At 38.5% G+C, this 60,948-nt stretch overlaps 2 protein-coding genes across 2 annotated transcripts in view; both read left to right on the top strand.

Annotated features, from left to right (window-relative positions):
- Window positions 1-919: 919 nt before the first annotated feature.
- cd4-1 (CD4-1 molecule) lies at window positions 920-29,108 on the top strand. Its single transcript, XM_034145669.1, is given in 20 exon segments — window positions 920-993; window positions 14,432-14,545; window positions 19,742-19,809; window positions 21,759-21,784; window positions 21,786-21,866; window positions 21,868-21,922; window positions 22,033-22,176; window positions 22,326-22,402; window positions 22,404-22,481; window positions 22,483-22,509; window positions 22,511-22,556; window positions 24,137-24,165; window positions 24,167-24,296; window positions 24,299-24,372; window positions 24,374-24,446; window positions 24,449-24,505; window positions 26,949-27,197; window positions 28,244-28,344; window positions 28,444-28,487; window positions 28,628-29,108. Coding segments are annotated over 18 exon segments (1,377 nt in total). The 5' UTR covers window positions 920-993; window positions 14,432-14,545; window positions 19,742-19,754; the 3' UTR covers window positions 28,659-29,108.
- Window positions 29,109-44,572: 15,464 nt separating this feature from the next.
- cops7a (COP9 constitutive photomorphogenic homolog subunit 7A) overlaps window positions 44,573-60,948 on the top strand; it is a gene marked incomplete at its 3' end in the record, with an annotated part of 17,406 nt that continues 1,030 nt past the window's right edge. The window contains 2 exon segments of the mRNA XM_034145759.1: window positions 44,573-44,685; window positions 59,387-59,509. Of these exon segments, the coding sequence (XP_034001650.1) occupies window positions 59,387-59,509 (123 nt within the window).

Genomic DNA, 60,948 nt, shown 5'->3' with positions numbered 1-60,948 from the left:
CATTTTGTAACACAAACCTACATAATAAATATTGTATATATTTATCTTCAAAGTGTGCGCAACAAGGTAAGGAGTGTGTGTTTTTACTGTAGATTCCTGAGTTAAGAAAATTGTCCTTGTTATGTTCATGCCAATAAAGCATATTGAGTGTGTGTGTGTGTGTGTGTGTGTGTGTGTGTGTGTGTGTGTGTGTGTGTGTGTGGTGTGTGTGTGTGTGTGTGTGTGTGTGTGTGTGTGTGTGTGTGTGTGTGTGTGAGATATAGAGAGTAAACTAATCTTGTAATGTAAATGTAATCCATTTTGTACATTACAGAAAAGGATGGGATCATAGTGGTGTCTGACTTCCTGTGTGTGTGTGTGTGTGTGTGTGTGTGTGTGTGTGTGTGTGTGTGTGTGTGTGTGTGTGTGTGTGTGAATAAAATGCCAACGAAAAAAGAAGAAAGTTGACAGGCCGTTGGAAAAGCAACGGCGAGGGCATCTGGTGTGTGTGTGTGTGTGTGTGTGTTTGTTTGTGTGAGTGAGTGTGTGTGTGTGTGTGTGTGTGTGTGTGTGTGTGTGTGTGTGTGTGTGTGTGTGTGTGTGTGTGTGTGTGAGATATAGAGAGTAAACTAATCTTGTAATGTAAATGTAATCCATTTTGTACATTACAGAAAAGGATGGGATCATAGTGGTGTCTGACTTCCTGTGTGTGTGTGTGTGTGTGTGCGTGTGTGTGTGGCATGTGTGTGTGTGCGTGTGCGTGTGCGTGTGTGTGTGCGTGCGTGCGTGCGTGCGTGTGTGTGTGCGTGCGTGTGTGTATGTATGTGCGTGCGTGTGTGCGTGTATGTATGTGCGTGCGTGTGTGCGTGCGTGCGTGCGTGCGTGCGTGTGTGTGCATGTGTGTGTGTTTGTGTGTGTTTGTGTGTGTGAGAGAGAGACGGGGAGAGAAAAAGCCACCTGCAGTGAGTACAAAATGTCAGAGCTGAACTCATCGCTGCAGTGAGAACATCACATGTGAGTACGCCTAGACAAACAACTATATCTACTAAACTACTATAACCTCTAACTTGTTTATACAGAAGCTGAGTTGAGGGACATTTTGAAAAAGAAGGGAGATGCATTCATCAGGATATGAAATTGTCTGTCTTCGAGGGTCATAATAATTTCTACAAATACTGATAAAAGCTGCCGAAAAAGCAGTTTTAGACAGCGGAGGAATATAAAAATGTCACTGAGGGAAAGAGATGGAGCACTCAAACCTGGACTGTTTTGGGCTTTCATTTGAAAAGTCTTCGTCTCATTATCCACACACTGTTTGTTTTGTCTTGGCCTTGGTTTGCTTTCATCTGTCTTGTTTGTATTTTCGCCACAAATAATGTCAAATAATGCCAAAAATGCGACGAGCCAGAATATCTCCCATGCTCTGGAAGAAAGCCTGGGGATGTTTGTTTGATAGAAACACAGATGGGATGGACTTAGTCAAACAATGCAGGATGAGAAGTCATTTCAATGTATCAGCGTTGATGTACGGACTTCACCTTTATGGAGGTGTTACTGTATTCTTTGTGTTGTGCAACCACCCTGAGAAGGATTTCAAAATCTTAAATCATTCCTGACAAAAATAGAAGTCTCTGTGACTCAGTTTTTTGAAGTATGAAGATGTAAACTTGTGCAATACCTGCAGCAACTTGTTGTCATTTGGCAATCAATGGGCTGCTAGATAAGAGAGTGGAACACAAACATGTTCTAACTGAAGAAGTATCTGGAAATATGATAAGTATTAAACCAAGGATTGTGAAACTTTAGCAGTTAGGGTCTGTTGTCGCTAAGCGGTGCAGATTAGTGGCCTGCTATTAAAAATCTGTCATTTAAAGAATACGGAAATATTGGGAAGAACAACATTATATTATCATCATTAGGGTTATTATATTTGTTGTCATTTATGTATTCTGATCATGAAAAACATTCACTTTGTAAGACGTCCTGAAAGAGAAAACCATACGATGTTTATTTTAGTTGAGGCCTTAATAGCGTCTTTTTAATATGTCTATTAATGAAAGAATAACAGTTTACTGCACCTTAAACATAACACGCGCATGTCGCAGTCCACATACCTAATGTGGTATACAGTAAAGCGTATATGAACATTAATTAACTCGAATCAATCAATCAAATTGTCAAAAAACGAATCAACCGTGGCATTTTGACGCAGTAGTTACATAATATTACAAAAACAAAATGTCTGTTTTTATTAAGTCTAATTAAACATTTAAAGTCCATGTTTGGTTGGTATTTTGCTTAATTGTGTCATGTCAAGTTTGTCAACTAATCGTGATTAAAAGTAATGTGTTAATTAGCAATATGGGATTTTAAGAAACAACTTTATAACTAATAATGTTATTCAGTCCCAAGCGACCTGAAAGCCTAAGAACAGTTTGGATATTATTAACATGCGACCCTAAATAAGGAAATGTTAAACATTATAATACAGAGCCGTTAATTATTCCTCCACAAATTGTCTGATTACATAATTGAGGTAAATATTAAACGGTTATACGTTGACGCGCGGTTCAAGACACACGGTCAGTTTAACTTGTGTTGTGCTGATAAACTCACTCACGCCCGTTTTGGACATTTTAACATTATGTTCCGTTGTGATGTTAACCAGTTAAAGATTGGACCTTAACCATGTGCGTTTAACTTCTATTCCTACGTTGACATGTTTCTTGTAAATCAACCGTGAAGTCTTAGTAGAAGGAAAGACATATTTTAGTTGTGTTTCTCTTTGTTCCTACACATTTGATTGGAATTGTAAAATGAAAATGAGCTTTAATTCATGTTCAAATTAACTCTTTCCTGACACTTATAGTTTTTTTAAAGTTGTGATATAGGCTAACGATTAAAGTCTGTGACCAATGAATACTAGCAGACACTTCTTCCCTTCAGTCCTGTACTGAAGCCATCGGTATAATCTGACTTGGCCTGTCAATAACTATTACCACGTCTGGCCATAAAACATAAAAACGTTGTATTACAGACGTTGAAATGTACAGCAGACACAGTTTGCCTGACAACATCTCCGGACACTGAGGAGGCTTAATATCTGTGTTGTATTTGAACCCCAGTGTGCTGGAGCCATAATGACCGACTTCTCCTTATAGACTAAGACATAGGAAGCCCCGTACTTCTTTCTCTGTCAACACTCATATTTAATGACTCAGTGTGTGTTTTCTCTTCTGGAGGCGACTACCAAGCTGTGTTTCCCTCACTCTGTTATAAATATATATATATATATAGATCCTCTGTGTCTCTGGGGGAGTTTTCTTATGAGACAACAGGATTCCCTTTTCATGGCTATTACTCAGTTTTCAATCATTCAAAGTGAAACTGAAATATCTGAATATATCAGTGAGTGTCCCCCCTTGTATTCAGAGGTGGGAGAAGTACTCAGATCTTGTACTGGAGTAAAAGTAGAAGTACTCAGATCTTGTACTGGAGTAAAAGTAGAAGTACCAGAGTGTAGGAATACTCGGTGACAAGTCCTGCAATCAAAATGTTACTCAAGTAAAAGTACAAAAGTATCAGCTTCAAGATATACTTATTGTACTTCCCACCGCTGCTTGTATTTCACCGATCCAGCACCTGAGTAAATAATGACGTACAGTAAATAAAGTTTGCTTAAAGTGAATATTAACTCAAGTTTAACAAAGCAAACACCTGATTTTAATGCATTTGCTGCCAAAGAGCAACTTGAATGTTAACCTGCTAAAGAACACGTTCCCATGAGTAGAGTAAAGAACATTGAGCCATGAAATGTAACATAATGGTTATGGTTAGCAGTTGTTTTGTTTTATGGGCAAATATCCCCTACTATAGTGTATATAAGTCTCTATTGAGTGACATATATCATTAGCTGAGGTTGTGCTGATTTCTGAGATGTGTAAACTTGGTTATACTGTCAAGAAATGACCATTTACAAGGCAAAACACACAAATATACAAACACGGAAATGTCCTATGTGGGTCTGAGAAGCTGCTAGTTGTGTGCACCTGCGTATGTCCGATACTCTTTAAGCGATAAGATGGAATACACTGCAAACACTCTCAGAAATGAAGGCGGGTAAAGTGACCCAAAACTTCCTAAACCAGGGACAAAAAGTGCCCAGAAGATTTTGAGAACAATACAAAAAGTATACCAACATTTTCCAGGCAAAACTCAACTTAAAACCTTAATTTCATAATTCTTTAATTTCTATTTCTGACACGTACTCACACCAACTAAACATAGTGACTCCTGGAGCTGCACTGAATTGAGCTTTTGAATCCTAAATCTACAGCACGTGTTTTCTTTCTACTCACCCAAAGAGCACTAGTGGAGTTTAATTTAATTCATGCTCAGAATGTTTGTTGGTCTACATTTTGTGGATGAAATAACACATAATTACTATTCTTTTTAAAAGTGCCTCCAAATTCTTGTAACGGCAACATGTTTTAGATCACATGTGTCAAACTCAAGGCCCGGGGGCCAAATCAGGCCCTTGGTGGATTTAATTTCGGCCCGCAGGATAATTTTTCATTACTATTAGATCTGGCCCGCCGGTATATTGCACGCACACCTTCACTCAATCCTGAGGGTCTCCTCAGCTCAGGGCCTGACCCCAAACATTGATGAACTTGCACCCAAGATGAGATGCCAAGTATCTGGCTTGAACTAGCATCACAGAGCAGCACACTGAGTTTACATGTTTCCTTCTGCACTTTCTTTCTTGCGACAACAGGGCATGTTTGGTTTGTTCTTTGAGGGGAATTGTTTTTTTGAACCTGTGGAAAAATGTAATCATAAGAAATGACTCGGCAGATAGAGCCATAAGAAATGAATGCAACTGATTATTTAATGTTTAATGTTGTTTTTATAGGCAATAATGTAAGCTTTGTTAGTTCCAGGTTTAATATGTGCAATGAGTTCATTTCAATAAGTTTTGCAATAAACATTGAACCAGTCCGGCCCTCGACTAGTACCCATTTTTTAATTTTGGCCCACTGTGTATTTGAGTTTGACACCCCTGCTTTAGACGGTTAAAGCAAAATATTCCTGCCAATGTTTTTTTTTTTACTGCGATTTGTTTCTCACACATGCACCCATACTGTGCGTCTAATGTTGGCTCACAGTGAATAATGTAATGTTTTAATCAATGTCAGACTCCTGGATCGATGTCATGCAGCAGTTTTTAAGCAGCAGATGTGAAATTCATTACATTTGCAAACAAACGTTGAGGCTGCTGAGAGACAGATTACCTTTGTAGATGTCATACTTGTTGTACTATACGTAACTGTATTCGCTCAGATGTATTCATATATTATCCATTTAGGGAGTATCTTTTGCCTTTTTTTGATTGAAGACAATTCAGATGTGCAAGCATTGGTCGAAGAAGTATTCAGATCCTTTAGTAAAAGTACTAATACTACGCTTTGAAAATTCTTAATTACAAGTAAAAGCCATGCAGATGTTTAAATGAACTTGAAGTCAGCCTGTTAGTGTTTTATGAAGTCTGATTTATTTGGACTATTTTTGATTGATTGTGTTGCATTTTTCTGCCGATCCCAGAGGCGTTATACATCGTTTATTTAGCTTAAGAAGTGAATAATTTTCCAGAAAGAAGCTCTTAATCCTCTGGTTTATCTCAAACATTCAGAATCTTGTTTGTTTGTTTTACGGAAAAATAAGTACAATAATCTAACAATTACCTCAAAACAAGCTCTAAGATATTTGCCTCTGAGATGAAGAGTATAAGGGGGAGAAATACAAATGAAAAACACCACAAAAGTACGTCAGATGTGTACTTAAATACTGAGTAATTACACTTGATTACACACCACCACTGTTATGAAATGCCATCTTAACTATAAGCGCCCAAGATAATGCAATATTATGTCAAAACGTGTGAGTTTAAGTTAATTTCAGAGGTTTTATTGAACCTTTAGTCTCATTGACATTAAACATCTCTGGCTAAGCAGCACAGTTACAGACAAACAAACACTAACAGAGGACGTACTGTATGTCACAATCAGAAACACTATCATAAAAGCATCTACAGACGGAGCTGCTGCTGCTGCTTCTCTGTCGTTATTTATTTCTACTTTTGTAATGATCAACTGCACTGACAAACACATGTACAATAACTTATTTATTTGTTTTACTGCCTTGACCGTATTGTCCCTTGTTTTTGTATTTGTAAGGTAATGTTATATTGTTTTATAAGCGTACTGTTCTATGTATCATAGGTCCAATTCTTAGTCACTTTATATAGTATATATGAAATGTTGTTAGCTTGTCAAATGACACTTATACTGTCTGCTATGTGTGATTACACCTTTGGGCATACTTTCGCTGTACTCTGTGTAGTGACAATAAAGGAATCTAATATAATCTAATCTAATTAATAAGGAATTTAAATCTGTTCAGAGAGAGCAGCTCCCTGAATTCATATCGCAGCTTTTTCCAAGCAAACAGCGTAACTAAAAGTTCTGTTTCTCCAGCTCCGTGTGCACTTTAGGGACGGTTATCAAAAACACATTATGTTACTAACATGTATTTGCCTTATACGGGACACATGGTTTAACGTTGCATGAATGTACTAAAACTGAATGTGTCAGGGAATCATTTCCAAGGCCCATAACTTTGACCCAGTTTATCAGTTCATACTGTCCTGACTGAGCACACGCACCTGCAAGCTTGGCTGCTGTGCTCTCAGTGTTCTGTCTCCCTGTTCCTGCCTGCTGGCGTCAGCTGGTAGAGGTGTTATCATTCTATCTTGTTCTGCACAATGTGATTATTCTCCTCTGAACTAGCTAAATACACGGGTCTGGGGGAGAGTTCTTCAGAGTTGATTGTGGCATGCACTGTTCGAAATGGGGGGAGCCAGGAGGAGCTTGGCTCCCCTAAAGAGGGGGGGAGCTCCCCTGAAGGCCGACTTTGAGATAAATAGGGGGAGCCCAAAAAAAATCGTGCATATTTGTGTCACACAGATTAGAAATGTTGAGTTTCTGTAAATAAAAGTTCTTGAAATAAATAATAGTTATTGTTCATTACAGTTTCTGAATATGTGTTTAATATTTGTGATATTTCTGGGTGTTGCCATCTGTACGTGGCGGCGCTGCATTCTTTACGCTTCTTACGTTGCTATGGTACGGTGGCGATGCCGGCGCGGTATGTAGGTGGTATTTTAAATGTTCATATTGATATTTTTTTAACTCTGGCTTTGGTAATCAAAAATATGGCGAAACGAAAACAGCCAAGCCTCGCAGCTTTTGGATTCACAAGCAAAGAAGCGAAGGAGTCTAAAAATGACAACGTGAACGGAACCACTTTTAGTTGGCCGGCTGTAAGCTGCGTTAGGGTCGAGTTTGACAGCTCCACACCGAGGGAGAGGTCTTTAGTAGCAGGATGTGCACTGAAAAATAGGGCTCCCCCGAAAGCAATGGGTAATTCGAACACTGGTGGCATGTGACGTGTGGTCAACTCGTGGCCCCGTGACATGTCTCGTGAATTCTCCCGGCCCGAAGCTTCAAATAAACCGTCATTGTTTGCCATCAAAGCTCCAGCTCTCCTCGTGTCTCTCTGTCTCAAATTGCTTCAGAAGTTTCCCCCACAGAATGTACTTTGGTGCATCAGTAAATACAAGTTTATCAAAGTCTAAAGTCAACTTTATTGTCATCTTCCAGTGTTGTATGTGATGGAAATTACTGTTTCCCACAATCCAGAAGATACAAAAATACACATATATATTTAAATAAAACAGATATACATATATATATATACATACAAACACACCTGTACACAAACTTATATATATATATACACACATATATATATAACCACACATAGATACATATTCACACATTAAGAGGCATAAATAACAGTCACTTGTGTGGATGTGGATGCATATTATATAACAGTACAATTACATTAGTACAAAAGACTGTTCATAGCAGTGTTTAAATGCTGTGACATTGGACATGTTAATCTGTTTTGTGCCTATGATTCGACACATAGGTTAACCTTTATTAGAGAAGTCTAATTCAGACAGTAATGTGGATGAATGATATGCTCAGATTGATTATTTACAGGAACATATAGACGCTTAAACTTACAGGAACAGCAGTTTTTGCATGTTGGTATGTCGGCGCTGTGGGAGGGTAAGGCAGTTTTTCCACAGTTAACCAACGTCATCATTAAACCTCAACAAATCAGCTTTATGTTAATGACAACCTTACAGTAACATGTTCGCCTCCTGCAAACTGTGATATCTCTTTCCGATTGATTTCTAAGTAATTTTACGCAGCTTGACATTATTACAGCCCGGGCTGGTGTTTAAATAAACTGTAAACAACAATCTCTATTCTTTCCATTGTGATGAAATGATCATGCAGCTGCCCTCACAAACAATACAGTTACACAAAAATAAGAAGGTGAAGCTGTTGAGTGGGAGAAAATGCTTCTGTTCCACAACTCCTGATGTTCAAAGAAGCTTGAATGAAGTTCCCCCTCATGGAGAAACAATCTGTTTTCAGTCATTGAGAAAAATGTCACTTGTTTCTCATTCTTAACCTCATTTCCACTGACATTTTGTGTGTTTCTGAACTATCATAAAGTCACAAACACACAGATAAAAACCTCCTCCTGTCGACGCAGGACTTCAGACATCCTCCTGTGTTTTGGCTCGAATCACACACCGTTCATCTGACTTTAAATGGTTATAAAAACACACTAAATGGGGGGGGGAAATAGAGACTGCACAGCGAGGGAAATCCTCTGGTAGGACTGAATGTAGGCCGAGGAAACACAGTTGTTTATGAAAGAAGTGAATCATGTCCTATTCGTGCTTGTTGCCCACACGTGACTCTCTTTCAGTAATGAAACGATGTGGTACTGAACACACACTCCAATAGCCGTGTGACTAACAGGGAGTCCTCACTTCAGGTGTTTTCCATCAAAATCACAGCTCGAAAACCGCTGATCCGCTGAGGAATTCAAGTTGGAACCGGTGAACAGACACACTTATTTAAAATTGTCAGTGGGGAATATTTTGAGGGAAGTCATCAAGGTTGAGGTGGCAGCTTAGCAACTATCCAGATGTTCTTTAAAGTCACCTATTATGCAAAATTCACTTGTTCATGTCTCTTCTACATCAACATGTGTCCCCTCTTCTTCATGTCTCTTCTACATCAACATGTGTCCCTTCTTCTTCATGTCTCTTCTACATCAACATGTGTCCCTTCTTCTTCATGTCTCTTCTACATCAACATGTGTCCCTTCTTCTTCATGTCTCTTCTACATCAACATGTGTCCCTCTTCTTCATGTCTCTTCTACATCAACATGTGTCCCCTCTGTGTAAAGAGACTCTGAAAGTTTCAGGAACAAAGATTCTCTCTCTTTTGTCCTGATCCATTTCTATAAAACCTGTCTGAAATATGAGCTGATCAGATTTTGGCCACTTTATGATGTCATAAACGATGTTTGGCTTGTGTAACCATTAGCCAATTCACCAACCAAGGTAACCCCCCCCCCCCCCCCACCTTATCACCTGAATCTCCTCCTAGAGCACCATTGTGTTCTTTTGAACCAAATCTCTCTCAGAGGGGCGTGGGGAGGGGGCTCCTTATTTTCATCTGAATGTAACAGACCAGAGAATCAGCACTTTGAAACAGGGCTGAAACAGAGGGGATTATGGGATGCTGCAATGATCTGTTTGGTGTTTCAGCCAATCATCAGAGACTATGTTTTGTGTATATCTGAGACCTGTAATATATTGATGAAAAACAGTATAATAGGAGACCTTTAAGTTAAAGCGTATTCACATTTAGGCCCCTGAAAAAGAAATCGTGTCCGTGTGACGACCTTACAGTCACTTTTATTTTACAAAGACGCCAACAAAAGTGTTGTTTCGTTGGAGCTGAGAGGAGCAGGTGTGAGTTCTTCATGTTCAGAGGCAGGAACACTAACCTCAGAGCGACACATGAGACGAGAGCGAGATGTTTGTTTTGTCTTGTTGTGGTTCCTGTTTCTAAACCACCGCAGCGCTGTAGTGTTCTCCCTTAATGATCCCTGAAGCTGTCAGTAAACGCCTATCACATCAAAATGAATTCATATGTTGTAGCCATGCGTAAAAACTCATGTTTCAGCGTGGTAGAAGACAACATAATATCTCTTAATCTTCAACTTCAAGCTATCTGTTTCGTTCTCTGACTTCTGACCCACTGGAGCCTGAAATTAAACAAAAGAGCCTCAATTTGCTCACTTTATTTTGTGGTTTAGGTATAATTGAACACATTTTTAAGCTGTTAAACGTCTGGAAACAGATGGAAATTATCACAACGCTGTAAACAGGGAGAGACACTCGTGGAAATATGACTTTTAGAGACAGGTTCTCACAAGACAACGATAATGCTTCTGATGATCTTAAATGCATTTCCTGTACATGAAACTAGACAACAGTAACCATTCACTGAAATAACTGATACGTTAACTTTCATTAATGTATTATGTCAACAAATGTCACTGAACTGTATTAGGTTAGATGAAAGCAGTAATATTAAGTTGATATTTATTTAAACTTCATAATAGCGTTATGTGGAATCTGTTGAGATAATCAGTGAACAGTATAAAGGACAAGGCCAAACCTTACATTTGTAAAGCAGTAAAAATAGACATTAATGCGACAGTTTCACGTATCTAAAACTATCTAAATAGTAACAAATAAGTGAATAACTAACAGGTCAAATGTGACTGCATAATGAATGCTTGTACTTTTGATATTTTAAGTACATTTAACGGATATTACTAAGGTTTTTTGTTGCCGTACTTTTACTAAAATAACCGATCTGAATGCTTCTTCCAACATGTTCTGTCCATTTTACACTGTACCAATCAACTATAGGAAAACAAATAATGTCATATTTGTATCACTTGTGCAGATACACTTACATTTTCCCACTTAACGAGTACTTTTACTTTTGATATTTTAAGTAAATCTGCCTAAACTACTTTTTCTTATCACGCTTTGCTGAGCGAAACAGACTAAATGTGGCTCTTCCAGGTTCATTCCCACTCCAGCATGTTTATAAAAACCTTGCGATGGATTCAAATGAATGTTATTAAGAGATTTCTCCTCTCAAGATTTACCTCCTGCAATAAATCCACATCAGTGCAGTCGTGAGGCGATATTGCGACAGAAGCTTTATTTACAGGTGTGTGTGTATTACTTCCATAATGAGCTGAACAACGCACACACACACACACACACACACACACACACACACACCCAGAGAGCCACAGATGTTTTATTACGGGGAAATTGAGTGCGGGCGAGACTCAGCAGGTTATCAGCGGAGATAAAACACCAGCAGATGTTCCTGCACAGGTGTACAATCACCACAAAATATTACAAGAACTGCTTATCATGCCGAGCGTCATCTGAAATGTACTCTGGATGACTGACAATTGATTTTACTCAGAATCAGAATACCTTTATTAGTCCCCAGAGGGGAAATGTACATTGTTACCACAGAAAAGAGCCAAAGACAGCTTGATGTTACCTCAGAAACATGCATTAAAAAGTATTGAAGTTACACAATTTACAAAATACACATCATGTAACAGTTCTGAGGATTTACGGAGACAGTTGCTTCCAGTGAGACTGTTAAAAAATGGAACTGTTGAAACAACTTCAAAACATTCTTCAGCTACTCAATAATATGTATCTAATACCTAATATATATATATCATTCCAATAACTTGTATATAGACTCGTACTGCACTATTCCACATCATCACTTTATTTTATAACTATTTTTCTTTTTGTATTGCTCTTGCTCTTATTGTTATTATGTTATTATGTTGCATTGTTGGAGAAGCCTGTGACATAAGATTTTCAACTGCATAATTACTCTGTAGCTATGTCAGATTGACAATAAAGAACCTTGAACCTTACTGTAGCAGCCAGGTATATATTGCACAGTTATTAACGGCATATATATATATATATATATATTCAATAAAATACTCAGTGAAATGTGGAATGAAACACTGATTTTGAACAAGATAGTGGGCTTTTACACTTCAAAATGAACTGTGTAGCCGTTACAAAAACACAGATAAGAAAAAAGTTAATAAGTTCATGATGCATTTAACGTGCACTCGGGCAGCTGCTCTAATAATCTCCGTTGATTTTGATCAGTTGTATAGGGAATGAAGCGGGAAGAGCCACCTCTAGTCTGTTTCGCTCAGCAAAGCGTGATAAGAAAAAGTAGTTTAGGCAGATTTACTTAAAATATCAAAAGTAAAAGTACTCGTTAAGTGGGAAAATGTAAGTGTATCTGCACAAGTATTACAAATATGACATTATTTGTTTTCCTTTAGTTGATTGTTAACAGTGTGAAATGGACAGAACATGTTGGAAGAAGCATTCAGATCAGTTATTTTAGTAAAAGTACGGCAACAAAAACCTTAAGTAATATCCGTTAAATGTACTTAAAATATCAAAAGTACAAGTATTCATTGTGCAGTCACATTTGACCTGTTAGTTATTCACTTATTTTTTTACTATTTAGATATTTTTAGATACCTATTTCTGTCGCATTAATGTCTATGTTGCTTTTTTGTAAGGTTTGTCATTGACTTACTGGATATGTCGTTAATGGGAACAGAATCAGATAAGAAGGAAACATTTAGTGCGAATTTCTTCCAGCCTCACGCTTTGTTTGACATGTCAAATATGTTCAAAACCCCAAAAATCCTTAACTTAAAATCTCAGTCAAAATATTGAAATAACGGTTTCAAATATGGCTTTCTGGATAAAAGGAAATATTTGTGTCTAGAATAATGCAGAACAAGTTTGGAGCTGCATTTGACTCAATGCCAGGTCCCTGATGTCAAACATGCCGTCCGTTATCTATTATATAATCCACCAATGTTTTCTTCATTCACTTTCCTCCAGTCAATTTAACAATGCACTTCAGGAATTGAACTGCATTCATTCTGTTTGTGTTCTGTTTTGTCATTTGTTTCATGTCTGCACTAAGCTACAACTGCAGGCCGTTGTGTTGCATAATGACAATACAATATCCTTGAATTCTTAAATATAGAATCAATGGAGCGCTTTATCAAAAAGAAACAGAATATACAAGTTATCAGGTGATAGAAAATACACATGTCATCATTTTAGAGTAGCTCAAAGGGGATTTAAGAAGTCAATTGAGGACTTTTTTGATGGTACACAGTAAAATCCGGAGTGTTAATTTAACACTCTGAGATAGGACCATATGTTCACTGGCTCTCAGTGTTAAAATTGACTCTTTAAGTGTTAATTTAACACTTAAAGAGTCAATTTGAACACTGCCAGTGAACATATGGTCCTTATCTCAGAGCGTTAAATTAACACTCCGGATTTTACTGTGTATGTGTGTTTGATTGGTTGATATTCAGTATTATTACGTACGCAAGAGCAGTTTTTGACACATTTTATACGGCTAACTTCATGTCAGATGGGAGAAAAATCACCCTGTAGACTTTGTACAACTTTTACATGCATTTAAATACTAAATACTGCTTTGATGCGCAAAGCTCCCAGTGTTCACAGAAGTTATTGAAAGACTTTATCGTAGATTTTTTGATAGATATTTCATATAGTACATCCAAAGATAGACAGAAAAAGGTGCGAGACATGCAGCTAGAGACCACGGGTAGGACTTGAACCCTCGGTGCCAGATTTAATTATTGCTAAAGCTAGTTAAGATGCTTTTTTTATAAAATTGAAGTGAAGAGGAACGGTAGGTCGGGGTGTAAAATGAACACAGATAAACGTGTTGGAGTTGAAACAAGCTTACCTTACAGAGGAGATCAAATAATGTTTTTTACGATTAGATAAATATTGATTTCACCGTAACCTTTTTATTTTCCCTCACCTCTTTATGTTTTAAAGTAATGTAATATTCTTAATTTGCTTTTAACCTCTGTCTATGTGCAGATTGGAGCAGCAGGTTATGGGTTGAATTCTGATTATGGATCTAAATCAGCACAATTAAATGACATGGGGAAAATTATCCGAGCAATTATTATAAATTAGGTGCTATTTAAAATGTGCTGAAGATAGATAACGAGTCCGCGGAGACCTTTCACCAATCAGACGGCCACTTAAATTACAATTCTAGCCAATTAAGACACGTTGTTTGTTTTCTGTCGCATTAATTAAAACGTTACGAAGAAAAACTTTTTAATGTACTGATTAAAATATAGAAGCATTACACTGCCAAACGTATTTTGTTGTTATCTTCAACATATTCGTAAAGGATAGGAAAAAATGGATTAGATCTTATCTTCTTCCTCCCTAAGAACCAATCAGAGGTCATTATTCTGATTCTGTGTTTGATCGACGACTGTCTGCTTTTCTTTCAGACCAATCGCTGACGAGGGCGGGGCGACGGCTCTTAAAAACAAATTCTCTTTGATACCTTTTCACCATTTCCACCGACTCCAGATCACTGAACACAGAGGGACTCAACAACACATGTACGTATGCTGTAGTCTGTTTGAGTTTAAATTATTAATGCATATACTTTATAAAATATACATATATAACAAATGTCAGTATTCATGTTGTTCTGTTACCTAATATTCATTTTGAATGATATGACTTGATCTGGCTTATCGAGGCCGAAAGGTCAAACTTAATTTGTTTACTTTATTTCATATTCACAGCGTCAATGTGTTGTACTTAAACGCACGGTTCCATAATTTAATACAGTTTAGAGTATTAAGTAAAACTGAAAGAAGTTTTGAATGATTTGAAATGAGAACTTTTCACAACAAACGTCATAAAAATTAAGAAAAACAATATTTTAAATTTACATCTTATGTCATTTTAGAGTTTTTAATTATTAAGTATTTCCTTTTTCTTGTCTTCTGTTGGAAGTATGAAAGCATCGGCAGAAACAAATTGACTACCGCGATACACACAGTTTACACACTTCAAAGGTAGAAAATAGTGCAGTATTTCATTTAAATTGAATATCACAATCTCACCTCAATGTATTTCAATAAAATACAATTTCGTCTACGACTGATTTTTAGTCTCAAACAGTTATGTATCTGCTACGTCTACCTTTAGCGGCACACACAAATAACCATGTCAAATCTATTTAGGAGTAAAATTAAATAAAATGTAATTCAGTTCAGATGCAGCGCAAAATTATGATTTGATTTGAAATTTTAAAATTAGACAAATTGTCTATAAATTATACTTTAATCTTGCCTTTAGTTATTTTCTCTTGTCTTTCTCTGCTCCCTCCTTCAACACCCTAGTATTTGACCCTCCCTCTTCCTCCTCCTCCTCCTCCTCTTCCTCAGCTCGTTGTTGAATCTCCCTCCTGACTGCAGACATGTTTTGGTTGTGTTTCTGGGTTTCAGCTCCACTGTAACTGTGTCTGTGTATCATCGATATCTCCCTCTGTGTCTCTGCCTTACTTTCCCACCACCTCTGATCTCACTTATTATAAATAATGCAAATACAATGATTTATTTCTGAAGAACTCTCACACATCTCTCTCTCTCTCTCTCTCTCACATGTTGTGAAACGAGAAACATTGGAAACACTCTTCAATACATTTCTCCTTCTCACCTCAGGATTTATCTTTAGGCCCGAGGCGTTTGATCGTAACATTTTAAACCGAAATAACAGTGTGTTTTTCAATGTGTTGGGATTAGTTTTGGTACATTTACAACAAAAAAATAGGACTTTGTGACTTTATTACATCTGAAATATTCAGCCGGACACTTTAGTGTTGAGCGCTGTAACTCATTTTCACAGGAACGTGCGGATAGTTTGTGACGAATGGAGAAAAACAAACTGAGATTTTGAACGTTTTTGGGACATTTGAAGCTTTTATCAGCTAGGTGACGATTGAGAGATGAGGGATGATAGGAAACAAGGGTCCTTAACTGCAGTGGTACCAAACATGGGGTCAGGGGACCTAGTTGGGGTCACAAAAGCCTACTTGATAGGAGTGGAAGAAAGCTTTTTTTTTTAAAAATACATTTGAGCTCTATCTCACAGTTTTTGTGAAGAAAGGCAAAATGAAATAGTTTTCTTTAAGAGTTTGGATTATTATATTATTACAAGAAGCACTTTTTTTTTTTTATCTCACAGGATGAAGCCCTGGTTAACCAGACGTAAGCTGCAACGCTGTTTCAATAGTTTAAGAGGTAATACAAATGTTTATATAAGCCTTAGAAGTTAAATAACATTTTTCCAATAAAAGCTCAAATTTAATTAAATTAAAATATGAATATAAACCTAAGAAGTTAAATATAAGAACTCCATTAAAGATCAAATAAAGTATATAGAAATATGAATATAATAAATATAAGAAGGTAAATAAACAGAGGTTATATTAAGTATAGTTTCAGTAGTGCTTTAGTATTAACAAAATAATAACAATGCAATACATAACCCCAGATCTGTTCTGTTCGGAGTCATTTAAGATTAAAGCTGCATCAAAAGTTCTTTGTGTGCACACTGTACTGTACACACAACAGAGAAAGAAAAAAGTGAGGGAGATAAGGGGGAGAGAAGAGAGAAACATCTACCTGTAAACCACAGTTTTCTGCCAGAGCTGTGGTCTCTCTTCTCTCTGTCTTCGAGCGACGAGAGATCCGTCTTTCGTGGAACAGGAGAGGAAGAGAGAGGCTGGGGGAGGCAGAGGGGAGGATCGGGATAACAATCTCCACTCAAATCAAGGCCTCCGCGTCTCCTCTCATCTAAAAACCCACCACAGGCCGCCCACTCTCGACTCCTATCTCCTCAAATCTCTCCAAATCTGAGACCACCACAAACCCCTCGCTGCTTCCTGCTCTCTCTGCAGCACGGATGTGTTTTTTCTTGTGTAAATTGTGTATCTTTTTTTATTATAATAGTTTTTTAATTTTTAATAGTGTTTTTGTATGCATGCTACAGTACTTAGGCAAGGCAAGTTTATTTCAACACAGTCTCACAAAAAAACGTAATAGCTACGTTGGTCGACAGGGCAAAACGTATATATTCACAAATAACCCTCTCAAGACGTGACACAATATTTGTAAAGAAAAACATGGAGCTCAAATAATCTTCGTAATATCTATCAAACTATGGATCCTACACATCCACTGGACGTAGATTTTAAAAGTACAATATATACTTCTCGCTAGAAATGTAATCAAAAAGCATTTTAACGGCCAAACTGTCCTACAATTTAGGATTTTCCACTCAAAATAAATCGGGTGTCCGCCATGTTTTTTTTTCCTACTGGGAAAGTTTGCGATCACGTGACATGGACTCTGGTCATAAGAAATAAATAGGAACAAATATTGTATCTATGTCACATCTTGAGAGGGTTATTTGTGAATATACGTTTTGCCCTGTGACCAACGTCGCTATTTCACGTTTTTTTGTGAGCCTTTCAACACAAGGCAATTCAAGTGCTTTACAAAAATGAAAGACAGTAAGAAAATGGCATTTAAAATCAGTCATTAAAAAGCAAAGATAATAAAATAAACATTAAAAGAAAACATACATGAATGAAAGGTTACAGTGCAGTTTAAGATGTGAATAGTTCAACTAGAAGCAGCAGCAAAAAGAAAGTCTTCAGCCTGGATTTAAAAGTAGTCAGAGTTGCAGCGGACCGGCAGGTTTCTGGGAGTTTGATCCAGATATTTGGAGCATAATAACTGAACGCTGCTCCTCCATTTTGTATTCTGATTCTGGGGACATTAAGCTGTCTTTGGTTCTTTTCTGCTGTAACAATGTAAATGTCCCCTCTGTGGGACTACATTAGATGTTACTTGTTAGACGCTTTTATCCAAAGCGACTAACAACATACTCAATACTGTGGGCAATATTGTATTTCAAGTATTTAATTCCCAAAAATCGATAACTTTGTTCAAAACTTTTCTCTGATTTTTTAAACAGATTTATTTTCCCTGTGCATAACTTAAACCTGTTAAGTCTTTTACGATCAGTTTTCCATTGAATAAATGTCAGAGTCCACCAGTTATGATTTTATTGAACATTGGATTGTGTCTGGAAGCAGTGGCGGTTCTAGAACATGTTACATGGGGTGGCAAAGGGGGGGCAAGAGGTCATGCCAGGGTGGCATGGGAGGGTGGACAGTACGTGGTATTTTGTACTGTATATAAACCTATTATTGTTAAATCATGCCCTAACACCAAGTGTTCTTAATGCACAAGAGAAACAAGGTGTTCACTTAGACAAACAAACTCAAATATAGTATAAAACAGCAAAACATACTCATGATACCCTAGAATTCTGTTTATTATAAGTACAGTAAAAGTACTTAGTTATAATTAAGTACACAAATGACATCACCCATCTCTTAAGAGAGCTAAAGGTGACCTGTGCAGCAACACATTTCAAATCAATATTTGTCAATACTAAGAGCCGCTAGATTGTGCTGCTGTAATGGAATATGTATGCAAGGAGAATAAAAACATACCATGTGGTCCAGCTGGAGTCTCATCTGCCTCCTGATCACTGCCTCTGTCCCTCTTTCTGACACTTCCATCTTTATTCCTCCCATACATTCTTCTTCTTCACTAATATCTTCATCTCCTCCTCTTCCTCCTGCTCTGACCCTCCTGGTGTCTTCAGTGAACTCTCTTTTCTTTTCCTCTTTCTGTTCGTTCCTGATCACTTCAGATATGTCTTTTTGTTGTTGTTGAGTCACTCCAGCTACTCTGGCCTGCAACTGTCTACTTGTGAAAAGCACCGGTACAAATTGCGTGTATAACTTTACACGTTAGGGCCATGTAGCTGATAAGTAGCATATAATAAATATAAAATCAAAAAGTATTTATCAAACGACACACAGGCAGCTGTGTTAGACCCAGTTTGACGGTAAAGGATGTATCCTGGTTTAATTTAGCTGGCCTCATTTCTGTGATGTGTAATTTACGTGGATTTAATAGTAGCCTACCGCATAGTTTAGCAAATAAAAGTGATCGATCTCCCAGCTAGCGCTGTCTGCGTAGTATTTTGTAACGTAACGCCCCAAACAGCGCCCGTCTGTTAAACGCTATCAATTCAAACAGCAGCGTTTTAGTAATATTATGTTTCAAGCTCTCGTCTTTAGTAAAAAACAAAACTAGTGGAAGGGGAAATGCCTCCAAGGGGAAGCTGATCCAACCTCAGGTGCTGGGACAGCTCGCTCCCTCTCTGCAGCTGTGTGAGCGCGGTCTGTGTGAACGCCGCTCCGCAGTTTAATGCAGGGCCGTAGCTACGTTTTTAACGGGCCCTAAAATTATGTTTAAAATTATTCACTTTTAATTAATGTACTGCCTTGTTTCGTTGATTGAGAAGCTTGTGGACATAGTGTGGGTTTGTTTCTACAAGTACAGTTTTAGGGACACAAAAGTTAGGGGGGCAGCTGGGGGGGAAAGGCTCTACAGTGGGGGAGCAGCTGCCCCCCCCCTGCCCCCCCCCCCGTAGATCCGCCCCTGGTCTGGAGCATTACACTTTGCACGAGTAAACGTTTTTATGTAATATTAACGAGACAAAGCAGAGGTTATTACAGCTGTTTTAAAGCTCCTGAAGAACCAGTTCAATCGATATGGGAAAAACCTCTCAAATCAAAACTCCAATTTCTAACCTCAGAAATAAAGTCAGATCACATATATAAATACAGTATTCAATATTGTATATGAACTGTTTTTCAGACGTGTGACTGACATGAAGATCTTCATCCTCCTCCTCCTCCTCCTCGCTGTGCTCACCTCAACTACAGGTAAGAATTAAATTCAATTAAATCCAGGGGATAATTATGTTTTCTTTGGGGACTGGTTGATGTTGAGCGGTGCTGGAATGGTAACACTTTATATTAAGGTACACATATTCACCATCAACTAGTTGTTCATTAACATGCATATTAGCAGTATATTGGCTCTTGTTAGTCATTATAAAACACTTATGAATGCCTTATTCTACATGACCATATTCTACAAGGACTAGGCCATTCGTTTTTCCTAAATAACCCTCTAAGTTATTTGCAAGTAAGGACGTTGTTGTACATGAGTTTTGGTCTTAATATGCTCAATATGGGCCTAATAAGGCAGCAGTACCACAAGAATAGTAATTCTCCCATAATAACACCTAACAGATATGATCTATTCTTATGTAACAAGACATGAAACTACAAGTTTTAATAGTGTCAAAAAATAACCCAAAATGAGGTATTTCTAACTCAGAATATGTTCCCTATTTTAAAGTGAAGTCTTGTTCATAACCAATGACTCTGCTATGTTAATGAACAACTAGTTGATGGTGAATATGTGTACCTTAATGTGGGGGAAACTTCTGTAGCAATTGGAGTCAGGACTCAGAGAGGACACGAGGGAGAGCTGGGGCTTTGATGGCAAACACTCACGGTTTATTTAGAGCTTCGGCCGGAGAATTCACAAGACATGTCACGGGCCACGGTTTGACCACAGGGTAGAGATGCCACAATCAATTCTGAAGACCCCTCCTGTAGCTCGAGGTTTTAACTAGTTCAGAGTGTAATGATCAACATTCTTCAATAGATAGACTTAACAGCTGAGGGACACTGAATCACAGTTGTTGTCGCTTATGGCTCGGGGTCATCTACGACCTCGAGAAGGATGTGTTCCAGGTGTCCCACAACAATAACTATCTCTGACCGAGAGTTGCCCGGTCACAAACTGGTAACAACAACAATATGCTAGGGCAGCCCCTCCTTAAGGGAGATAACGGCTGCTCAAGGTTGGTCAGCTGCGTCAGAGGGCGAAGGAGGACATGCAGGGGAAATTATTCCCCAACACTTAATATAAAGTGTTACCACTGGATTAAGTACATTAACTCCAGTAGTGTACTTAAATACAAAATGAAGACACTTGTTCCTTTGAGTTTTCCATTTTCTGCCACTTTACTGTATACTCCATCAGAGGGAAATATTGTCCAAGACTATTGACACTTGTTTACCAAACCAAACATCATGTGTTTATATGATATACATATATATGAACCTTCAGGGTGTTGCCCCCCATTTATCAATTGCAACATTTAAAAAAACTATTATGTGTCTTCATTATTTTAGTGATTAACCTGACGTGTTAGTTTCTCCCCCCTTACCTTCAGATTAGACACAAAAACAAACAAATGTAAAACAGAATATTTACGATTAATGAAAGTAGTAAATCTGTCAGATTTGAACCCGAACACGACAGGAAGATTAATTTAATTAAATAATATTCAATAACAATATAAAATTGACCCATTCTTATTCTCCTTATTCTGCATAAGGAGTGCTTTTTACTGATAATACTTCTGTTCTCCTAAGAAACATTAAAAACTCAGGACTATTCTTGTAAAGAAGTACTTTTAGACTGTACTTTCTAACACAACTCTTTAACTTACTTAATTAAAGTACATTTCCCTGACTATACATGTGTATTTAACTTAAGAAACATTTAAAACTACTTTTTTCCTTTGTAAAGAAGTACTTTTAGACTGTACTTTCTAAAAAATGTTACTTCTTTAACTTACTTAAAGTACATTTTCCTGACATCTGTATTTTAACTCAAGAACATTTGAAGTCCAGGACCTTTACTTGAAGTGATGTTTACGTAAAATGTTGAACTCTTTGATGGATTTTACTTACTTAAAGTCGATTTCCCTGATAACATGTGTGCATTCAACCGATATTTCTCTGTCTCTCAGGGGCAGTGGAGGTGGTTTATGCTCAAGATCGGGGGCACGGTGACCCTGAAGCCTCCGGCCAAGTATTAAAGCACCATTATATGTACTGGGAAGAAGGATAAAGATAGCCCCTAAGAACCTTGCCATGCTAAATCCAATGGGCAACAGCAATTGGAAAATTCAAGGTGAACATAGCATTGAGATGTTTGCGGATTATATTCACGTTTAACCATCAATCGATGTAACAAATTGAAACATTTCTAACAATAACAACCTTTTATTTCTTGCCTTGCAGATGAAGCCTGGAAAAACATCTCGTCGTGGTCTCCCCTGATCATCAAGAACATCCAGCAGGAACACTTCAGGAGTTTCTTCCTTAAAGTAATGGTATCTGGTGGCAAGCCGGACTTCTATGAGTATGAAATACGCAAACTAACAGGTAGGAGAATATCATTTGATGATAAACACTAGAAGTCAACTAAAAACGTCAAGAAAATTAAATGTAAAATATACAAAATATGTTTTGTGTATAAACATCATTTAACAGTATATTTAAACTATAATAATGTCCACTCTGTCTTCAGTGAGTGTGGACCCCCTCCTCTCCTGTGTTGCCGGGGGAAAAGGTGACTCTGTCCTGCAGTGCTGCGACCCCCCCCTGGGTAAAAAAAGATTCAATGGATGAACCCCCGAGGAGAGACAAACCCCCAAAATCCATTCACCTTCAGCGCCTCGATGCGGGACAAACGGGCCGTGGAGCTGCATGGTGACGGGACGGTCAGAGCAAGAGCCAGGTCAACGTCTCTGTTACAGTTCTGGGTGAGTTTCAGGGGATGCTGTCATTTATAATCATATATATTTATACTATGTCTTATACTCTGATTGCCTTTCACTCTGTTGAATTGTTCTTTTAGTCTTATATGTGTTTAACAGAGACATGTGTTTAGGTTTGACGTAAAAGTTGGACTTGCAAATGGTTAAGGACTCGGGGGTTTATGGTTTATGGTGGGAATGTTTAGATATGTCTAGAGGATTTATGGGGTAGGATTAGTAGACTGTTTTCTTTCTTGTATATAAGTGTGACTGTGAGCTGTGTTCAGGGTGCAGAACCTCTTCATCCTCTGAGGGTGAAGTTGCTCTGTTCCTGCATTTGAGATGGATTTAAATTGTAAACTGGACTTTCTTTATTACTTTATTCAACATAAACAAAAGACAAAACTTGTTTATGAATCATTTATCAGTAATGTAATTTGAATCTCCACCACAGATGATTGTAAACAAGTTTGTACTTACGAATGAATCACAATAACAAACATCTTGTGACATCTTTGTCTCATCCCTTTCTCCATGCTGAGATTTGTGGGACATTTTTGCAGATTTCCTCACAAAGCTACCTGCAGAGCCTCTCCCACTTTTAAAATCTGAATATTCTGAAACCTGAAAATGAACTCAATAGGGCCCCTTTAAAATTCTGACTATACTGCATACACTTGTTCTCACATTCAAAATCAAATCAATCAAATCAAATCAAGTTTTATTTATAAAGCACATTTAAAAAGCGATTTTTGGTCGAGCCAAAGTGCTGTACATGTAATAAAAACACATTACTACAATCACAATAAAAGACAATAAATTACAACAGATATATATAAAAAATAAAAATAAAACACAAGGAAAAGTCAGGAGTCGTGCTCCGCTCTAACTAGAAGGCCAGAGAGAAGAAGTGTGTTTTTAGTGTAGATTTAAAAACCCCTAGGGGTCTGGGGCCCGACCTCACATGGAGGGGCAGAGTGTTCCAGAGCCATTCATTTGTCATTACATTGGATTACATTTAATTTAGCTGATTCTCTTATTCAAAACATCTTACAATAAGTTCAGTCAACATGACAATCATACAGGAACATTAGCTTCAATATTAGCCACATCCTTTTAGGTTCTCAAACAGAAAACAGAAATGGATTTTATTGTAAATTGTTTAGTTTTTGTTGGACAAAGTGCAGCAGTACTCTGATTTGATAGTACTCCTACTGTATACTCAATGTTTAAGGGTGTCTATGAAAGCCCAAGCCTTATAGGTTAGTGATACTTCAGAATAAGAAGGCTTAGGGTCACCCCAAACGTTTTAAGTTCAACAAACAGAAATGAGACATGTTTTATTTTGTTTAGTTTTTTAGATTATTTGGCCGAGGTGCAGCAAGACTCTGATCGTATTTCCATTTGTATCCATTTTATATATATTGTATTTGTATCATTTTACAACCTATTTCCTCTCACTCTGTTATTGTATGCACCATTATCCACCAAAACTATTCCTTTTATGTGTAAACCAACTTGCCATTAATTAACCCTGATTCTGATCTTCAAAAATAACCTCACCATTATTTCTCTTCTTTCTTCAGACCTCTCCCCAGCTGTCTCCCCTCAGTATAACGTCTACATCCAGTCGTCTCACAGTGCCCTGCTCCTTTCTTCCTCACATCTCCTGGGAACAAATCAAAGCTAAAGGCTTCAGGGAACTTCACTGGAGTTTCATCCCCACACCAGTCTCTGTTCCTCAGAGGCTTTCTCCCTCTCTGCGGAGGGTCTACTCACCTGGAAGCCAGACCAAAACAAAGGACTGCTGCAGCCCGGAACCAAGCCTGAAGAAAGGAGATCTGTCTCTGAAAAGAAACCAAGGGATAGAGAAAGACGCAGGAGAATATATTTGTGCCCTGGGTTTGAAAATGGAGTGACTCTGGAGAGGAGGGTGCACGTAAAGCTGCTGCAAAGTAAGTCTAAACAAATCACTCTGTGACCACATCCGTCAAATGAAATCCAGTGTCCCTTATTATCTTCTTGACGTCCAGTTTCTTTTTCTGGTCCTTCCTAATTGAAATTCATAACAAGAATGTCCTTTAAACAACACGTGTTTTCTAATCTTAATACATTTTGGGAGTGTTTTTATGGTCCTTTCTTCTCTTAATTGTTTTATTATAATAACGTTTTAACCTAATTACTGTGGGTTTAACTGACAAGCTCAACATTTTGGTTATTCAAAAACCAGTAGACAAACTAATAAAACATAGCGGTTAAATCAAACAACACATGTTTCTAATCTTAATACATTTTGGGAGTGTTTTGTATGTTCAATAATGAATTATGTACAGTTGTTCACAAGATTTATAGTATTATTTATTTTTTCTGTGTCCCTGTTTATCTTCTTGACGTCCTTCTTTATTGAAATTCATAACAAGATGTCCTCTCTTCTCTGAAGTGTTTTCATCTCTCTGCGGCAGAGTTTATTTGCAAGTGTCCCCGGTGTGGGTCTAATTCAGTGACGAATACACGTGTGGCTTCCACTTGTTTTAAGGATAATGAGCTTTTCCTCCAGCCAGAAGAGTGTGATCACAGGAGGAATGTTAATTGGGACTGTTTTTAATTGAAGCTTATGGTGAATTTATCGTGTAAGATTTAGCATTTGTATCTGTGTTTTTTAACCAGGAACATTGAAAAGACACCTGTTTGTCATCAGATGTATTCAAGAAAGGGGGGGTTATCTTGCAAATCTCTTAATTGTTTATTATAATAATGTTTTAACCTAATTACTGTGGGTTTAACTGTCAAGCTCAACATTTTGGTTCTTCAAAAACCAGTAGACAACTCATAAAACATAGCGGTTAAATCAAACAACACTTTTGGAGTGTTTAAATGTTCACTTGGTGAAACGGTACAGCCAAATAGAAGTCAAAATAATGAATTATAGTAGTAGTATTCGTTTATTTGTCCCCGAGGGGAAAATGAGTTGCAGCACATCGCAAGGCATTTAAAAAAGATAAAACATACGTCACTGACAACAACATAGACACAGATTAAAACATTTAAAAAAACAGATATCGGCAGACATGACAAGGGGCCTAGGCTCTCATTTGCGAGAGAGACAGACAGTGCCAGACCAGCTGGGTAAACAGTGCGTCCTAGCCATCATTGATTAAGGCGTTTGATGGCTTGTCGGACAAAAGACAGCCTAGATCTGTTCTTTTTAAAACAGAGGGCCACGATATCTCCGCCCGGATGGCAACAGTTCAAAATAAGAGGCGAGAGGTGCCTCGGGTCACTCAACATATCGTGTGCCATTTTTAAAACTCTGTCCTTGTATAAGCTTTCTAGACTAGAACATGAGATTCCTGACAACTTACTGGACAATGTTACGGCCCTCCTGACTGACTTTTTATACTGTTGTTCTCAAGATGTATGGTGTCATTTTTACATTTTTATCTGAATATTATTTAACCAGAACCATGAAAATAAAACCTTGTAGATCCCTCTTGATTACAGTAGTTCGAGTTCTCTCCAACTTGGACCCCCAGGAATCAATTCAACCTTTCACCAAACAAAATGAAATGTCTGTTTATTAAATAAAATCAAGTATTAATGTTATTCAAGCCAGCCAAATGAAGTCAACAAATTCAACACTTTGACATTTTGGACTGCTTATAAGTTACTATTGCAGGCCGTGATGCATTCAGTGTCAGGGCTTGAAGTTGTATTAAAATCTTTGCTTTAAAAATGTAATTTGTTTTATCAAACTTTACATCTATAGGGTTGACAAGTAATCTATCAGAATCCCACATCACAAAACTAAATGAAATGAAGTGTATTGATGTCTTGAAGGTGACTGTATAATTGTATTTAGGGCTGCAGCTTAATATGGTTTTTAATATTGATTCAAGTCCATAAGTTGTACGATAGTGAGGGGTGTCTGTTGTAGTTTAGATCATCAGTCTGAAGCCAACACATATTCAATTTAATTTATTGGAAGTAAACCAGCAAGTATTCACATTTGAAGGGTTGAAGCAAGAGAAATAATTAAAAAGTGTTTTGGATCATTAATGAAATCTCAAATTATTTACTACAAATACTTTTTCTTGTCATAATTTCAGCTGTAATTGCCTTACATCTTAAATCTTGAGGATACACAATGACTAATGCTGTTTTTCTCTATTTAAATGTGTTGTTAATGCTATGTACATTGCTGTTTTGATGTAGACGCCGTCATGTGTTGCTATGTTTCTGATCTTATTTGAAAAAAAGAACCATTTTAAAATCCCCTTAATTTGGCAAGTTTCGCTGGCACTCTGCAGCAACAGAAGCAAACAGTCTTTGATTTTCTCAGCTTGTCAAATGTTCTCATGCATTTCATTATTTTCTCCTGCCTTCTGTCTCTCCATCCAGTCGTCTCCTCTACAGGAACAGCGCTGATCTCAGGCCAGCAGCTCAACCTGACCTGCGGCCTCGAGCAGCCGCTGCCCTCTGACCTGCATCTGAAATGGTTGCCGCCCAAACAATCGACCCTCTCCGACCCCCGGCCCTCCTCTCCTCTCATCATCCCGAAGGTGAACACAGCAGACGCAGGAAAGTGGAGGTGTGAGCTGTGGCAGAACAACATACAGCTGACGTCGGCTGAGATAACGCTGGAGATCGGTGAGTACAGGAAGTGAGAGCAGAAAACAGGAAGCAAGACACGGGCGTGACCTTGTGGCCACAACCCGACATTAACTTGGTTTTACAGGATGTGCTCTGTGTCAGTGGCAAGCTAAACAACATAGAAATGCAAACATAGAAGAACAACTCTGACTATGGGATTTTAGCCTTTGCAGACCATTTACATGCAACCTATATAACACACTACAGGAAAAGGAAAACCCCAAAATGCATAATATGGTCCTTTGAACTGGAATTATTTGCACATTTTCAATGACTGTTCCTTGCAATCTTCTTAAAGGTCCCCTATTATACTGTTTTTCATCAATATATTATAGGTCTCAGATATATACAAAACAGGTCTCTGAAGTGTTTGGCTCCAAACACCAAACAGATCATTGCAGCATCCCATAATCCCCTCTGTTTCAGCCCTGTTTCCAAAGTGCTGATTCTCTGTCTGTTACTTTAGATGAAAATAAGGAGCCCCTCCCCACGCCCCTCTGAGAGAGATTTGGTTACAAAGAACACAATAGGCGCTTTCACACCGGAGTACTTTTACCCGTACTTTTCCCGTTTAGTTCACACCAAAAAGAGAACTTAGTTCAGAGAACTTTTACCCCCCTTTTCAGTGCCTGCTAGAGAGGTGGTACTTTCCTGGTTGCTGATTGGCTAATGGTTACACAACCCAAAAAAATCGTCATGACATCATAAAGTGGCCAAAATCTGATCAGCTCATTTTCAGACAGGTTTTTATATAAATGGATCAGGACAAAAAGAGAGAGAATCTTTGTTCCTGAAACTTCCAGAGTCTCTTTACACAGAGGGGACACATATTGATGTAGAAAAGACATGAAGAAGAGGGGACACATGTTGATGTAGAAGAGACATGAAGAAGAGGGGACACATGTTGATGTAGAAGAGACATGAAGAAGTGCATTTTGCATAATAGGTGACCTTTAAAGAAGCTACATACTCACTGGAAACACAGAGTCCTCCCCTGCTGTGTTTAAAGTGTGTGCTTGCCCCCTCTCTGTCTCTGTGCACAGTGCCCTGGCTGAGTGTGTGGATGCTGGTGGTCATATGCAGCATCACCGTCATCATAATCCTCGTCTTCATCCTCGCCTTCATCCTCTGCCGACGCAGACAAGTAAAGTCAAACCCTTCCTCCTCCTCCTTTCTGTTCTAACACACTGGATTATGAGTGCGGCTTTAATAACAATTGATCTCTCTCTGTGGTTCACATTAGCAGAAGATGAGACACCTCAGGCGTCGACTCTGCCAATGCAAACAGTAAGTATAACAACCATAAAACACACTTCTGAAAGCACTCACATTCAGCTCTAACATATTGTACTTTAATATTTTAACATCATGGTAGCTTTATCTCTTTCCAAAACGTAAAGGAAAACCTGTGATTTTCTATCTTTCAGCCCCAAGCCCAAAGGATTTTACAGAACATAATATCTCCACAAAGACATTTTAAAGAGGACATCGCAGCCAATTGAATTTCTGTCCAGATAAAATGGATTTTTATGTCATATCTACAAAACTGTGATACTCCGTCGGGTGCGTTATGAGGAGCTGAAAGTCTTATCAGGAAAATGTATTTTAAAGTTGTATATATCAGACATTATATTTTCAACATTTTATCTAAGGGACTTTTTGTTACACAGAAATGTTGCATTTAATTATCATTATAACTTTGTTGTTCGTTACAATTGCTGTTAATATCTTCATTGTTTTTAGATCAGTCGTGTTATGTAAAGCATTTTGTACTGACCTAATAATCTTTGTTACTTGCTTTTTTTCAATAAATATTTACACATTTTTAAATATGGATAGTATACATACATGTGGACACTGTACACTGTAGGGAATTGTTTTGTTTTGTTATTAAAAATATAAAGAATTGTCTGCGAATTTTTATTAAAAAAGTGTCAATATTTTAAATCCTTGCATTTGATAAAGTCCATTTCACATATTGTGGTATTTATTCACACACAATAAAGTTAATTTATTTTTTAAGGTAATCTTTTTTTAGGGGGCAAGTTTGCCGAAACCGACATTGTGTGTATTGTCATGTTGGTTTTTTACATTAAAGGGGACCTATCATGCAAAATGCACTTTTTGATGTCTTTTATACATAACTATGTGTCCCCGGTGTGTCAGGGAACTCACGCAGCGTCAGAAAATAAAACCCTCTCTCTTTTCCTCCGTACCCAAATCTCTAAAAACGGGGCTACAACGGAGCTGATCCAGATTTGCGTCCGATATGACGTAATATCGGAAATGTGGACCCACGGCACTATCAGAAACGTTGCTATCAGAAACAATGCCCGACTGTTTTGGACGTAATATGGTCGGTGTTTACATTAGCATCGCTAACACTCAGAGCTAACCTGTACTGGAGAGCATGTGTGTGAAGAAGCAGGAAATAAAAGGAACTCACCTTGTGATATAACCGGCAAGAGAGAAAGCCTTTGAGCTCCATACTGTTTCAGAAACAATCCATGATATGGCGTTTCATCACGGCAGTATTTAGTTTAGACAGTAGCTGCCGGGTCCCGCATGAGCTCAGACCCCTCCTTTTTTATTTAAAAAAAAGCTTTATACCCCAAATCAGCACTTTTGAAACAGGAAGTGAAATAGAGGGATATGAGGCACGGCTAGAATGGGTGATCTGTTTGGTATTTTGAGAAAAACACTTCATAGACATGTTTTTTATATATTTGTATATATCTGAGACCTATGCTATTGCCTAAAAATAGCAGGATAGGTGACCTTTAAAGGTGCATAAACACAGTAAGGGCAATTATATGAACAAATAAGAGTGCATTTTGAAAAAAAACTAACACAAAACTGCATTATTAGGGAACAAATTTGTCCAATACTTTGGTTTATGACTAAGTTATAGCTGTACCTAATTCCTGTACACATGTTTGCATGCCATCACACTAAAGTAAAATTGATATTGGATAACCATCACCATGTCAGCTTTGTTGTTAGCATTTAGCTCAAAGCAACACTGAGCAAAAGTACAACCTGACAGAGCTGCTAACATTGTGTTTAATTGACAGGCAGCAGAGCAAGTATAAGTCACTTTAAGTCAGACTTTCCCTGCTTTACAGCTCAAGGTCGATTTAGCACTTAAAGTCTTGGCAAACTCCACGGACCTTCCTTAATTGAATGAACCCATTTTGATCCGTTTTCCTGGCTTCTCTTCAGTAATGCCACCCTCTAACTTAATCTGAGTAGCACAAAATAAATCCTGTTGGGTGTGAAACTCTCTTATCAGTGTGTGAGACCTTAATAAAAGACACAAGGTCAACATTACCACTATGAGGCAGTAAGGTTTTAACACCATTTTATCTTATAGTGAATCCTTCAACCTGAGGCTATAGGCCAGTTTTTTACACAATACTTCTTGTCAGTGAACCTTTTTTATGAGGCTTTGATGTTTGTGTGTGTTAAAGCAAAAGGCTGGGAACATGGAGGAAGGCAAATATAATATCAGGACAAACAGACACACACACACAGAGCTGTGTAACAAAATAGTGGAACAAGCTTCCCATTGATATCAGGACAGAGAAGAGCTGCTAACCTTCATCGCAGACTGAAAACACACTGAACCTTAGCTAGCAATTAGAAGATAATAAGGATACAATCTAAATAACTTCTGTATGTAGCACTTAGAAATGTTTGGCTGTTTTGAAACCAATGCAGCAGCACAATGGTTAGACTTATTGAAAGCTAATGCAGAATCTTTGCTTTTTGAGTTTTTCTTCTACTTTAAAATCACTTATTGTAAGTCGCTTTACATAAAAGTGTCAGCTTAATGAAATGTAATTTATTGTAAAGTGTAATGGTGCACTTTCCTTTCTTTTTGACAGTTGGACCCATAGTCCTTATAGTAATACCTGAAACCTTAAATTGAAAATGAAAGGGTGCACTTACCTTTCTTTTTAAGGGTGTTCATTATGTCCGTCAGCTTGTAGATGATCACACACTTTGGCCTCCTCGCTGCTTTCTGGGTGTTTTATAGGAGCAATTCGTAAGAAGACAGAAAGAACAGATTGTAGAAATCTAGCAGACAGATTGGAATGTGTGATTCAAGATCAGGACAACTCAGATGGGGAAATATCAGGAATATCCCAACCATTGATGAGATGCCACCTTGGATCAGATAAACAGAGCTCTGGTATGTTTTACTGTCTGTCTCTTTAAAATGTAATAGATAAATGAGAGTAATGGAAGTCTACACAAAGTGTGACTCGGCATTAATCAGAACAGTGTCTGTGTTGAGAGTTATTAGTATTCTGTTTGTTAGTAGAGCAGCTGCTACAATATCACCTACACACACACACACACACACACACACACACACACACACACACACACACACACACACACACACACACACACACACACACACACACACACACACACCACACACACACACACACACACACACACACACACCAGATGCCCCGCTGTTGCTCCAACAGACTGTCACCTTTTTTCTTTTTTCTTTGGTCTATGTCCCATTTATTATTTTTTTCTTGGCATCCTATTCCCACAGCTATTGTCAGTTCTGCTTCATGACTTTTGTTATTCAAACCAAACTAATTAAAGCAGCAGAGGAGGATTATTTAGTGTCTGTCTGTGTGAGTTTAAGCTACTGCTGGGCTTAAATTTGTGGTTGCACCATCAACACAAATTATTTCGAATCTGTGTACTTCATTTAGAGCACAGCCTTTCTTTCTTTACACACACACACACACACACACACACACACACACACACACACACACACACACACACACACACACACACACACACACACACACACACACACACACACACACACACACACACACACACACACACACACGCGCGCACGCACACACACACACACACACACACACACACACACCAAGCTGCTTTACCATCACTACCTTGTCACTGTTCCAAATTCATTTTTTTAAATAACTGTCAGGAAGAGGCAGGGTTTTTTTCCCCCAGCTTTTTCCCCAAAATCGTTTTTCTGTTCTGACTTACATTCAGGGGTGGAATAAGTGTAAAGAACCATCAGTAAAATGTACCAAATTAATTACTCATTCTGCAAAGAAATAGCCTGATATATGTTATTTACTATTATATATATATATGACATTATTATTGGGCTTACTGTATGCTCATTTTCAGGTTTCATATTTGCATATTTTACCTCTACTGTAACATGTTTTGTTACACTTTTAATATCGAACCATCACCACTTTGTAGATTCTGTGAGGAGGAAGAGGAAGACCAGATGCATTTATTTTTTTATTGTCCATACGTTGCAAGACTGTGGACTGAGATTCAAAATTGGCTTAAAGGTAGGGTAGGTAAGTTTGAGAAACCGGCTCGAGATACACTTTTTGTTATATTCCATGGAATGCTCTTAACATCCCGATAGCAATGAATATCTGAAGTGCTTTGACAAAAAATCCATAAAAAAATGTCATCTGTGGAAGCCGTAGTACTGTAAAAAGCACGACCAATCATCTGAGCCGGCCCGGCTAAAATAACTGGATGGCCTACCTGCCTGTCAGCCTTCCATCTGTGCACAGACTTATCTCGTGCCCTCATTGGTCATGTGCGCGTTCGTGTGTGTTGGAGGAGGGGCTCTATAAGGAAGTGGCAGATTTTCTCCGGTTGTGTATTTTCAAATTCTAGCGATCTCGAGCCGGTTTCTCAAACTTACCTACCCCACCTTTAAGACACTTTATATTGATTTTGCATTTACTCCCTTTGGTCTTTTGTTTGGGCTTTTGGATGAGGACAATACACAGTTGATGAATACAATTATTCTTCTGGCAAAAATACTTATTTCTTAAGCTCAATCAAGGAAAGATCTGAATTTAAGGTGTGTGAAAAGTAGATTAAAAACACAATTTATTTTGGAAAGGATGATTGCCACAAAGAATCAAAGGGTGGCTCAACACACTATGAAATGGGAAACAATCAGCTCTAGCGATGAGTGGGATAAAAAGGAATAATAAATGCTTTTGATGATATTGGACTGTCAACCTATTTTTAGTTTTGTTCATGAAATGTTGAAGTGACCAACTGACTGTATTTTTTTTTCTGTTTTTTTTGTTTTTTGTGTGTGTCTGAGATAGGAATGTCTCATTTTGTTATTGTAATGTCCATGTTTTGTGTCTGTAGCCTGTACAATAAATACAAAAATAAATTAGTTTTAGTCAGGGAGATTTAAGCCTTTGCAGACCATTTACATGCACTCAAACCTAACACACTACAGGACAGGCAAAACCAAAAAAGCATAATAGGGCCTCTTTCATATTTTTGCTGTTCTAGACAAACAAACTGTTGTCACACACTTATTAATCATGTATAGTGTCAGGGTTAGGGTACACCTTTTGTTATATACGTATTGTACCTCAGCTATTCTCTGGGTTTAATCTTTAGAGATGCATTATGTAAAAGTTGCATTGCAAAACATTATTGGAAAGCAACTAAAGCTGTAAAATAAGTGCTTCTCAGTGCTTCTCTACAAACAGCAGGGTACAGAAACAAGATCATGCTTTACTGGGCAGGAAAACACTTAAACCAAACACTGACATCATTTAGTTGAAGGTACACGAGAGTTTAACCGAGCACATGTTTTGTTACAGCTCTGCAGCAGTGTAGTGGGCAGAGGAAACGTGTCACGATAAATCAACCAGCAGGGAGAAATGTAATTTCAAGGAGAAGAATTGCTGCTCGGGAGAGGAGATAGTGAAGCCTTTAGGGAGTAGAGGAGGAGGCGAGGAGGAGCAGAGGAGAGACAAAGTGTTAACAAGGGCACAAGGAGGAAATAGAGGAAGTGACACCTCCAGGACACAGTGTCATTATCTGAAATTAAGACGGCATTTTGACATTATTGTGACACAAATATTTAGAGATTTCCAGTGGTGGAAGTACATTTACTCAAGTGTTGTAGTTAGATACTATTCTGACATAATTGTATTCCACTTGACTTCCATTTAATGCTACTTACACTTTTCCTTGAGGCAATTAATGTACTTTTTAGTCCACTACTTTGTATATAACACTCATAGTTACTAGCTACTTAAAACATATAAAAACACATGATAAACCTACACTATGATATGATACAGTACTATAGTACCAGGAAAAAGTATTTAAAATTGGCTTAAAAACAAGATACTTCTTCTCTACATAAGTATACCTTTGAGATGTCTTTACTTGAGTATTTCCATTTTGAGGTAGTTTATACTTTACATTGTCGACCATTTTGCTACATGTATATGACAGTTTTAGTTACTACCTTACACATTAAGATATAACAGAATATGATGCATTGTTTCAAATGTAACCAAAACTATACTTAAAGGAGAGGTGTCATGGCCATTTCCACTGATCATAATTCCATTGTTGAGGTATACTAAAATAGATTTATACTGTGCATTTTTCCAAACTCACATTGGTTTCTCATACAGCATCTCTGTAAACTACGTGTATTCACTGAATTTCACTCTCTGCCTTTAACGGCTCGTTGTAGCTCCAAAAGCTCCAGCCCCCACCCTCCCTGTGAGCACAGTGTGCTCTGATTGGTCGGGACGTTGTGAATCGCGCTGAGCTCCGTGGAGGTGTGGTTTCCTTGTTTAGCGATACATAGCGAAACACAGCCAAACTCATCCTGAGCACACACAAACTCACAGCCGAAGTAAAAACAATAAGTGTGGCTTGATATTGAGTAAGAAAAAGGTTGATAAACGCTGTGAGAATGGGTCTGCAGAGAGAATTTTGCCGTGATCCCAACTGTCTGTTATCAGCCTGCAGCCAGGGAGGAGAAATCAGCTGAGCTGCCTGTGTGTGAGGAAGTCCGTGGATTGGTCAATTTGGACCAATCAGCGGGGGCTTAACGTAACGGCTCCACGGACGTAACGTAACGGCTCCACGGATTGGTCCATTTCGTTCCGGGTACGGGTTGACATCATGCCGTACCCGGAAGAATCAAATGGACAATGACGTATCTCCAACGAGGCGTTTTGGGGAGGTATTTTCTGTGTTAGAGTTTTACTCGCTATAGGGTGTACTTTGAGGGTTTTGACTCTGCACACCGTTTACATGCATACAAACCTTCATAACACACAAGGGGACGGGTAATAACCGGAAAAGCATGACACCTCTCCTTTAATTGTTCAAATCCGCTTCACCTGAACCTATACAGGATCTCAATACTTGTGTACTACATGTATTTGTGTGGATGTGTCGCAGCAAGAGACACAAACACACACTTGACCTGACTTTCGATCAGACGTACTGTGTTATCTTTTGGGAATATAACGTGTCATGAAGCTAAATTCTGGTCAAACGCTTCTGCTGCACTCGACACCAGAGGATTATAGATGGAGGATTGACGGGCTGTTTGTGTGTAATCAGGCTCCTGAGGACTGGAGGAGTCAGACTCTCCTGATGTCTCCATGAGAGCCAACATTATCCTCACTGTGCTGTAAATAAACTATCAACAACCTCCAGTGCAGTGGTGGGAAGAAAACTATTACATTTAGACAAGTATTGTATGTGTAAGTGCTTAAATAGTACTTTCATATACTTTACCTGAGTCACTTGATCTCTTTTTTATGCTACAAATACTTCTTCTCCACTTCTACTACTCCGCAATTCTTGGAGGAAAATATTGTACTTTTTACTCCACTAAATGTATTGACAATAGTAACTTTGTACATAAACATATGACAACTTGTAGTGCCTGTGTGTTGCATTATTTGACCACTAATCAACCAAGTATTTTTAGATGGTTTTAAAGTGGGCTAAACATGAGTAAACACTAACATGATCATATTTCATATAGTACTTTACTACTTATATATCAAGTATAGTACACATAGACAATAAATACAATTAGCTGAACATTGGCAATACAATAGTAAAAGAATATCCACAATACTGTGAACATTCTGCCTTACTTTTGATATATTTTGATTGTAAGACTGTTACTTGTAATTGAGTATTTTAAGACCATAGTATTTCTATTTTTACTTCAGAGTACTTCATCCACATCTGCAGATTTCACGTGTGAGCAAGTGGTAAAACATAACCACAAAAAAGTACTTACTTAGTTATTGTAGGCTACTCAGCAACATTTGGAATTGTCTCCTTGTTGTAATGTTATACTATACTGTGTTTCTTTATTAAGAGTGAAGGTCCTGTAATCAACACCAAAGTGAATTTACTATCTATGTATTATCAGTGTGGGGGAAACTTCTGTAGCAACAGGTCTCAGAGAGACACGAGGAGAGCTGGAGCTTTGATGGCAAACACTGACGGTTTATTTGGAGCTTCGGCCGGAGAATTCACACGACATGTCACGGGCCACGAGTTGACCACACGGTAGAGATGCCAAAACAATTCTGAAGAACTCTTCTGTAGTTCCAAGTTTTAACTAGTTCGGAGTGTAATAATCAACATTCTTCATCAGCGAGACAAAAAAAATATGGACCATGAATCTAACTAGAGCTGTCGTCCATAGAAAAGAATGTGCGCCAGGGAACCTACGTTCCTAAAAAGAAGGGCTTCTAGATGTCCCTGAACAATAAACTATCTCATGGCGGCTTGTGCTCGGTCATAAGCTGGCAACAACAATGCGCCCAAGCTGCCCCTCGTTAAGAGAGATAGCAGCAATACCCAAGGCCGTAGACCAGGGGTGTCAAACTCAAATACACAGTGGGCCAAAATTAAAAAATGGGTACTAGTCGAGGGCCGGACTGGTTCAATGTTTATTGCAAAACTTATTGAAATGAACTCATTGCACATATTAAACCTGGAACTAACAAAGCTTCAATTATTGCCTATAAAAACAACATTAAACATTAAATAATCAGTTGCATTCATTTCTTATGGCTCTATCTGCAGAGTCATTTCTTATGATTACATTTTTCCACAGGCCAACAACAGCTTCAAAAAAACAATTCCCCTCAAAGAAAAACCAAACATGCCCTGTTGTCGCAAGAAGAAAAAGTGCAAAAGGAAACATCCATTGAAACTCAGTGTGCTGCTCTGTGATGCTAGTTCAAGCCAGATACTTGGCATCTCATCTCGGGTGCAAGTTCATCAATGTTTGGGGTCAGGCTCTGAGCTGAGGAGATCCTCAGGATTGAGTGAAGGTGTGTGTGCAATATACCGGCGGGCCAGATCTAATTGTAATTAAGAATTATCCTGCGGCCGAAATTAAATCCACCAAGGGCCTGATTTGGCCCCCGGGCCTTGAGTTTGACACATGTGCCGTAGACCTATGCCATGGGAAAGGAGACAGGTGAAAAGAGAAAATGATGAACTGTGTCAAAGGTTGAATACCTACTGTAAGCAAATGATTCCCCAACAATCAGAAAAATGCACTTTACAGTTCTCACTATGAATGGCCTATAGTCCTGCTGCATTATATCATAATGTTGAATTATTATCACTAATTTCTAATAGTTATATCAATAATTTAATGTTATAGCTCGTTGCAGTGCAGCTTATTCCATCTATTCTTTACTCTGTTGGGGGATGTATTCTTTATATAACCAAAAGACACATTACTCATATACTAGAGTATTTGAAGACCAATTTTCTTCTACTTGTACTTCAGTAAACGATCTGTGCTTCCTCTCCTCCGGGCTGGGTGTATATCTGCCTGTCTGTCTCTCTCTGTCTCACCCTCGATGATTATTCTCTCTTTATTTCAGCTCAGTGCGCTTTTGGACACCTATAATTGGCAATAAAAAAGATAAAGCGCTCTCTCCAGTCCGGTGAGGGTCATGTAATAGAAAAAGCACAAAAGTCCATAATTGTGAAATATTTCCCCTGCAGGGCCAACAGCTCTCTGGCAGCTCGGCCCGATAATGTGCAGGAGAGGACCGTCTCTCATTTAAAACAAACACCACGGGGAGGGACGCGCATGATCTATGATCTATTACCACACACACACACACACACACACACACACACACACACACACACACACACACACACACACACACACACACACACACACACACACACACACACACACACACACACACACACACACACACACACACACACACCTGAGCATTTGCAGTATTCCTAAACTAAAAGCGAAGTGGAGTGTTTTATAATATTTAGTTTTCATTCCACTGTATTTTGTCAACAACGCTCAACTTTTGCTCATTGTGACTCTTATTCTATTTCATTTTCAACATTTTACTTCTTTTAACATCCTATAAACACAGTTTGATAGGTTCATTAAATTGGCCCTATAATGATTATTTGGGTTTCCTCTTTCCAGTGGTGTGTTATATAGGTTTTTGTGCATGTTAATGGTCTGCAAAGGCTACAATCCCCGTGTTCCCTTCAGAGGAGGTTTCTCACCCACACTTCTTGCCTGAAAAATCTCCATTAGACTCCTTTGTTTACTTTTGTGACATAGTGACATCACTATGTAACACTTGTGCTTCTATTGGCTTGCGCTCCAACACATTGTACGTGATGGGCTAAGGGGTGGGACATCTCTAAGTGGTTGACCAATCACAACAGAGCCGGCCAGCTAACCAATCAGAGCAGACTGGGCTCTGGTTTCAGACAGAGGGTGAAAAGAGGTGCTGCAGCACAGACAGTATGAGAAAAATAAAGAGCTTTTTGAACATTAAAGCATGGAGACATGTCACAGTAGAGACACTAAATACAATATGAACCTGAAAATGAGCAAATTAGCATCCTAATTTTGGTCAATTGCTTGTAACGTACTTCGAAGTGCATTTGATTTGCTCGAAAGATGCTGTGTGAAAAAGGTTTGATTGATTTATTGAAAAAAAATGGAATTAAATGAAACTTCTAACACTTTATATTACAAGTAGTAACATGTTGTAATAGCCTTTATCTAGAAATAATTATTCAATTGTACCTTATGAATGTGACATAGACGCACACATTACGCACTGTATTGTGACAAATTGCTAATATTCCCAGAAGTTAAATATTACTATAGTGGGTGAGGTAAGCTGGTAATATAATTTATTTCCCATTACTCAGGTAGACTATTTATTTGCTGTGTCATGATACATTAGCTGCACAGTAAACCACATTTGCCATATAAAAACAACGACAATGATTTATAAGCACAATTAAAACAAAATATACTGTCATATGAAGGGTACAAGGTGTTTCTGTGAAATATATAAGCCACATTAAACCTGCACCTGTCACTTTACATCAGCGGGAAATACTGTATGTCATTATGTTTTACATGAGCGGGAAATATGTCATTATGTTCTATAAAGAATAACTGACTCTTATAATAAACACTAATCTGACGCCTCACAGAAAAACAAGATAAAATACCTTATAAAGTTACACAGAACTTTCCATGGCAGTATATTTCCATGAAAGCCACGTCGATATGTATCTATTATCTTTATTTATTATTTAAATTACATCAATTAATCTTCTTAGAAAGCATTTAGAGAAATGCTGTTTTAATGGGCAAAAGGGATGTGGTAATGCAAACAGAGGAAACACAAATGTAGAAAGATATCTGGCAGTGAGAGCAGAGCAAGTTAATATTTCAAATGACAATCTTTTACAGCCGCAAGGGAGCTCATATAAACTCAATTATTGTAACGGCAGCAATAAAATCAGATATTCACAGACTGCAGAGGAGTTGCACACGATATGGAGAAGTCAGTGGTGGATTAGAAAACACAACAGTAGGAAAATTACATTCGTTTTTAGCCAGGCTTTAGTGGGTGGTAATGACTGTCCAACATTTTGCTCAGGACTCAAATATCTACATTACATTACATGTCATTTGTTAAACACTTTTATCCAAAGCGACTAACATACATTCAGTACTGTGGACAATCCCCACAGGAGCAATTTGGGGTGAAGTGTCTTGCCCAGGGACACAACGACATGCTGTCTGCAGTGGGACTCGAACTTGCTACCCCCTGATTCGAAGTCCAGCACATTACCTACTGAGCCACAGCCTCCCATTTACAGGAAGGACTGACATAATATTGTGTAAAAGTATTGAAGGATATTCAAGGATCATTTGACAGGATCATGATACAAAATGCAGTTGTAGCTTAAAGTCCATTTTACCACATATCAGGGATCAGGGTCTTCAGTGGAATAAAGCTTGAGCTGTGCAGGGATGAGCGGCCATCTTATCATACTGCGTGTGTGTGTGTGTGTGTGTGTGTGTGTGTGTGTGTGTGTGTGTGTGTGTGTGTGTGTGTGTGGCTCTGAAATGCACACACCTCACTTTATCATCAAACTGGACAGGAATGAATACTTCATCTGCGGAGCCCTGCTGGCCAGCACAGGTGTTCCTCATTCCCCTTAATTGGGTCTGTTACTGTCCACTGTGTGTGTGTGTGTGTGTGTGTGTGTGTGTGTGTGTGTGTGTGTGTGTGTGTGTGTGTGTGTGTGTGTGTGTGTGTGTGTGTGTGTGTGTGTGTGTGTGTGTGTGTGTGTAAGGCAAGGTCATTTTCTCTTTACTCTTTAGTAAGTAGTAGTTTAGCAGCTGCACAGAGCAAGCATTCAAAATACCAGGACCCTTAAACTAAAGCAAATTAAATCCATTCAGCCATCACCATGTGTATATCTGTAGCTACACTTGTGCTTGTTTCCTACTATGCAAAACCAAAACACTAGAGTCTATTTTTTTTTGGAGGGGGGGGTTCCAGGGTTTGATAGAGTCCATCATCCCTGTAAATACTAATTATGCTCACCCATGGTCCATCTGACCAGGGGATTTCACCTGAAATGCTGTGTGTGTGTGTGTGTGTGTGTGTGTGTGTGTGTGTGTGTGTGTGTGTGTGTGTGTGTGTGTGTGTGTGTGTGTGTGTATGTGTGTGTACAGACCATATACAGTATACACACAGTGTAAATAAAATATACCTTTTGCAACTAATGCACATGATGAAGCAACGTTGTTGATGTACTGAATTACATAATTTGTTTTTGTTGTCCATATTTGTGCTGTTGCATGCTAGGGTAGTGCTAGCAACTGTTATAATATGCTGCTATTCAACCCTTTTTTTTGGGGTCAAATGGCTGAGGTTTTATCTCAATCTGACTTCCTATTTGACATTACGGTTAAATATATAGTTTAACTTTTTTTATATGAGTTTATTTCACATGTACAGTGCGCATTAATAAACATTTCTGTAAAGACGCCATGAGTTAGCCAACAGTGTATTTGTCATCTGTTGTCCCTGGACAGATGTTATAAGTAAAGTCACCCCTAAAAACATATTTAAAATAATAAGTTAATACAATCATTAAAAGCATGCAACATAGATGCTTATATAACAAAAAAAGCTCATAAAACCAATAAATAAAACATGTATTTAATACCTACATACCTTGAGTTCAGTGCTCTAAAACAGCAGGCTTTTTTTCACAGCAGATATTTCTACCTGTCAGTAAAAAAAGCACAGGTGTGGATAATAACACTGATTATGTCAAACTTCATTCCAGCTGCTTCAGGTTCAGTTTCAGGGTCTTGTTATTTTGCATGTTGGCTCGCTGTCAAACTGCGATGACTTACGGGCACACTTTAATAAAACCAAGTCATGCAATTCAAATGCAAATTGCTTTATTTTCCGTGGGGAGTTTCGTTTGTGCGGTGGACAAATGGGACATGTAAAACATAAAAAAATCTAATTCAGACACAAAAGCTTTGGATAAAAACAGGAGGACCAGCCGGGGGCCGTGATAGAGCAGCAGTGTGATACAGTGCTGGTGTTTGTGTTTGAGTCATTATTAAAATTGTATTAGCAAACACCTGTGCTTTTCTTACAATAACAAGTTAAATGTCTGCTGTAAAAATGGCATTATGGTTGGCAAATGCTTATATTTAGACGTTAAAAAATACATATTTAAAGTTTGACAGATGTGGGTTGTGTTCAGTGTAAGAACCAGGATCCTTGACAGTAAAATGACAGTAACAGAAAAGTTAAATAACAGAAAGTTTTGAGCATTTTAATTTGAGTTTAAGACACAGAGTGAGCACATTTTTCAGAAAATAAGGACATTTTGTGTGGTTCCTTTCTTAAGGATTCAGGGAATACATTATATAAATTACGTACAAAAATGTTGGGTTTTTTGTGTGTCTTTTACCTTAGGACGATCTAGAGAAAGAAGCCAAGACAGTTGGTGGATTTGATTACCACTTCTGGATTAGCCTACCTCACATAGAGAAGGACAACATTGCAACACAAGTATCATCTAATTTTAACATTACATTTTGTATCTAATTGATTTGTTCAAGTTTATTATTGAAGATGCTGTCCTGCGTGCATTTAGTCTTTGATTATGAACAGCCCAGCGAAACAAAGTAGTATTAGCCTGTTTTACCTAATGATATTGAAATATAAATAACACAACATTATCAGCATCAAAACAAAGGTAACATTGATATTCAAAAGAGACACAAAAATGACAAATTCTTGTATCAAAACCTCCGATAAATCAGAGTTAAAAAAAAATGTCTTCAATTAATCAAAGGCTGGTGAGTTGAGGCACTTTTCCACATCTGTCAGAAACGTTCACAGATGTTATTTATAGCTCACCTTATCTATGCCTGTTTCCTCTCCTCTCTCACTCTGTCACAGATACTGGGATCACAGCAGCTCAGAGTCAAATCACCAGCAGTCAGGAGAGGAGCATGGAGAGGACCGAACCACCGCAGACAGACACACAGAGACACCGTCTGATGTTCCCTTGAGATCACATTTATAAACGCATCTGCCAGATGGATGTGATTCAGCTTGATTGAATCCTCTAACAACTGGAACGTCTGGAAAGTACACAGTTGTGAGCGAAAAATCTACAGAGTAATTGTTACATGTTTGGGATTACAGATAATTAAACACACACCAAATATATTTTGTAATATACAATGTATAAACAGAAAATGGTGTATTTTCATTCAAGTAGAAGTTGCTGAAACTCTGTGTATGTTTTAAGAAAATGAAATCAGTATGTATCAAACATAGGACTTTGATTGACAGTAACATAAGATAACATATTGTTTTGACTGTCCATTTACAATTAATGAGCCTTTTGTTGAATGTGGTTTTATGTTTTTCTACCAAAGGACTTTTATTTGAATGTCAGGTATTCCAGGTCTGACATTAGAAAAAGGTCTTCACATGCAAAGTTGAATGCCACGAATGCTAAAGTTTGGGCATGGTTATTAGAGTCTGTCTGTGCTCTTCAACTTCAGGGGGAGATTTAAGCAAATTCACTTTTCAAAACAGAGCCCCATTATTTTCAGAATTGTTAAGGTTAGTTAAGTTTTCCCTTTACAATGGATCTTGTTGCTTCACTGCACGACTTTAAAGACCAAGTGTTTGTAAGTAAAATGTTCTTTAACCTAACTTTTTTATGTCTCTGAAATCCACACTTCCACACATCCTGCTGACAAATTATCCAGTTGAAGTATTATCATGTATGTGAATGCACCCTCCGACTATACTGAACATGTGACATCTTAACATTGCAGTCTTCTCCTTCTTCCAAGTACGGACATGAGTTGTGCGAGATTTAATTTATTTTGCCCTCTTGGATGCAACTGAAATATTGAATTGAGTTTTAATATTCACCATCGGTCAAACCATTTGGCTGACAAGTGGGTTTCTCTAAAGCAGTATATTTAGTCTTTATGGGTATGGTACTACTGTTTTCCTTTATATTTCATTATATTTCATAAGAATTAGATATTAGATATCCCACTTGCCCTAAGCCCATGGAAAATGGCTGTATTACAGATAGAACAGGGGGCACAAACAAGTATGTGGTGTCTTTGAACTTTTAACAAGTTGAATATCGCAAGAGATGCACACATATGTGTAAAATAAATCATATTGAAGAGATTTAGTAAACGAAATGTTATTGTTTTCTTATTTTTTTATAAAATCCAGACTTTGACTATTGGTTAAACATTCATTTTTAATCTACAAATGTTAAAGGTTTACTGTTAGATAATTGCCCAAGGGATATCCATACCAGATTTAAAGCTTTTAGACAATTTACAACAAATATTCTGGAATTTTTAGATATCATAGGTCTAGTTTTGGGCGCAGTCTATGTACATATAAAGGATTGCAGGGTTCTTAACCAGAAAAGACAATAACAAGAGACATATCCTCTACCTTTAACCGTTTTGTGCCCGATCTGATTTATCTTGGGACTTATTTTGTGAACAACATATTGATCCTCTCTGTTGAAGGAGGTTTAAATCGGATCACCGCTAGATGTCGATGTGCTCTCTGATCCACTGATTCAGATGCATGATTGACAGCTGCACTTATCCCGCCCCTTTCACCTTACTGTCCAATCAGCGATTACGTTGCTTTGTTGTCGTACGTGCGCTGACAGCGGAACTGAACAACGAGAGGGGAGCCTGTCTGCCATAAACCAACACAATAAGGTACATTTGAAGACATACAGCCTTATTTGATCATTTTCACAGATGCATATACGTGTGTATTTTTTTTTCCTATTATTTAGCTGGATAAATGGTGTGATTTAAACCACTAGAACGGATTAAAATGAACTGAGGCCTAGTGTCAGCGGATAAGTGAAGCCTGGCGGTTGGTTAGCCGTTAGCAGCAGAGCTAGCATGACACACTGAGCTCGATGCAGCTAACACGCATTTTAGAGAGAACTCTTACTATAAAAAACATATTCCTACGTGAAGCGAAATATATGTTTGTTATGTTGAGCACTTCATCTGTCATTTGCATTAATGTCTGGTGACATGCAAGGTGATTTAGCGGTGCAGCTAACGTTAGCGTTTATATAGGGACAACCAGGGAGTTCAAATACTTGTATCACTTCAGAATCAGAATACATGTATTCGTCCTACAGAGGGGACATTTACATTGTTAATATTAATTATGAAGCATGCATCAAATATTCAGAATCAAGTTTATTGCCAGGTACGTTTACACAGGAATTTGCTTTGGTGTCTGGTGGTGCAAACATTAACAATCTAATAAAATAGGTAATAATTAAAGGTAAAAGTAGAAATTACACAGTTTACAATTCACAAAATACACATCCAGTACCACTTACAATTGTGAGAGTACAGCCAGGTGATAGTATTGAAAGTGGAAGTGTATTGCACAGTTATTTACAGATGTATTGCAGTATATACGTTGACTTGTCTAGCTAAGGGACATTACTTAATTCCTTGATCACAACATCAAAGCGACTTAATGTTTTGATTATTTCAAAATGTAAGACAGTTATTGGAACCGTAAAGAGTGGATATCTATCAATGTATTTTTCTAATAACTCAAGTCTCTGTCTTCTTATTTGAGACTTTTTCCTTTTATCTGCACTCCCTGGGCTGGTAGTTGACGTGGACTGAAAGCAAAAGTAAAATTATATTTCTTTCTGAAATGTTACTCAAATTACATATCACTGTATTACTTAATACGTGAATAACTCAAAACTTTGTGAGACCCAATCTATTTCCTTAATTATGTGATGTAATATGAACTTTTCTGTGCGGAAGTCCTAATAATTGTCTCCTGGTGTGACATTATGTTTAATGATAATATTTAATTCAGAGATTGTCAGACAGAGTAGAAATATATGCTCAACCATTATCAAGTTGTTTTAAATATTTCCCTACAACAATAGTAATCAATTTAAATTTACAATCATGTTATTGAACTACTAAATGATCTACACATAGGGACTTTTCATAAAAGTTTGGGTTATTTTCATTATAATAAGTATGAAACCTGATTGAACTAAAAACTATCTTTACATATTAGGGATGGGAACGATTAATCGAATATTCGAAATTATTCAGGTATTCGAACATGAGAATATGAGTTATGAATATTCTTTAATAAAACATTTTTTGGGAGGGGTGCCTAAGTTGATTACATATTATCAAATGGAATAATTCAATGTATACGACAGTGCCATAGCTTAATGTGTTAGGTCTAAAGGTGTGTTTTACTCCGCTCACCGGTCCCTCACAGCGGGCAGAGCTGCAGGTGCTGATCTCTCTCTCTCGCGTCCGGTTATACTTCACTCGCGTTTATGTCCAAATCCATCAGATCTAGCTAGTTCTAGCTAATGATATGGCTGCTGCCCCTCCCTACACGCAGATCACACAGACTCAAACCTCATCTTATGCCCAAATTCCAGCTGAGAGGGTCTTCTCTACAGCTGGCCTGATTATGAATCGCCTCCGCACCCGCCTCTCCCCTGAGTAGACATGCTCATATTCTTAAACAAGAATGAGTATTGAATAGCTGCATTCTGTGCATAGGCCCTGTTATAGGTTGTTGATCTCTGTTGTAATAGGGTTACGTTACCCTAACCCGTTATGTTGTTTGTGTATGATCCCTCTTTAATTAAAAAAACAAGTTATGTTTTAAGCATGAAAGCTGTAGGCCTATAGCTGTCAACTGTTCAAACTGTGATCACCAGTTCAATACATTTGACGAATTCGACTTGGTTTCTATACTTATTTGAAATTATTATTATTATTTTTTTTGTAAACATTTTTTCCACATTTATTATTTTTTTTTATAATATATGTACATTTCGGTTAATCGGTTAACCGTTTTTTGGGGGGTCGAATATACATTTGCTTTCAAATTCCCATCCCTATTACATATGCATAGTGATGCTATTACTCTTCTTCTATTCAACACTTTTCTCAGGCATTTGAGAACCAAAATGCCTATTTTCTTTACTTTTCTTTTTGTCGCACCACAGGACATTCTGTCACACCGATGGACACCATTACAAAATATGCCAAGTTTTGTACAAAACCTTTATTATTTCATCTCTACTCTCTAAGTAGGGCTGCTCAATTATTGGTTTTTCAGTTAAATTATACTTAAAGTTCAGGGTAATCAACTGTTAAAAACATACTGTTCACAATTTTTTTCTCCAATAAATTGATGTTTTCAAAGTAAATGGATAATCGTTTTTAATAATCGTGATATCAATTATTGACCAAAATAATCGAGATTATGATTTTTGCCATAATCGAGCAGCCCTACAGTATCTCTAATGTTATATTCTGAACATCAGAACCAACAGTGCTATTTAAAAAAAATGATTGGCAAACAGCCATCATAACATCATGTCACATCATAACATGAACATAAACGGAAATGTGAATAACAATGGATAGCTTGAAACATATTCAAAACAATTCATTAAACAATTCATCCATAAAACTCATTAATGTTCATTCATGTAACATTCAGTAGAGATAACCAATTTCATTTTTCAGTCAAATTCATTGAACAATTGATAAAACTCATTAATAAAAACATTCAGTAAAGATAAACACATTCATTGTTAAGTAAAATTCAGTCACATCTGTAGTTTGACTCGAGTGGTGAAACAATGTCCACTAGCTCATACTGTAGATTTTGGTGCTTGCAGGGTGCGTACGGGTGCTGGAAATCCTTGGAAATGCTTGAAATTGTACGAGGTGTTTTCAAGGTTTGAAAAGTGCTTGAATTTTGGGAATGGTGCTTGAATTTGGGATAAAGTGCTTGAAATTGTAAATGCTTTACTTCGCTTTTTAGATTAAAAGAAAATAAAGAAGTCGGAGCGCGCTTAATTGCTTCGCTTTTACATAAAACAGCTCCGCTCCGGCCTTCCCGCGCAATGCGCGTGACCGGCAAGTGTTTTTTGTTACGTGGGTGACCTGGGCATTCTGATGAGAGTGATAGATGACAGTATGCCAGGAGGTTGCCGTGTCAACGAGCGTTGGCTAGCAGAAGACAAATACAAGCCATGGCTAAGACGAGGGTCAAGCGAAGCCCAAGAGTAGCCTCCTGCAAAGTGTGCAACAATAACGATGCGAGAGTCTGCGCTGACGAGCCACACACCACACGAAAGGTACGCGGTAGTAGAGCATTTTAGATTAGGCTATCGTTGCATGTAAAATACATGACACTTTTCTCTGTGCGCGGCAAAACAAGCTCGCCAAAATGGCTTCACTAGTCTGGCAGTATTTTAAGTGTCCGAAAATGACAATAAAATAGCGGTATGCAACGTGTGTGTGAAGCAGAAATCCTGCAGCTCCACCCGCTGTGACGGACCGGTGAGCGGAGCAGAACACACATTAAGAGTTAGACCTAACACACTTAGCTATTTTATCTACCTCTGGAACAAGCTGATTCCGGCGATCGGCCCCAAAATTGGCGATCGGAGCATCCCTAATAATTGTATATGATATGTTTTATAATGATTGATCATTAAAGTGTTATCAAAGCTGGTAAAGGTGCAGCTAGTTTGAATGACTTTGTATACTGCAGGGTAGCTTGTGAATTTACTCCAGGTGGAACTAAAGTCTGATTTAACACTTGATTATATTTCACATCATTCATCCAGATCTGTAAAGTAACTAAAGGTATTAAATACATGTAGTGGAGTCAGTACAACATTTACCTCTGACTGCCATTTACCTCTGACTGCCAACCTAAAAGTACCTCAAAAAATAGTAATCAATACTATATTGAAAAGTTATTTGGCTGATTGTTTTATATTGGCTCAGCCAGGTTATATGGGATGCCCAGTCTACGTACAGATGGGTCACACATTTTGAAATATTAAACTTATAGCATAAAGAACATCTGATTTAATGTGAGGTAGGGAAATAATCATTTGAGTATGTGTATATAAATATGTAATTTACAACAGCTGTAAGATGCTTGAAAAGCTTGAAAATGCACCTTGAAAATGCTTGAAAAGTGCTTGAATTTGACTTTGGAAAAGGTGTAAGAACCCTGTGCTTGGGACTCGCATCATGTTTCTACATTCTTTCAGATCTCATTGAATAGTAACCAGTCATATTTGGTGAGCTGTGCAGCACGCTGGTTGGGCTCTGGCTCGGAGATGACACTGGCGATTTGTTCTCTGTGGTAGAAAATGCAGTCTGGCACTTGAATACATTTCTCTTTCCATGCTGAACCATACAGTTGATTTCAATGTTGTCAAGAAGTAGCTTGGTGATTTGACCAATAAATAGTTTGTTTTCATAGCTAACTATGACAAACTTTCCCACAGTGTACTCTTCATTCTTCTCCACATCAGTACTGGGACTCTCAGCATAGGTCTCCTGGATGCTGTCTGGCTGCAGGTGATCAGAATTTGCATTCGAAGAATCGTCCATCCTCATCTTAGTTGGTTTGAAGCATTCACACATCTCTGGGTATTGGCAGAAGCAGCTCAGATCCCTGTAGTAAATCTCTCCTGGACAGAAAGAAAGTATCTGGTGTGTTTTAAGAAGCCCGGGGACTTTTGGAACTGATGGTGGCAACATTTCATTGAAGACATTAATGTCACTTTCATCAATCCATTTGAATCGGATGTTCTCGACTTCTCTGTTGATCAGAAATGCATACAAGTCCTTCGGATTTTGTAAGTCTTTCCCCCCATGGACATGGTTGTCCACCATCCGTTTCACAGCTCCACCAACTCCATCAGGTGCACCCTTACCGTGGGCTCTCTCTGAGTAATTCCAAGTGATTTGCTTGAGCCCCCAAGTATAGGGTACACTGCTGAGGAGGAAACAGTTTGCCCTATTTCGATACTGTGTGACTGGACCGTCACTTAACACATGGAGCGTGCCAATCTTTTGGACCGAGTTTTACATCATTTCCTGTATTACAGGTTTGATATGGGCCCACGCAGCCCGTTCATTATGGCTGAGAGAGTCAGAGATTGTGGCATACAATTGTGAACCTGTTGATTTGTAAGCCACTACTGTGTGGATGGATGCCTGTTGTCGATTTCCTCCAAAATGAGATGATTGAATCTCTGTGTTCAATTTACAGGCATAATTTTCAGAGAAGTCAACATGTAGAACTATTTAGTTCTCTCTCAGGTTGTCTTTCAGTTGCCTGAATTTCTGGGCCTGGTGAAGCCAGTTGAAATGATGGATGGCAATGGCGTCCAACTCTCTGTTGAATTCCTCAACAAGTTTTGCCACTGTACCATTTTCTGTTTTCTTTACCCAGTTTTTATATGTTTTGTTCCGAACCACCACGTCTTCCTTCGTCCAGTGTTCCCATCTGGCTCGCTCGTCTGGGTTATAAGCCGCAAGCTTGATTTCATCATAGCAGCACTTTGTGCATGTTCGATTCATACAATGTAAGTCTTCAGTATTACAAGTAATACTTGAGAGGAGATTTTGAGGAGAGTATACCCCACTGTGACAAGCTGTCAATTCGGAGCCGCATGTTTTCATGCTGGTAGCAGGCACATGTATTACGATCATTTGATCAGGCTTCTGTGACAAAGAATGGCTTATATCGTACAAACTGTCTATATGATATTGCATGATGTGCTTCACATGTCTGGTTGTACTCTTTGTGCAAATCAACTAAAGATGTTGCTAGTACTCTCCTCTGCATTTTTTCCCAAGGAGAAGTCTGCTGTTCTCATCTCTAGTCAAGAAGGACTCCCCTTGTGTTTTTCTTTGTCCAGCAATGTATCCTTGTTTGGACTGTTTTGTTATTGAGGAACTTTTCCCCCAAACGTTCCGTGTCTGTATGAGGCGTTGGTTCTGCCTTCTAAACCTCTCAGCTTTTCTTTTTACTGTTTTAACTTGTTTAAGTAATTTCTTATTTTAAATCAATAGCAGCTTTTTGACAGTGGATTTTCTTTTAATCCCTTGGGTTTGATTGGAGCCATCTCATTGGGGGAATGTGTTGGTGTGCTGCATAAAACAGGTACTAGGACTTCATTGACCTCTTCATGGTCAGAAGGTTGATCATCAGCCTGAGGTGACTGTGGAGTTAGTTCAAGTATAGCCTTATTGGCCCTGTCCCTTGCCCTACATCTCCTTTTTGAGTTCTTCCATTTTTCTTGAAGCCGCTTTTTTGTTGCTGCTGACACAGACTTCACACTGAGGCTAACAATTTGTCCATTCACTCTTTTCTCCTGATATCTGCAGAAAAAAGGACAAAACCTTAAGCATTTCTGCCCATGTAATGAAACATTTTAGTCGTTTAATCATTCTTGGTGGCATGTTAAATTTACTTTCTGCGGCTCTCTCTCAAGAGATCCTCTCTCCTCCTTGGATCTTCATTCAACCTCTCCCTGTACTTTCTTGTCCTATCCTCACGTCAACCACCCATAATCACTAATAACATTAACATGATATAGTCTATATGGCATCTATAAGCACACATCACCATATAAATACCACCACATCACTCCAGTACATCTATAACATTACAATTCATTTCAATCAATTTAAAGCCTCAATCACGGTCAAATTAATGTTGACATGACTGGTTGCTTAATATCCAACTTTTCAACAAATCTTTAATCTCAGCTGGAACCATATTGTAATGTTTGGCAACCATGAATTCAATGGTTCAAACCCCACTGCAGTCAGCATGTCGTTGTGTCCCTGGGCAAGACACTTCATCCCAAATTGCTCCTGTGGGGATTGTCCACAGTATTGAGTATGTAAGTCGCTTTGGATAAAAGCGTCTAACAAGTAACATGTAATGTAGTATAGGGCTGCACGATATTGGAAAAAACTGACATTGCGATTTATTTCCCCTGCGATATATATTGCGATATGAAAACATACAGGAATTGAAGAAAAGACCGTTTTTTTTGTCCGCAAACCATCCTTTCTTGAACTTTAATGCTATACAATTGGTATTTTTCTAACTATATTGAACCGGATGAAGGATTTTAGTCACGGACGTCTGGATCTTAAGTTATCAGAGCAACAAGCTGAGCTAGCTCGGTTAGCAGCGCCGAACTGCCCTGGAGAAACACATGAAACTACTTTATTCAGTGTTTTTACCTTTAACCACGGGGTCCGTTTGCTTTGGAGATTTGATTGTGATTGGTGGTTTGCTGTGCATGCAGAGCCTGCATGTCACTCACTCAAGTACCCCTGACATGAGAGCCGCGCAAGTTTTCCTTTTGTAGCAAGCAGCAAAAGAATTGTAACATGACGTGTTTGAGTTAATTTTACCTACTTAAATCGCACGTCCTGCGATGTGAATATCGCGATTATCGTCACGACACCATATATCGTGCAGCCCTAATGTAGTACCATCACAGTCTTCAAAGTAGTGTTAAAGTCACACTGCAAGGATGTTTGTGTAAATGTTTGTATCTGTTGTGTTTTTGGTGTATTTTTTTGTTCCAGCCACATTTGCACGTTTACATTTTCCGAGCCTTTGACAGAAACCTTCAGTCAGTCAAGTATGTGTATCTTATTGTTAAATATCCATTAGGGTAGTGCTGAAATGATAAGTGGGTTAATTTTGACAGTGACTTTCACACACCATTTTTCAGGCGCTTAACTTTGCTCCCATTTCTAACTTTATAATCTTAAAAGTAACAGTGCTTTTACTTTATTGGTAATCTTAATACCAGTGCCTTCATTGATATACAGTTTTACCCTTTTGTTTTTCTTTATATTCCTTTAACATTCCACGGTGTCATGTACATAATATTCTCTATCAGCTTGCTTCAACTCATCATTGAAGCTATTTGGAGTTTACTTCATATATTATGAAATATTCATGTTTTTATGTCTGCATCATTACATCCACCGGACATATCCTATATCTGTTGTGCATTATCTTCCTTAGACTTTTAACAGTGTTTTTAGGCCGTATAGCATGAGTTTGTTATGATTGATCCACAGCAGAGCTCACACTGTTTGTGGTTGTTAACCGGTTGAATTTCCCCTCTTGGTTTTATAGAGATAATTTCAGTTAAAACGGTACGATCAGTTAATACTAAGTTTACTTGCTCATCATAAAAACTTCCAATATCTGTCTGCAAATCTGTTGAGACACTGCTAAATTCAGCATCGGAAGGATTCACCAAGTTGCACTTCATTTCATTAAAATCTCTATTCTCCAGTGGTTTGCAGTTATCTTCAGACCCATTTAAGATCCGTTTTGGTATAAGAGGATAATGGAAAAGATTGATGAACCACTTCTTATTAGAGCTGAGAGTCTGCTGAAGTGAGAGCTGCTTTAGTGAGTTTTTACTGGACAACAAGGGACACTTTCAGCTTCTAAATACCATTTATTTTATCGTTTTACTTCTAGTAGCAGTGAAACGTATCATTCTGTTATGAACAGTATCAACAGTACAAATAACAATAAAGCTAAACCCTAGATAGATAGATAGATAGATAGATAGATGGACAGATAGATAGACAGATAGATGGATTGATAGATAGATAGATAGATTGATAGATAGATAGATAGATGGATAGATGGATAGATAGATAGATGGACAGATAGATAGACAGATAGATGGATTGATAGATAGATAGATGGATTGATAGATAGATAGATAGATAGATAGATAGATGGATAGATAGATAGATAGATGGATAGATAGATAGACAGATAGATGGATTGATAGGATAGATAGATAGATTGATCGATAGCATAGATAGATGGATAGATGGATAGATAGATAGATGGCAGATAGATAGACAGATAGATGGATTGATAGATAGATAGATGGATTGATAGATAGATATAGATAGATAGATGATGGACAGATATAGACAGATAGATGGATTGATAGATCGCTAGGTTGATAGATGGATAGATAGATAGATATAGATAGATAGATGGATATAGATAGACAGATAGATGGATAGATAGATAGATGGATTGATAGATAGATAGATAGATAGATAGATAGATGGATAGATAGTAGATGGACAGATAGATAGACAGATAGATGGATTGATAGAATAGATAGATGGATTGATAGATAGATAGATAGATAGATAGATAGATAGATGGATAGAGATAGATAGACAGATAGATGGATTGATAGATAGATAGATAGATGGATAGATGGATAGATAGATAGACAGATAGATGGATTGATAGATAGATAGATAGATGGATAGATAGATGGATAGATGGATGGATGGATAGATAGATAGATAGATAGATAGGTACTTTATTGATCCCAATTTGGGATTTTTTGCGTTGCAGCAGCATAAAAAACAAGTCAATGTACATAGGAAACCGAATGTTTTGCATGGGGTTTGTAGTGCCAGTTGAAACATGCAAAATATAAGAGAAGGTACAGGAGAAGCCTTTATACAATTTGTTGTCGTGGTACACAATTAAACATTGTTGACAATAATTGGCTAAAAGAATTGTGGTAATGGTACAGCAACAACAATGTTGTCATTATCTAAGGTCGTTACCGCATGACAAATAGTTGATCACAATGAGTGGGTATGCGTTCCTGTTCCTCTATGGAATGCTTTGAGTTATTCTTAGTTATTTGCAGTATTATTTTAGTAGTGTTGTTATTATTTTTCCAATTGTTGTTGGAGTGGTACTGTGGTACTGTTTATCTTGAAAGCTGCATTGTGCATATTGAGCAGGGCCACTTTGTTTTTTTTCCAGCAATCTCTCGCTCAGCCAGGTCTGTCCTCCTTTTAAATTCAATAGAAATACACGGATGGATCCAATCCAGCCTCATTTGACTTTTAAAAATGCATGAAATCAAAAGCAGTACTGTTTCAGAAAGGGTCTAGGTGAATTTGTTTGGCTGCAACACATGCCCGCTCATCTGTTCGGCTCCAGCTCTTTACACCTCACAAGATGTGCATGTGTGTGCATCTGAATGTATCAAATTAAGGATACTACAAAACACCCTCAGCACCAACTGGGATGAGAAAGAGCGTTACCCCTAGATTCCACCGGGTCCGTCTGCGCCGCTTTACGGCTGCGTTTTTGGTCCGGCGTCATACCCTACCAGGCGCGTTTCAGAAGCATTTCAGAAGCGGAGCGTCTTGCCTGCCGGCTCTCAGTTTTTGTTGATTTGGGCATATTTCCTGGACAGGCTACTTTGTACAGACAAAGTTAATAATAACTGTAATATTCCAGTTATAAACGACATGAATCAAAGATGTGTTGCTGTATTTTAGTGGTAAAAAAATGCATTCATCATCATAATTATTCCTATATATATAATTTACACAGTGCCTGTAAACCGGAGGAGAACGCTGGCATTTCTCCTCCTACTTGAAAGACTACGGAGGGATAGGGTCTGCAAAATTAGTTTGTGTGTGTATATATATATATATATATGCTATATATGCTCTGAACGTTCCACTTCCTGCCTGCCCGACCATACGTTACGGCTGCGCCGCGCCAAAAATAGGATTCATCCTAATTTTAGAGGAGCCCTGCGCCAAGACGCTTCTGGGACGCTTCTGAGCCGTAACACGCCGCGTGTGGTGGAATAGCACCCATTGACTAGAGTGGCCGTGAGCGCCGCGGCGCAGCCGTAACGCGGCCGTAACGCGGCCGTAACACGCCCGGTGGAATCCCAGGGGTAAGAATATACAGTCTACGGTAAGAGCCAGTCAGACTAGTCTTAGCTCAGCAGTTGGTCTACGGTAAGAGCCAGTCAGACTAGTCTTAGCTCAGCAGTTGGTCTACGGTAAGAGCCATTCAGACTAGTCTTAGCTCAGCAGTTGGTCTACGGTAAGAGCCAGTCAGACTAGTCTTAGCTCAGCAGTTGGTCTACAGTAACGGGCCGTCTCCACAGCAGCGTTAAAAAATCTTGAAACGCTTCTGCCCATTCACTTTGAATGGGGTGACGTCACTTTCCCTCACTTTTCGCCGAAATGCTTTGTGGGCAGGCGAGCGGAGATTTTCAGGATTTTGAGGATTCAAAGTTGAACAATGTTCAACTTTTGAGGCTGAGGTGGAAGCGTCAGCCAATCAAATCCCGTGTACGCAAATCTGACAGTTCAAGCTCTAGCCAATCAAACGGCGTGTATGCTGGGAGAGAAATACCGCAGGTCATTTCCTCATATTCCAAAAAATGGAGGAGAAATTAGCGGTAGCGAATCAATCACCCGGTGCTTTATGACCAGACCTACCGGGATATAAACCGGAGGAGCCAGGCATGGAGGGAGGTGGCAGAGACAGTGGTAGGTTTTCGCCTGTTTTGGGGAGTTTATATCCAGTTTACTTCGGGCTTTTTTGCTTCGTATGTCGCGGGCGGGAGATTCATGTGATTGGTTGCTCGCAAAAAATCCTCAAGCTTCAGATACGCCCACCTCCAAGATTTTTTTAACGCTGCTGTGGAGACGGCCCGTAAGAGCCATTCAGACTAGTCTTAGCTCAGCAGTTGGTCTACGGTAAGAGCCAGTCAGACTAGTCTTAGCTCAGCAGTTGGTCTACAGTAAGAGCCATTCAGACTAGTCTTAGCTCAGCAGTTGGTCTACGGTAAGTGCCAGTCAGACTAGTCTTAGCTCAGCAGTTGGTCTACGGTAAGAGCCAGTCAGACTAGTCTTAGCTCAGCAGTTGGTCTACGGTAAGAGCCAGTCAGACTAGTCTTAGCTCAGCAGTTGGTCTACAGTAAGAGCCATTCAGACTAGTCTTAGCTCAGCAGTTGGTCTACGGTAAGAGCCATTCAGACTAGTCTTAGCTCAGCAGTTGGTCTACGGTAAGAGCCAGTCAGACTAGTCTTAGCTCAGCAGTTGGTCTACGGTAAGAGCCAGTCAGACTAGTCTTAGCTCAGCAGTTGGTCTACGGTAAGAGCCAGTCAGACTAGTCTTAGCTCAGCAGTTGGTCTACGGTAAGAGCCATTCAGACTAGTCTTAGCTCAGCAGTTGGTCTACGGTAAGAGCCAGTCAGACTAGTCTTAGCTCAGCAGTTGGTCTACGGTAAGAGCCAGTCAGACTAGTCTTAGCTCAGCAGTTGGTCTACGGTAAGAGCCAGTCAGACTAGTCTTAGCTCAGCAGTTGGTCTACAGTAAGAGCCATTCAGACTAGTCTTAGCTCAGCAGTTGGTCTACGGTAAGAGCCATTCAGACTAGTATTAGCTCAGCAGTTGGTCTACGGTAAGAGCCATTCAGACTAGTATTAGCTCAGCAGTTGGTCTACAGTAAGAGCCATTCAGACTAGTCTTAGCTCAGCAGTTGGTCTACGGTAAGAGCCATTCAGACTAGTATTAGCTCAGCAGTTGGTCTACGGTAAGAGCCATTCAGACTAGTATTAGCTCAGCAGTTGGTCTACAGTAAGAGCCATTCAGACTAGTCTTAGCTCAGCAGTTGGTCTACGGTAAGAGCCATTCAGACTAGTCTTAGCTCAGCAGTTGGTACCCAGACTCGCCTGCATTAATTTTAAGAGATGGCCTCAGGTAATAAAACCATTCTGATGCAACTGCAATACTTTTATCATGTATCTGTAAGACTGAACTTCCTCTGTGTCCCAAGATGTGTCCACTGGGATTAAGATATTTTAAAATAGCAACAGGACAGCTCCTCACATTGAAACATTTGACAGTTTGGCACTTTTCAACTTGAAGAAAGGAACACATGAGTAGAAACAGACTGACATCCTCTGTTGTGATTTTGTATTTGCATCATTTTTCACTCTGAAACGTGTGGATTACAGAGCCAGAGTCAGGCCAAAGAACCAAATCACTGAATGGTCCTGTTTTTGGTTTTTTATTCTTCCGGGGTTCGCTTTCTTTTCGAGACATAGGCAGATTCCTGTTACTGCTTAGGTTATTATTCTGGAGAGTGCTTTAGCATCGTGTCTCAATTCAGGGAAATGGTTTTTGATGAATATCCATGCCCTGCTTTGCAGTCGTTACAATTGTTGCCTGCATTGTTGCTACCTAGTGCAGCTTCTCCTCTGCTATCTGAGCCGCTCTCCAGGTAATTGTGGGTCAAGTGCTTCAGTCGAGAGCACTTGACTGTTAGACGTATAAAGAAAAAAGGAGTTTTGTTCGCTCAATTCTATGTCCTTTCAGCTGGCCACAAGTGGGTAGACTGGGTTTTTCGAGAGGATAAAAAGACTTCTACATCGCGTGGAAACCTAGGGTTCATTAATATAGCTTTGCCATTCTTAGGTATTCATGAACGCTTATGACAGGTGTTCTCTAGTAACCATTCCTCAGACGACTGAGTGGTTAGAAACATTATCACCTTGACTTTTATCCACACTTTCGACACACCTCTGCTGCTATTATGTGACATTCTTCAGTTTCTTTGTGTTACTTGCTCTAGGGCTGCACAATATGGAACAAAAACTGCAATTGCGATATGTTTTGATATATGAGAGGAAATTATCTATCTGAAACATTATCATTGAAAAGGTTTTTTTTTTAAGGATTTGTACCAAACAAGGAGATTTTATTATGCCTGTTTAATTTCTTAGTAGCTCCACAACTCGTCATTCGGATATATTTAAATAATGTACCTTCACCAGTGATATTATTGCACTAGTCTATATTACGATTTTCATACATTTGGTTAAAAAGACTTCGACATCGTGTGGAAACCTAGGGTTCATTAATATAGCTTTGCCATTCTTAGGTATTCATGAACGCTTATGATGGGTGTTCTCTAGTAACCATTCCTCAGACGACATTATTACCTTGACTTTTATCCACACTTTCTACACACCTCTGCTGCTATTATGTGTTATTCTTCAGTACTTTGTGTTACTTTCTCTAGTTCTGCACGATATGGAAAAAAATACTAATTGCGTTTATTTTGAGCGAAACTGCAATAGCGATTTTTTTTGAATATATATGAAAGGAAATTATCTTTTCAAACATTATCATTTAAAAAGGTATTTAGCAATCAAGGAGATTTCATTATGTGTGTTTAATAGTTTGTCGGCGGGTTTTCTTAGCAGCTCCACAATACTTCAATCGGATATTTTTAAATAATTTACCTATACCAGTGATATTGCACTAGTCTATATTACGATTTGGATTGATTGTACAAACCTTCTAACCTCTGTGTCCTCTGGCTCCGACTTTTATCCACACTTTCTACACACCTCTGCTGCTATTATGCGTTATTCTTCAGTCCTTTGTGTCACTTGCTCTAGGTCGCATGATATGGGGAAAAATGCTAATTGCGTTTTAAAAATCTTATATTTTTTGTGAAAAGGCTATTTGTTTAAAAGGATGTGTGCCAAACAAGGAGATTTTATAATACTTCATTCAGATTTTTTGTACATATTTGACCTTTACCAATGATATTGCACTAGTTTATACAGTATTACGATTTAGATACATTTGGATTGATTGATTGTACAAACCTGCTAACCTCTGTGTCTCTCTGTCTCTCTGTGTCTTCAGATGGAGGTGGAGCAGCTCCTGTCTCTGTCCGGCCCCGCTCTGGCCCAGGCTGTCAGCTCTCTGCTGGAGACCCCCGGCCTCTACGTCTTCTCTGACATCCTGGAGCTGCCTAATGTCAGAGAGGTAATCACGCTCTCTCTCTCTCTCTCTCACTCTCACTACATCTTCCTCACCCTTTGTGTCGTCTGAGACCTTTTCAGACCTGGCATGAAATAAAATCCATCTCAATCAAACACAAGAAAGTCAATCTCACAGGTGTTAATGTATCGGCAGTATCTAATCAAACATGTATCAAGAGGGGTCAGTGCAGCATCGATTGAAGTATTTCCTCCCCACATTGAACAACATTAATCATCAATGCATGTGGAAGTGTGTATATGAATGCACTAATGACGTAATCTAGGTCACGACTCACCAATTATCACATCCATATTTAGAAAATCCTTGGCGTGAAGCAGCTTTCAAACGGTACATTATCAACCTATTATGTATTTTGTACGCAAAACCTTCATGAGAATACGCAGTTTCCACCTTATTTTAGAAGTGAAACGCTGCTGTTACACAACAGTACGGATGTTCTGCGTCATTTAGGGCTGCACGATTTGGGGAAATCATCTAATTGCGATTTTTCTGACAGATATTGCGATTCGATTTGCGATATTTGTTTTTAAGCGACCCAACGGAAGTTTATTGTGAAATGCGGCCATATCTCCGGCTAGGAAGGTCGTATCAACGTGCTCCCGTCTCTAGCACCCCCGCAGCCCGAGCTACGAGTGAAATAACTAAACTTACATGAAACTTCCGTTGGGTTGCTTTAAAGTCAAGCTTCAGTTTAAGATTCACCCTGTCATAGAAACATGTGATGGAGCATTACTAACCTGACTCAGATGCTTTGTTTCACCAAAACATCTAGGAAAGCTCCATTGGAAGTATTTCAAAAATACTTGGCAGGTGATTGGATCAATCTGTCTATCACCTTCTATCATGGGCCACTTCTGATTGGTTAACAATGACTGGTGCATGTGGAGCACAGCACTTCTGATTGGTGTGGATGATTGACACACAAGAAGCGTCATTGCTCCATTCTTTAAGAAAAGGATAAAGAGAAATCCAGACCAGGGGGGATATTTACTTAACATTGTGCCCCTTTTAATGCAGTGAACGGTGAAATTGCTTTTGTTTTCATTTACTTAAGGACCACACCAAGGTTTAGTGCAGATAAAATAGAAGACGAGAGGAATGCGTAGCGACTTTCCTTCAACACAAAGCTTTACAGCTCAGTTTCCCTCTGAGGTTTTACTGCCTCAATGTGTTTCTTTCTGACATTCAATGACCTTTAAAGTTATTTGTTTACTTCAGTTATCTAGTCCAAGGGGTTTTAAAGGTAAATACATCCCCCATTTAGCTTTTCCCAACTCATACAGTCATCCTTTTTCGGGGAGACTTATAAATGCATACAAAAGTGTCTTAATCCATATAATCTTTGAGACTCAACAGCAGAGATTCTACTCTTTAAACTCAACACATCATAATGCCATATATATTGGACATTTACACAGGGT

This window comes from Trematomus bernacchii, unplaced genomic scaffold (assembly GCF_902827165.1).
Source record: "Trematomus bernacchii unplaced genomic scaffold, fTreBer1.1, whole genome shotgun sequence".
Classification (NCBI taxonomy): Eukaryota; Metazoa; Chordata; class Actinopteri; order Perciformes; family Nototheniidae; genus Trematomus; species Trematomus bernacchii.
The sequence above is the reverse complement of the archived record's forward strand: the minus strand, read 5'-3'. Positions and strand labels throughout refer to the sequence as shown.